Genomic DNA, 72,089 nt, shown 5'->3' with positions numbered 1-72,089 from the left:
GCCCCCTCGGGCTCATTATACCAAGCAGGCTTCTGGTGAAGGAGCCAAAGCCAAACAAAGAAAGATATCAGCCATACACCGAAAACAGAAGGAACGCCCCGAGGCGTAACCTACATCGCATTGATCGAAGGATAGACCGAGGATAGAATCTTCGGGGACTCATCAACAGAGGCAGATTAGGCAGGAACACAAGGCCAATGGAGGCACCTCACTTATTTGAATACAACTTCAACGTCAATGTATCAAACATCGTGTTCGCCATTAGTAAATTCAGAGAGGCCAAGTGGCCCAAGCCTGTACAATTGGATCCTTGACAACGGAATCATAACTTAGTGTGTGAATTCCATAACACACACGGCCACATGACCGAGGATTGCCACCAACTTCAAGAGGAAGTAGCCAGACTACTCAATAAAGGTCACCTCCGAAAATTCTTAAGTGACCGGGCAAAAAATCAGTTCCGGGAAAGAGAGGCGGTCAAAAAGAACGAAACGAATGAGCTACAACATGTCATCCACATGATCTTAGGAGGCATAGATGCCCCATAGGAACCCGTGATGAGAAGGACGAAAATATCCATCGCCAAAGAAAAGCGAACCCGAGGATACATACCTGAGGATGCCCTCATGTTTAGCAAAGAGGACACTGAGACCTTTTCTCAACCCCACAATAACGCACTTGTAATCTCTTTCCTTGTAAATACATTTCAAATAAAACGTGTACTCGTTGATCCAGGTAGCTCGGCCAACATTATTAGATTGAGGGTGATAGAGTAGCTCGGACGGCTCGACCAAATCGTGCCCGCCACTCGAGTCATCAACAGGTTCAACATGGCAAGTGAAATAACGAAAGGAGAAATCAGCCTCCCAGTTAATGTGGACGGCACAAATCAAAACGCCAAATTCCATGTCATCGAAGGGGATATGAGGTACAATGCCTTGTTCGGGCAGCCGTGGATACACTTTATGAGAGCAGTACCATCCACCCTCCATCAAATGATGAAATTCCCGACAAAGGATGGGATTAAAACCATCTACGAGGAATAGCATGCGGCGAGGGAAATGTTTGCTGTGCACGACGTGACACCGGCACCAATACCTCCACTCGCAAAAGAGCTGAAGGCTAGTCAAACTACATCTTTGGTTATGCCCGATTAAATAAAGCAAAAGACCGTACCACGTCCTCATCTCGAGTATCTGGGACATATCGAACCTCGAAACATCGCCGGCACATCCTACGCAAAGGTATAACCATCTCCCTTTTCATTTTGTATTTATACTAACTCTTATGTAGGCGCCCGACCAAAGCAGTCAGAGCGCTAACCTGGCTCAAGGATCTTAAGGTTTTTAAGCATCTGTTGCACTCTTTTCCTTCGGTAGAGTTTTTATCCCGAAAAGGGTTTTACCGGCAAGGTTTTTAACGAGGCAACATCCATATGATACCTAAGGAAGACTCAACAAGTATTCGGGGCTTCTTTTGCAATCAACCACGAACACTAGGGGCATCCCCCCTAGAAGGCCATCCGCTCGGAAAAGCCAAGAAATGCCAAATAGGGTCCCAATAAGAAAATGATTTACCGGGCCAAACGATCGAACGAACCGTGTCCGTTTAGCCAGGCCTCTGATGGTGAAAACATGTACACTTGCACCAAGTAATTAAAGAATATCTTTTATCAAAGCATCTCACACTCCAAAAGAAGCTCAACACCTTCTCAAAAAATGACTCCTCCGCCGAAAACGTCACGAACACGAGCACTCGGAGACTGACGTCAACAATTCAACACCTGAACGACCTCCGGGTCGGGACTCTAAACTCATAAGCCCTCAATGAGGCAACATGAAAATTGCAAAACATCTCCAAGGCCGAAGGTGTCCCGAAGACTCGGGGACTGGCGTCAAAATCTCAAAAAATGAGCGACCTCAGGGTCGGAATCTCCGAAATCGTAAGCCCTCAATAAGGCAATACAAAGTTTACAAACAACGACTTCCGAACCAAGATACCCTCACAGACTCGGGGACTATCGCCAAACGTCATTCATTAAAAAACCCGAGGCCATAAGACCCCGAGCGGGCATACTCGGTCTCGTAAGACCTACATAAGGCATCAATTATTTGTGTAGGACCTCTAGCAAGGCATGAACCGCACTTGTACCAAGTGACAATATCTGTAAGACCTCAAGCAAGGCATGGACAATACTTGTACCAAGTATCCAAAACTGTAAGACCTCAAGGGCATGTAAAACTTGTAACACCTTACTAAAGGCATAAACCCGATCTCAAAGTTTCGGCTATATATCGAACTTGTAAGACCCCTAAAAAGGCATACCCTCGATTTAGATGTCAAAACTATCTCACTCGGGACTCAAAGGCTCCGGCTGAACACAAATGACTCCGGTCACAAGGCTGTACTAGCCAAACTAACGCGACTCGGGGACACCCAACCGTTGCTACAAAATCACAGGCCTTCAATTACTTCGAATCTACTTCGAAAAGAACCGGTTAAATAGGCTACTCTTGATACAGGCAAAAGATCTTCGACCACGTCAGCTCCTAAACATCGACTTTGAGATATTCAGCCTCCGAGCCAAACCTCTCGAGGTCCTCGATCATCGCCATATAACAACTCACAATCGAGGCTATTTATTAAGCCATCGAAGAGCCGGGCAAACATTATTTCAAAAAATCCTTATCAAGGGAAAATAAATCCAATAAAAGGTCGCTCCGACCCAAGGTGTAAGAACCATTGTTGCCAGCCCACACTAAAAGGTCGCATCGACCAAAATCGTAAGAGCCAGTGTCGCCAGCCTAAAATCTGAAAACTTGAGGGTTAAATGAGCTTGAATTTTAACCCAATTCGGAGACTGAACCCAAAATAGTTAGCTAAAATATGCCTAAGAGCAAAGCGTAGGAGCCGTTGTCGCGAGCCAAATAAGCCTCAGGGACACATACATAAAAGGTTGTTTCAACTCAAGGCGTAAGAGCCATTGTCGCCAGCCCACACTAAAAGGCCGCATCGGCCCGAGGTGTAAGAGTCATTGTTGCCAGCCCATACCAAAAGGTCGCATCGGCCCAAGGCGTAAGGGTCATTGTCGCCATCCCACATAAAAGGTCACATCGGCCTAAGGCATAAGAGCCATTGTCGCCAGCCCAAATAAAAGGTCACATCAACCAAGCGCGTAAGAGCCTACAGGCCAGCCTAATGAGCCCCAGGGCCATATCACTACTCTAAGGATTCCTACCAACTCAAAGACTAGTTCACCTGGCCAAATTCAAGACAGAAAGAGATACAAAAGTAATAAATCTACAAGGTTTTATTTTATACACATATGCAAAAAAACGCAATCTCCATCTACAAAACTGCTTTGAAAATGCTACATGTAGATGGCAAAATCTATGCCCCCACCCGAGGCCTACGACCTGTTGGCCTCATAGCTTTCTTCAGCATCTGACAAAAGTAACCCAGCATCACGCTCGTCCTCCCTCTCTTGTGCCAACTCTTCCCAGAGGGCGAAACCCCTAGCACGGATCTCCTCGAGGGTCTTTCATCGAGATTTACAGCGAGCATATTCTTCAGTCCTCTCTTCACGGTCGAGGATCCTTTTTAGCTTATCTTAAGCATCAGTAACATCCTTTGAATAGATCGCCATCTCCTGGTCAGTCTTAGTTTGGCTCATTACAGTTTCAGCCTGGGCATCAACGATCTCAGCCTTGAACATCGAAAGCTCGGACTCAAGCTTTGTAATCATTTCTGTCTGAACCGAAGCTTTATCACTAGCTAAGCAAAGTTGAGCCTCAAAAGCGGGAACTTTAGCCAGAGCATCCTTCCCCTCTAAAGCCTGAGCCTCCGCCCAAGCTTTTAGCTCATCGTGCTCACGCCCGGCCCGTCCAACTTCATCCCGACGACGCTCCAGGGCCTCCATCTTTTTTTGCAATTGAAATAAACAAAGCATTAGCCTCAGATACTAGAAGGTGGAATGCACGCTCACTCGGAACAAAATATTACATGCTCCTTCAAGTAGCTTTCATAATTTAAGCTCCGACCCACCTTATACCGCAAGTATACCAACTCGACCTCCTTTCCATTGCAAAGTATCCTAAGGGATCTCTCCTCATCTAGAGCTTTTCGCAGCCTGGCTTCATGACGAAGCAGCCTAGACTTAAGCTTGTAGAAGGCCTACAAAAGGAAACCCAATAAGGAAGGGAAGGCACGAAGCTCGAAGGGCCTATGCCAAACTCACCACAAGGTGCAGCCATCAGGCTTCCTCGAAGGCCGAGCGCACACCTACCAATCTAGTTCCCTCAGCTCTGAAAGGGTCAACTCCGATCGAGGCACAGTCACTAGCTGTATGCGACCCCCGATTTCTAGTATCCCATGAAGTACTGCTGATGGGAAAAGAAGGTGACAGCAATGGGGAAACCATCTCTCAAGAACCAGGAACCACGGACGCGGCAGGCTCGAAAGATGCTCCCGCTCTAAAGCCCGACCCCATTTTGCCTTGCTTTGAGTGCCATCGCCTTGTTAAAGTATATCTCGCTTATTGTCGTTGTTCTTTACCCCGGAAATTGGCAACCCTTTCCCCACTCTAGAGGAGCATGACCTCACCTCGAAAAGCTCTCCGATACCTATGATGGCAAGATTATTACGCATAAAGGGAAAGTGCCTCTCCAAATAAAGGAAGGGAAAGGAAAAAATAGCACAACATGCACCATGATGCTTTGCCTCCCATCTGCCCCGGGACAAAGCCCGCCACATGCGCTCATCACAAGTCGAATAGGTCGCCAACTTTTGAACCCAATCCGGCAAACAAGGAATGTCGCCCGGCGCCAATGAAACCGCTGCAGAAAAAGAAAAGAAGGCACAGTTATGAAACCAGCTTTCTCCATAGACAAAACTGAGAAGGAATGGGGTGCGCAACTTACGTGTATAGTTCCATTCCTCAGGGAATGGCATAAGCTCCACGGGGATAATATCAGCGGTCCGCACTTGGACGAAGCGACTCACCCACTCCCAATCTCTATCTTCCTCATCATCAACAACGAAGGGCGTGGTCGATCGACATTACAAGGTTAGCATACTTCGGTGGTGAAAGGGCCGGTACAGCCTAATAAGATGACTGAGCGTAAATTCAAGCCCTGTCTTCTCCGCGAAAAATCTCATCATCAACACTGTTCGCAAAAATGACGGGTGGATCTGCGCCAAGGTAACCCGATACTTTAAATAGAAGTCAAGCACGACCCTATCAAGGGGGGCCAATGTGAAAGGATACGTGTACATATTTAAAAATCCATCGACACGATCCGTGATGCCCCCGTCCGGGGAAAATGTTTGTAACACCACTTTCTCCCCCTATCCATAGTCTTGTCTCACTAACTCAAGATTCTCTTCTCATATCGAAGAAGTAGTCTTCAAGGTGTACTCTCGTTGGTCCTGAATGCTGGAATCTTTGCAAGTGCATTAGTACTGAAGTAATGAAAGACTTAACGCAGAAAAAGAAGGGTAACTACTTAAAATGGTGGGATCTCCGAAAGAGCATAAACAACCCTATTTATATATGGAAAAAACGGCAACGATCTGCCTGCCTAAAAAGCCAATGACATCATTACAAGTCCCGAGGTGGTACCCGACCTCGAGGACCTCCATCAAATGAGAAGTTAGGCTCTGAGAAGCCAACAACATCATCGCCAGTACCTAGGTGGTACCCGACTTCGAGGAACTCCATCAAAAGAGAAGTTAGGCTCTAAGAAGCCAACGACATCATTGTCAGTCTCGAGGTGGTACCCGACCTCGAGGACCTCCATCAAAGGAGAGGTTAGGCTCTAAGAAGACAACAACATCATTGCCAGTCTCGAGGTGGTACCCGACCTCGAGGACCTCCATCAAAGGTGAAGTTAGGCTTTAAGAGTAACAACATCATTGCCAGTCCCGAGGTGGTACCTAACCTCGAGAACCTCCATCAAAGGAGAAGTTAGGCTCTAAGAAGCCAACAACATCATCGCCAGTCCCGAGGTGGTATCCGACCGCGAGGACCTCTCTTAGAAAGGAGTTAGGGTTTAAGAAGTTAATAACATCATCATCAGTCCCGAGGTGGTACCCGACCTCGAGGACCTCCATCGGAAAAAGGTTAGGCTCTAGGAAGCCAATGACATCATTACAAGTCCTGAGGTGATACCCGACCTTGAGGATCTCCATCAAAGAATGGTTAGGCTCTAAGAAGCCAACAACATCATCGCCAGTCCCGAGGTAGTACCCGACCTCTGGGACTTTCGTCAAAAAAGAGTTAGGCTCCAAGGAGATAAGCACCCAAACTCCACTCGTATGGGCTTGGCCCCAGGGTACAGTCTGAGTTCGGACAAACCCTCTTCCAAGATCTATATCCAACGCCTTAAGGTTGTCTACCTTCTTACTTTCATTCGACTCAAATTAAGGGGCCCGATGACTCGAGTTTATCAGTCCAATCCTAGCTCGGCCCAAGGAATAGCGAAGGGCTCCACGAGAAGCCATACTAATCAGTCAAAAATTTGGAAAAAACACTCAGATCCGGGCTCGGCATTGGCACCAACCGGTAGAGTCATACATTCAGAATCTTCATAAATGTAAATAAAGGGGAATACATCAAGCATCGAAGACAAAACTGAAGAGACTTCTTTGTATTCAGAAAACACTTGATTACAAAATCCCACGAGAGGTCCTCACATATGATTACAAAACCCCACAAGGGGTACTTACACAGAAACAAAGAAGTAAGAAGGTACACATATAGTAAAAGACAAGGGCCTAATCTATTCTCAAAGGTTCTTCCTCGGTAGTAGCATCTTTGAGCATCATCTCCTCGGACATGCATCCTCGACAGAAACATCTTCGACCGCCACCTCCTCTAGGGTTTAACCCTATTCATCCAGGATAATATCTTTGAGGGCGAAGATGAAGAAGAGGAAAGTGACGTAGAAGAAGCAGAAAAAAGAGACATAGCCCGCCGAAACCAAAGGTCGAAGATTCGGCGGGCATCAAACCTACTTGCACGACTGCTCCGAGTCCGCCTTCTGGGACATTGTGTCGTTCAAGATTAATGACCAGCTGTGCCATTTTATCCCTTGGAAAACCCAGGGGATGAAGTTCCACACCAGGTCAGGGTAAAAGAGTGAGCAGCGATGTATAGTCTAAACTCTCTCCCGAGCAGCGGTGTAGAGTCTAAACGTCCTCCTAAGTCGGAAGAGGCCGGCCCCCTTATCTCATCACCTCGAACCAACAATGACAGCAATGACAACCATAACAACAACAACAATAGTGACAAGACAGTATAATTTTGCTTGACAAAGAAAAGCCCAAGCAAAAGGCCCTAGACCCCAGACATGGTGGGTAGAAATGGAGGAGAATAATGGGAAGAAAGGGATGGAAAGATGTTGAAAGGCACTTGGATAAAAAGATAGTACCGAAAGGATCCCATTTATAAGGGGTGATAGTATGGCCAACAACGCCATCAATTCTATTGACAGACGGATCGACAAATATAATCAATGTGTTATTGGAAACCGAATCGACGGCGATGATGTCGCTTTGAAAAATGGGAATTGGCAGCACATTAAATAACACTGAAAAGACAAGTCCATGTGATGTTTTGGTAATCACGGAGGCTTGCAACATCAGTATGGCATCATCACGGGAAATCGGAAGAGTCGGATGTCACAATCGTTTCTTATAGCTCCTCTCTAAGAAACGCGGGGACTATCTGTATACGGTGAAACCGGAGGGTCCAATTTCTCATCATCGAGGAACCTTAGAAGACCATCTCGAAGTCTCGAGACTACAAGGCTATGATCGAGTTTCCTCCCTCGAGGTTCGTCGACGCACGATCTTGGGACAACGTTGACCGTGGCCATGGTAGAAATTGGGAGTTCCCAAGGCACATGGCTAGGACTGACAGAGCCTAGTGGACTACTCTAACCCTTAATTTCTTTACAATTAATGTATTTCGTACTATGTTGCTTTTCCTATCCTATATAAGGGGATCCTTGTCATTTTGTAAAGGTTCTATTGCTTCAGCTACTCTATATGAAATATACAAGAACATTCTTTTTGCTCTCTAACGCATTCCCTTGATATTATTGCTTTCATTTATTACCTTCATTGTTTTCATCATTTATTGCTTATCATTGGCCATAAAGAGCCTTCGCTGATTTTATTGTAACTGTTAGCCAAACTTCTACCCCCCTCGATAGCTCCCAGCCGAGTTCCGGAATCGACCTCAAGGCCCCTAAATCGACAATCTTGAAGCCCCGATTATTGACCTATCGGTTTGATTGTCACCCTATCTTTAACCCTCATTTAGTTTCTAAGTCTCACATACATAGCATCAACTGCTTAACAACTAGCATAAAAATAGATCACGTATTTTTAGAGTCCCATAATCAAATTTAATTGTTATTACCATTTTCACAGTAAACAGTTAACAAGTGTCACGGCCTAAAATCCACTAAGGGTCATGATGGCGCCGGACACCATTGTTAGGCAAGCCAATAACAAATAACTAGTAACTTCTCATTTTAAATATTTTTGAAATCACTTCTTTTATACGTTTAAACAATACATAATAAATTCCACAGAATAAATAATGAAATATTTAACAATTTTAAATTTCTGAATAAACTCATAGACATCCCAGAACCCGGTGTCACACGTGCATGAGCATTTACGAAGGAATGAAATAAAATACAGTAATTGTCCGGTATACAAAGTGGACAGAAATGAAAATATAGTACAATACTCTGAAGGAGACTCTGTTGGCTATGAGTCGTCTCGATAAGTGCAGCTCGCCTAAGTCTCCGTATCAACTATGCCGCTATGCCACTAATCCACTAGTCACACATAAACCTGTGCAACAAAAATGCACAGCAAGTATAGTATGAGTACGTAAACAACGTGTACTCAGTAAGTATCCCGTCTATTCTCGAAGAAGTAGAGACGAGAGGTCGACTTCGACACTTGCTAGTGATCCAATAATGTTATATCAATAATATATTAAATCAGGGATTATTATAAACATGATTGTAATTATATAGAATGAAGCAAATAAACAATTCTTTCTTTTATAGGAAATTTCCAAATTCTTTTTAGTCATTTATACATTTATTCTCAACCCGGGAAGGAACAACATCACTTCAATAAATTCCAAGGCAAGCAATACAAGCACGCGCAAATCATGCCGAGGACGTACGACCCGATCCAATAATATTTAAACTGTGCACTACCAGAGGGTCAAATGGCGCGAACCATAGATGCGTCTATTTAATGTACCGAGGCATTCGGCCCGTTCCACAATAGATAAACACATTCAAACAATAAAATCAATAATTCATCAAGGAGCAAATATTCAGGAAAAGGCAAGTTTCTCTTTTAAAAGTCAAGAAATGATATCTAGCCTTTTTTAGAAATTCATTAACACGTTTGATATGTTTTAAGCATTATAAGTTTGTCAACAAGGTTGCATGTATTACAAGAAAGCATGCTTTTAGGCCCTAAACTACCCGGACTTAAGCATAACAGTAGCTACGCACGGACTCTCATCACCTTGTGTGTAGGTAGCCCCCGCAAATAGGAGAACAAAACTAATTAACTCACATATGAGGATAATTTCCTCTTACAAGGTTAGAAAGGAGACTCACCTCGCTCCGAAATTTCCATAACTGGCTTCCAAGCCCTTCCAACGACTCCAATTGATGCACAACGCCCCAAACTATTCAAATAACTGGCAAACCAATAAAAATTCACTCTAATACTTGTAACAATTCAAATTATATAAGTTCCCAACTCCGCTCAAAAAGTTGACCAAAATGCCCTTGGGTCCACGTGCCCGAATTCCAAAATTTCTCGAAGATAAATTCTACCCATAGCTTTACTAACTCAAATATACAATTTGCTCTAATTTTCATGCTCAAATTCAAGGTAAAAGTCCAAAATTCAAAATTCTAGGTCTTCCCCAAAAATCCCAAATTTATACTAATTGTCCATGTCTAAATCCATGTAAGATCATATATTTAATACAAAAATAGGAAGAAATCACTTACCTAGTGTTGCTTGGTGAAAATCCCTCCTTGAGCTCTCCAAAATCGTCCAAGCCAAATGAAAAAAATGGGCCAAAACTCGTGTTTAAAACAATCTGCCCAAGCTTCATCGAGTTGTACCTTGCGCTGTACAGGTTGTACATCCTATTACAATTTCCCCCTGCTGTACACCTTCTGTTAAAACGCCCATAACTCCTTGTGCAAATATTCAAATAACAAGCGGTTTGAACATTTCAAAATTAGACTCGAAGATCTTTCATTTGATAGGTTGTACACCATATAACTCTTTATATATTCCAAAATATGAGCTTCTAAATTCGGCTCCATGCATCAGAAAATTCTATCGAAACTGCTCCACCTGCCATCTTCGATTGATCATAACATTCTGATAAAATGTCCATATCATGAATTGTTTAATTTTCCGGAAACTAGAATGCAAGGGCAACAACTTTTATGTTTTGCAAATATTTAGATTCCTTATAGATTTCGAGATATAAGCTTCCAAATTCAGCTCCGCGATTGCACTAGTTGCTGTCAAAACAACTTTCTGCAGAAAATTTCATCAATTCTTTGGTCCGAGATTCATTTCGTTAACCTTTCGAAATCCATCCGAGGCCCTCGGAACCTTAACCAATTATACCAACATGTCCCAAAACATGATACGAACTCGCTCGAGACCTCAAATCACATCAAACAACGTCGTAATCATGAATCGTACTCCAATCCAAACTTTATGAACTTTGAAATTTCAAACTTCTACATTCGACGCCAAACATATCAAATCACGTCCGATTGATTTCAAATTTTGCACACAAGTCACATTTGACATTACAGACCTACTCCAACTTCTGGAATCGGAATCCGACCCTGATATCAAAAAGTTCAGTTCCTGTCAAATTTCTCAAAACCTTCAAATTTCTATCTTTAGCCAAATGACTCCAAAATGACCCACGGACCTCCGAATTCACCTCCGATCACGCTCTCAGCACTAGAATCACCATACGGAACTACTTCCAGACTCGGAATCCCAAACGATCATCGATAACACTAAAATGCACTTCAACCCGAACTTATGAAATTTCTTCCAAAATGCTAACTTCCACAATAGGTGCTAAAACTCTCCCGGGTCATCCAAAACCCTATCCGGGTATACGCCCAAGTCCGAAATCATCATACGAACCTATTGGAACCTTCAAATCCTGATTCCAAGGTCGTTAACTCTAAAATCAAATGTTAGTCAATTCTTTCAACTTAAAGCTTCCGAAATGAGAATTCCCTTTCGAAATCAACTCTGAATTCCCCGGAATTCAATTCCGACCATGCGTACAAGTCATAATACCTGAAGTGAAGTTGCTCATGGCGCCAAACTGCTGAACGGCATGCTAGATCTCAAAACGACCGATCGTGTCGTTACATTCTCTCTCACTTAAACATACGTTCGTCCTTGAACGTGCTAAGAACTGTGTTGGGGTTGTCCGAAATCACTGTTTAACACCTCAACACCTACCCGTGCTACCACAACTCAGCTAGACACCCTAGCTCGATCAATTTGAAGATATCCTTTTTCACTTAAGCAAATAAGCCTTAGAGCCCAATCGTATCATCCGGAATTCTCTGCTAGGCCTATTCCAACGTACGCTCACTGTATCAATAACTACATGCAACACCAAAACATGACTACATACATTAGCTGAATTCACAACTCGCACCACTTTACTCACAAGACCACAATAACATTCTCTGATCAAATTAATCAAAATTCCACGAATCCGATGCTCCCATTGCACCTCATAACCTACATAAGTCTTGCTGTAACTCTTACAATACCACCACGATGGAAGAGATGTGTAGAAATTCATAACCGACTGTCGAATCAACAAATCATTGGGTCTATACTCCTAACAAGAACCATCACTCCATTCTGAACCAAATAATGGTCTTAGCTCCTTAATATTCTTCAGATAATCAGGTTGCACTGATCCTAAATCCAATGATCTCGTCTCACCCAGTGCGAACTACTTAGGCAATAAGCCACCCCGGACATAATGAAAAGTCTCATATGAAACCACAATGTGCCAATAGGCTATGAACTCAAACGTGACAAAAGGAAAACAAACTCTGGAAGGAACTACTCAACTCACGCACTAATATGGACTTTCCTTAGAAAATGGGAAATAAGGCATAAAAAATAGCATATAGAAAACTTTACTAAACATCACATTGTTGCAGCGCGCAATTCGATCCAAATAACATACCCATGGCGGCGTGCCATCCGATCCACACATAGAATTCACATAAGGAGATATACATCGAGCTAAATTGCTCATCACAACAAAATACCGAATATCGGTCACAAGCATGCTATGTACATAATACCATCCCTGGGGAGACATATAGTGCCATAGGCTACAAAACTCAAGCACAACTAAGGTGCGATATATGATATGAATCTCGAGAGCCATCCTGCTCATATAACATCATCTCTACGCGGAACCTCAACACATAAGAAATTCACCAAGCCATCTCACAACTCATACGATGCAATATATCATTACATGAAATAGCTGGCAACGAAATAGTACCCCGACTACTTGTCCAAAGGAGCGCATTACTGAAATGAACACATCTGGCCTGATATAGAGTCTATATTAATATTTAGATCCATCCACAGACCTCAAGCTAATTCCGATAACACTGAACTAGGCTAATAACCTTTCGAAGGTCCATAATAACTCCCTTTTTCTCATAACACATGAGAACTACCATTATAACCGGGGCAATCCTCCACGGTCCACAATCTAATAAGTCGAGTGCCCTCCAAGCATAAATTCTCAAATTAATGATATCACCATCGTCTTCATACTTGGTTTAAATCTTCAATCAATCAAGTGACTACATGCCACACTTATACAATTTTCCTGTGGGGCACGCTCCCACGACCTTCCGTAATAGACAATAAGTATGCGTATCCATACCACCAGCCGCACTAACGCTGAGAAAGAGTTCAAGAATCCATAACCAGGATGTAAGGCCTTTTTCACAAAACACCGATCTCAGGTGAGACTGATGACGATACCCACTTACTTTAACTATCGAAACTTCTTTACCGCTCATCCGAGCTCGTGACATCCTTGTCAACATCGAACTACAACCTTGATCCTCACTTCAAATTCCATACCACTCACTGCACCCAACATGCCAATATATGCTAGAACACGATTTTCATCATAACTCCGGAACCACTAATAGGTTAACACTTCATCATATAAAACTTTTCACTTAACTCACTTCAGGAGAACCATAGCAACACACAGATGAATTCTCATAACCGTAGAATATGCAAATCTTAAAGTAGTGGTCTAAGCCACCATAGCCCTTCCGAGATCCGCCTACACATAACAGGCCATAACAGTGGAATACTTCTGAATAACATCAATTACGGCGGCCGACAGGCCTCACTCGTACCGTCACAAATCACTTGCATAACTTAATCACACTAAGGGAACTAGTCACTGTCATCATCATGCCAATTCAATCATGGTTAACCTATCTACTTCTTCTAACTTAACCTCAATTGCCTTAGAAATAATAATAGTTCCATTCAACACATAGCGAACTAAATCTGCACTCATCCCGAGTGACCTTGAATCACGAGACCATGATGTCTCAAATCCTATGAACCATTTCATACCTCCCTTGTGCTCGCATTTACATCCTTATCTGGTATGCCCATTTTGATAATCCCACTACGGATTCGAAGACTTTTCTTATTTTCCTCCCAAATGCTACATTGCAAGTCAAAACATCATAAAAAATCCTGGGCCTCTTCTCATAAGCTACTATAAAAGCTTGATTCTTAACCGTACCTATAGGCTCGAAATCATTAGGCACCACACTTTACCCTTTTGAATCCACTAGGACCGTTGTTGAGAGCCACCTGCTCTAACTTGACCCCGAATATAATCAACTTCATGAATCTTCTAGTACATGAATACCTTCTCGGTGAAGCACCCGGCAGAATCACTTCCCTTGAAACCCGCATCTATATAAGGAATAAATCCTGAATCCTTCCCCAAGTCTGAACATGAGCCAATAAGGCCAACCATAGCACACCTTTAAAAATTCCTTTGCTCAAATTACCACATATGTTCCTTTTTCGTAGATGAAATAACCCATCAATATGCTAATAAACATAAACTTCGCAAGTCGTTAACCATGCCACCCAATCATAGGCGTTGGGACTCTCTCACTTAGCTTGGAGCTACTACTACACAACTCTGGAACCCACCAAGATTCTTTACTTTTTATTGACACAGCCTTGCGAAATCAACCGCCAAATTCCTAGAAATCCTTCTGTTAGCATTCCATGAACACCCTAAATCTCTCGCAACATTCCCATGTTTGATTTCTTACTGGGTAGTCAGTAGGACTCTTGGCAGAAGCTTCACCAACCACGCGAAAGCTGATCTGCTCACAGAAGATAACCCACCTGAGTCCGTGCTCACTCTCTAGTCGCACAAGTCCTTTCACCCCTCGTGGACATCAATTAATTGTGCGGCAACTACTTTTTAATTCAAAGTTATGTTGTATCCTTCTTCATTTCAAGCAGCTCCTTTCCGTTATATCAAATCTCCTGCCGCATAATAGCCCATACTTCAGATTAAATCCGTACACCCCAATCACCAATCACTAAAATTCCCAAATCATTCCAAATTCTCCTTAAGGTGCGTAGTCATCCTACCACAAAGCTCATATACAACTCTGTCACTCTCCCACTTCGGCGGAACTCACCCCTTTAATCGACTACTCGACCCTTGCTTCTTATACTTGGCCTTCTAGAAATTTTAACCACCGCCTGACACTCCCCACATGTCCTTCCTCATCCTTTGCTGCTCAGTTGTTTCCTTAATAAAATATATCTTTGTAGAACTTGAACCCACAAATCGCTACTAACTTTAAACCTTTTTGGAGATCATCTTTCCAAAATGAGAATTCCATTTCCAAATCAACTCCGAAATCCCCGAAATTCAATTCCGACCATGCGTACAAGTCATAATATCTGAAGTGAAACTGCTCATGGCCCCAAACTGCTGAACAACACACTAGAGCACAAAACGACCGATCGAATAGTTACAACAAGCGTCGACTAATCAACCATAGCTGTTACATCTTGTACTTTAATATTAGGATGAGTCGTAGTAATCCATAAGAGCTTAAAGGGACTAAGACAATTCATAAGGTTATAGAGGATTTGCGACTATATTATTGTAAGACTCCGCAAGATTAACAACATTGGTACCGTTAGATACATTTTGATATGATATTTATTTTGAGTAGAACAATTATTATACAAAAAAATTTAAAAAATAGGATTTTATATAGTTATTAATATTACTACTTTCGAATATGCTTTAAATAATACACATATATAATATAAGAAAGTTTATGAGATTTTCTTTATTGTAAAGATAGAAATTATTTTCTCATAAGAAAAGAAAGTTATTTTTTTATCATTTTATGAATTAAGCATACAAAAATTTGTATTCTTTATATGAGATTAGGAAAATTAGAAGTTGAAAAAAATATATGTATCTTTACATGAATGTTTTAATGAAATAATAGTATATGTATTAATTTTATATGGTACCACATGACCACAATAGTAAAGTATATTATAGTAAGGTATATAAAGTGTATTAAAAGTAAGTAGTATTTTAAGTAATTTGAGATAATTTTTAATTACGTGAGTAATTGATTAATTATCGAGTATCATGACATCACCTAATTCACTAATAAATTGGATAAGATTAAATTTTCTTCCACCTATCCCATGTGGCAGCCTAGCCTTAAAGGGAGATTGTGACACTTACAATTCACAAATAGGTGGCAACCAAAAATAAGAACTTTGAACAATTCTGTATCAATATTTGAAAAAGGAAAAGCTTCAGCAACAATCTCATTTAGGCAACCCTATTATTCCTTTTCCTCTGAGACAAACCAAATTCCTTTTACAAAATCACAGCTCAATAAAACCAGATAGAATTAGTAAAGATCGCAAATAGTAGTATGATATTCTTACGTTACAACATCACTATTTTCCACAAAATTCTTTTTCTTTGATGATGGTGTAAGTTTGTTTAAATTTTTCTACTCAAATGTTGTTGTGATATCTACAGTTAAAGTATTTTATGTATTATTCATCATTTTTAGTTCTTCAGAATAGTTTTTAAACTTCAATTCAAATGAAGATGGTATTTGAGACATTGACTTGGCCTCTTTACATTTCGAAAGATATCTCTAGGCAGCTTGAAGTATTGTTACTACCAAAACATGCTATCTAAGCTTCACATCATTACTTATGAGTTCACTTGTGGCTGTTTGTTGGTGGGATTTGATTGCAGTAGATTCTACCCGCCTGCACTTTAGTAACCCACTTTTCCTTCTAATTTGTGCATGTTCATATAGTAAAATGTTCCACTACCAATGCAAGATTAGTTAATCTACTTCCAAGTCTTTCCCATATCCTTTTATATACAACTTCTCTGTTACATCACATTTTTTTCAAAAAGGAATCCCAAAAAAAAAAAAAAAAAAAAAAAGAAGAAGAAGAAAAAGAGAAGTAAGAGGGAAAGAAGATTTAGATTCAGTTACTCATGAAACAGATTGAAGGAACTAAAGTAAGGAGCCGTAGTTTAGACATAATGCATATTTGAAAACTCACATTTTAATTTAATTTCTGATGTGTGAACAATAAGAAATGATGGTTATCTATGATCTTAGTTGTCCAACTTTATTTTCTTTAATAGATATACTCCCTCCGTTCGAGTTTATGTAAACCTATTTTGTTTTTGGTTCGTTCAAAAAAGAATGACCCTTTTCTAAATTTGGAAACAATTTAGCTTAAACTTACAATTCTACCCTTAATGAGATGCTTTTATAACCACACAAATAATTTGGACCCCTTTTAAACTTGTTTAGGACCACAAATTTCAAAAGTCTTCATTTTTTCTTAAACTCAGTGCCCGATTCACATAAATTGGAATGGAGGGAGTAGTAACTATTCTAAAATCTTAATAGATGTTGCATCAGAAAATCTTCATGATGCTGTAGGGAAGGAAACAGAAAGAGAGACATATACTTGATATTTTATAACTTTTGCATAACATTGATACAGACGAAGCATGAAAAAAATGCGAGTATTTTAATTTATCTAATATGCATGTCTAATGTTGAAATTCTTGAGTTTTTGCAGGACTCAAATTTGTGTAAAGATGCTAAAATGATTTTACATTCCACTATTACTTGTAATAGTAATTCCATGGAGTTTCTCGGTAGTTTCTTCTTCTAAAACGCAAGATGAAGCTGCAACTAAAGATTCTTCTTTTCAGGTATGTTAAGGATATCTCTTCTTGCTTTGAGCATGATCTATACAACACGAACGAGAAAATGTACAACTTCCATAAATGACTCTATTCATAAAAGTGTTAGAGGTGCACATGTTCTTGAATTTCCATGTGTCATATTATTATACCTTCTGTTCATTGGTCTCAGAATAATACGCAGTCGATAAAGTTTATCCGAAAGGAATATTGAGATTATTACATATTTTCATGCATTTCATTCATTTATACATGTGCATTTACCCATGACTCAAAAAGGCCATATATGCGTATATATGTATGTATATGTATATGAGATACGGGAAAAAGTTACGACGTTATATACACATCACCACCTGATCAGCTGGTATATATTGATGATTTACCCATAGTGGCCGAGATGATATGATGGGATGCCCTCAGAGGCGTGATGATGTTATGGTGTTATATATATACATATATATGGGAAAGGTTATGGCGTTATATACGCACCACCATCTGATCAGCTGGTATATGTTGGTGATTTGCCCACGGTGGTCGAGATGATATGATGGGATGCCCACAGAGGCTTGATGATGTTATGTACGTACACACCTATGCATTACATGACATTTACATGCATATACATGATACTATAAATATTTTATGATTTACAGAGTTATCCGGACTTACAGGTTGAGTTCTCTACTCCATGTTTCTCACATACTCTTTATTTATTTACATACCTTACATACTCAATACATTATTCGTACTGACGTCATTTTGTTGGGGACGCTGCATTCATGCCTGCAGGTATAGACAATCAATTTGACCTCAGAGTAGACGAGATTGGCATTCAGCAAAGGATTGGTAAGACTACACCTCATTCGGACCACGGCCGAGTCTATGAGTTGTCGTGTCAGAGTTTTGCTACAGACTTATGGGTAGGTCGGTACCCCGTCCCATTTGATGTCAAATAATCTTAGAGGTTTTGTAGACAAAGGTTTATTTTATATAGTATGTCAGAGGCCTTGCTGGACCATATGTATTCATATTTTAAAGAACGATAGTTTATTGATACAGTATTGCCCACCTATAGATATGCACTACAAGTTGTGGCCAGGTTGGCTCTATAACGACTTGACCAGTCGTTTTGAGCTTTAGCACGTTCTTCGGCGGTTTGAGGCCATGAGAAGCTTCACTTCAAGCATTATGACTTGTACGAATGGTCGGAATTGAATTTTGGGAAGTTCGGAGTTAATTTGGAAAGAAAATTCTCATTTCGGAAGCTTTAAGTTGAAAGAATGGACTAAGATTGGATTTTTTAGTAAATGACCTCGGAATTGGGATTCGAAGGTTCCAACAGGTTCGTATGATGATTTTGGACTTGGGCGTATGTCCGGACTGGATTTTGGAAGACCCGGGAACATTTCAGCACTTATTGTGAAAGTTGACATTTTTGAAAGAATTTCATAAGTTTGGGTTGAAGTACATTTCAGTGTTATCGATGTCCATTTGGGATTCCGGGTCTAGGAATAGCTCCATATGGTGATTCTGGTATTGGGAACGCGATCGGAAGTGAATTCGGAGGTCCGTGGGTCATTTTGGAGTCATTTGGTTAAAGATAGAAATTTGAAGGTTTTTGAGGAGTTTGACCGGAAGTGGACTTTTTGATATCAGGGTCGTATTCCAATTCTAGAAGTTGGAGTAGGTTCGTAATGTCGAATATGACTTGTGTGCAAATTTTGAGGTCAATCAGACGTGATTTGATAGATTTCGGCATCGAATATAGAAGTTTGAAATTCTAAATTTCATTAAGCTTGGATTGGAGTGTGATTCATGGTTTTAGCGTTGTTTAATGTGATTTGAGGGCTCGAATAAGTCCGTGATACGTTTTGAGACTTGTTGGTATATTCGGACGGGGTCCCGAGGGGCTCGGGTGAGTTTCGGGGTAGTTTCGGACCATTTCTAGACCATTTTTAGCTACTAGTTTTTGGCTATAGCAGTATGCTACGCGATCGCGGGGAACTAGTCGCGATCGCGATGAGTAAAATGGGATAAAATGGCCAGTGATTCGCGATCACGGAAGGGCTTTCGCGATCGCGTAGAGGAAAGTTTCAGCTGCACTGACCCGACTTTGGAAGGTTGTATCTCGCAATCTATAAAGAATTCGGAGATGATCCAACAAAAGTTGTAGCCCTTTATTTCTAGTTTTCATAAAATTAAACCATTTAGCATTTGAAGTTTTGTACAAAAACGGTATGAGTGGTACACTATAGCCTATCCGGGAAGAGTTTAGAAATCGCGAAGAAGAAATTTGTGTTGCATAGGGCTGACTTTGGAAGATTATATATTGTAATATATAAGGAACTAGTAGATAAGCAAAACATGAAATTGTAGTCCTTGGAGTCTAGTTTTCAAAAAATTAAACCATTTGCAATTTGGAAATTTGTACAAAACGTTTTGGCTATTATACTAGAGACTGTCTGGAAGAGCTAGGCATTTGTTCTTCGCGATCGCGAATCATTTTCCGTGATCGCGAAAGGCAAATTTTGGGTTGAGAAATGTTGTGCTTCATGATTGGAAAGCATTTTCCGCGATTGCGAAGAGTAAATACCTGAGCAGAGGCTATATTTCGAGGTTCCAACCATTTTTATCATATTTGGAGTTATGTAGCTCGGATTGAAGCGATTTTCACCATATGGATAGGGGTAAGTGTTCTGTATCCGAAAGTAATTATACTTCATGATTCTATGGTTATGTTCATCATTTATTTCGGATTTAAATGGAAGAAATCAAGATTTTTGTAAAACTTTTCAAGAACGAAAATTCAAGATTTGGAGGTCAAGTTGTTATCGGAATTTGATAAAATTGGTATGGTTGAACTCGTATCGGAATGAGTTGTCAGATTTTGTGAGTTTTTCCGGAATCCGGGCACGTGGGCCCTAGCGTAATTTTGTCAACTTTTCGAACGAAGTTAGGAATTTATTTAAATTGAATTGTTGTGAGTATTAGAGCATATATTAATGGATTTGCATAATTATTGGATAGTTTTGGAGTATAGTGCATCGATTCGAGTCTTCGGAAGGGTGTGGAATGCCGATTATGTATCTTCGGAGCAAGGTGAGTCTCCTTTCTAACTTTGTAAGAGGGAGTTGTCCCCATAGGTGAATTAATTGAATATGTGCTCCTAATTGTGGGGGCTATATACGCATGAGGTGACGAGAGTCCGTGTGTAGCTACAATTATGCTTATGTCCGGGCAGTTTAGGACCCAAAAGCATGCTTTACTTGTATTAATGGTAACCTTATTGACAGTTTAAATTGCTTTAATTGTATCAAAGTGGTAAATGATTTTCTAAAAGAGTTAAACTTCATTTTCTCGGCTTGTAAAAGAGAAATTGACACTTCCTTGAATAATTGTCTCCCCGATGAAGTTTTGATTGACTGTTTGAATGGGTGTTTCTCTATGTACCTACGTCTCATGTATGATTCGTGAGCGGGGTGATTGTTTATTTATATTTGACCGCGTTGCATGTATGATTTGCGAGCGGGGTAATAGATGCATCTATGGTTCACGCCGTTCGACCCTCGACAGTGCACATTTTATATTTATATTGGATCGGGCTGTATGACCTCGGCATGATATGCACATGCTTATATTGCTTGCCTGTGATTTATAAATGTTGATACTTGCCTTTCCTGGCCAGAGACAAAAAAATAAAGATAATGAAAAGTAAATCTTTGGAAATCCTTTATTATTTGAAAAGTTGTTTACCTGCTTTCCGACTTTATGAGTTTATTCTTGCTTTATGAAATCCATGATTTTCTCACATTTTTACTATGTTATCATTAGACCACTTGTAAGTGTCGAAGTCGACCTCTCGTCTCTACTTCTTTGAGATTAGACGAGATACTCATTGGGTACACGTTGTTTTCGTACTTATACTACACTTGGTGTGCATTTTTATTGCACAAGTTCACATGTGGCTAGTGGCTTAGTGGCATAGCTGCATGGTCAATACGGAGACTTAGGTGAGATGCACTTATCGAGACGACCCGCAGCCAGCAGAGTCTCCTTCAGAGTATTGTACTGTATTTTCATTTCTGTTCACTTTGTATACCAGACAGTTACTGTATTTTATTTCATTCCCTAGTAAATGCTCTACACTCGTGACACTGGGTTTTGGGATGTCTAACGGGTATCTTGTATTTACTTCTTAACATTATATGTAATTTAAAATGACTATCTTTTTACTAGTAAAATTGAACGAAAAATCATAGTTTTTAAAATTATTAAATTAAGAATTTAATCAAGTATTTTGGTTGGCTTGCCTGACAACGGTGTCCGGCGCCATCACAACCCTTAGTGGAATTTGGGTCGTGACATCATGGTATCAGAGCAATAGGTTCCCTTAGGTCTCATGAGTCATGAGCAAGTCTAGTAGAGTGTCACGGATCGGTACGGAGACATCTATACTCATCTTCGGGAGGCTGCAGGGCTGTTAGGAGTACTTCCCTTCTTGATTCCTCATCGTGCGATTTGATTCCTTGAGGCTTATGCCCATATTTCCTTCCTACTCAATTCTACACGACGCGAACCGTTGGTTATAAATCGAGAATTGAAGGATTGTAATGGCACTACATATGTGGTGCGGGATGTTTCTCCCGATATTGTTGATTGGGCTATTGTCGTTGCCTTGCAGAAGGATATCTTGTAATTTCAGCTCAGTAACAGTATTCCTGAGAGCTTTGAGACTATGCACAGATCGCTATGATTGCTCATGATTGGTTATTGCACAGTATTAACTTGATGGTAGGATACTTGCCCGTGTGTTGGAGCGGTGAATAATTTGAAACGAAGTCTACTCAGTGCACGATTTAGAGATCTGATATTTCATTTCTGGCGGAGGAAAGGCAATTGGCCTAGGGACGTCCATATTTGGAGTGATGAAGTAACAAGACTTGGTGATTTCAAGCATGATGGGATTTTCATCTGCGATGTGGTGTCGTCGTTCGCGATTGAATGTTTTAAGTTTGTCGGTGTTATGGTCTTCTGCAATTTGCCTTTGGGGTAAGATATTGTGAAATAATATTGGAGCAATGACTTTTAGATATCGCGGGGTACGATGGTTCTGGATTGAATCAGTGTTTCTAATGTTGACGGCTCGAGATAAATGATCTTCGAAAAAGTTTATAGTTAGTAGAGATTGGTGGGTTCAAGTCTTACGAATATAGATTTTATTTAAGGCAATAATTGAGCAGCAAAGGATGAGGAAGGACGTGTGGGAAGTGTCATGCGATGGTTAAACTTCTAGAAGACCAGGTGCAAGAAGTGGAGGTCGAGTAGTTACTTAAGGAAGTGAGTCTGCCCAAAGTGAGAGAGTGGCGGAGTTGCGTGTGGGCTTTGTGGTAGGATGACTACGCACCTTAAGGAGAGTATGGAATAATTTGGGAATTTCAGTGATTGGTGATTGAGGTCTACGGATTTAATTTGAAGTATGGGCAATTATGCGACAAGAGATTTGATATAATGGGAAAGAGTTGCTTGAAATGAAGAAGGATACAACATAACCTTGAATTGGAAGGATGTTGCCGCACATTTAATTGATGTTCACGAGGGGTGAATGGACTTGTGCAGCTAGAGAGTGAGCCCGGACTCGGGATGGGTTCTTGATGTCATAGTGATTGTACCCCGTGTAGCAACGTTGGAAGATGTCGAGAAGTGATTTCCATAGGTGGGTCATTCCCTGTGAGCAGGTTAGCGTTCGCGTGGTTGGCGAGGCTTCTGCAAAGAATTCTATTGGTTGTACAACAAAGAGATCGGTCGTGCGAATGTGGCTCATGATTCAGAGTATAAAAGGGGTTTTACAGGAAGATTCCGAGAATTATGGCGGTTGATTGCGCAAGGTTATGTCAATAAGAGATAAAGAATCCTGGTGAATTCCAGAGTTGTGTAATAGTGGTTTCGAGCTAAGTGGGAGAGTCCCAACGCCTATGATTAGGTTGCATGGTTAACTACTTGCGAGTTTTCTGTTTATTAGCATATTGATGGGTTATTTCAGCTACGGGAAAATAATATAAGTGGTAATTTGAGCAAAAGAATTGTTAAAGGTGTGCTATGGTTGGCCTTATTGGCTCATGTTCAGACTTGGGGAAGGATTCAGGATTTATGCCTTGTATAGGTGCGTGTTTCAAGAGAAGTGATTCTGCCGGGTGCTTCGTTGAGAGGGTATTCATGGTCTAGAATATTCATGGAGTTGATTATATTCTGGGCCAAGTCAGAGTGGGTGGCTCTCAATAACGGCACTAGTGGATTCAAATGGGTAAAGTGTGGTGCCTAATGATTTCGAGCCTATAGGTACAGTTAAGAAGCAAGCTTTGTAGCAGCTTATGAGAAGAGTAACAAAATGTCCTATGATGTTTTGACTTGTAGTGTAGCATTTGGGGGGTATGAAATGGTTCGTGGGATTTGAGACAACATGGTCTCGTGATTCAAGGTCACTCGGGATGAGTGCGGATGAAATGTGTTATGTGTTGAATGGAGTTATTATTATTTCTAAGGCAATCAATGATAAATTGGAAGAAGATATATTGGTTAGCCATAGTTGAGTTGGCATATTGGTGGTAGTGATCAGTTCCTTCAGCGTGATCAAGTTATGCAAGTGATTGTGGTAGAACGTGTGAGGCTTTTCGGCCGCCGTAATTGATGTTATTCAGAAGCATTCTACTGTTATGGCCTTTTATGTGGAGGCAGATCCCGAAAGGGATATGGTGGCTTAGACCACTACTTAGAAATTTGCATATTCTACGGTTATGAGAATTCACATGTGTGTTACTATGGTTCTCCTGAAGTGAGTTAGGTGAAAAGTTTTTATATGATGAAGCATTAACCTATTAGTGATTCCGGAGTTATGATGAAAATTGTGTTCTATCGCGTATTGGAATGATGGGTACAGTAAGTGGTATGGAAATTGAAGGATCAAGGTTGCAGTTCGGTGATGACGAGGATGTCACGAGCTCGGATGAGCAGGAAAGAAGTTTTGATGTTTAAAGTAAGTTGGTATTGTCTTCAATGTCACCTGAGATTGGTGTTTTGTGAAAAGGTCTTTCATCCTGGCTAAAAATTCTTGATCATTTTTCAGTGTTAGCGCAGCCGGTGGTTTGGATGTACAGACCTGTTATCTGTTACAGAAGGTTGTGGGAGTGTGCCCCACGAGAAGGTTGTATAAGTGTGGCATGTAGTTACTTGATTGATTGAAGAGTAGTCAGAGTACTATTTCGTCGTTAGCTATTAAATGTAATGATATATTGCGACGTATGAGTTGTGAGATGGCTTGGTGAATTTCTTATGTGTTGAGGTTCCTCATAGAGATGATGTTTTATGAGCAGGATGGCTCTCGAGATTCAGATCGTATATCGCACCTCAGTTGTGCTTGCGTTTTGTAGCTTATGGCGCTATATGTCTCCCCAGAGATGGTATTATGCACTTAGCGTGCTTGTGACCGATATTCGGTATTTTTTTGTAATGAGCAATTTAGCTCGATATATATCTCCTTATGTGTATTCTATGTGTGGATCGGGTGGCACACCGCCATGGGTATGTTTTTTGGATCGGGTTGCGTGCCGCGACAGTGGGATGTCGAGTACAGTTCCCTATATCTGTTTTGATGCATTTTGTTTCCTATTTTTCTGAGGAAAACTCATATTAGCTATGTGCCCATGTCGCATGTATGATTCATGATCGGGGTATTTGTGTAATTATGTTGACCGCGTCGCATGTATGATTCGCGAGCGGGGTAATGAGATTTCCTTTTCAGAGTTCGGTTTCCTTTTGTATCGCATTCGAATTGCTAGCCTATTGTCACATGGTGGCATCATATAAGACTTTTGGTCATATCAGGATGGCTTACTGCCTGAGTAGATGGTTCTGGGTTACGGCAACACATTATCATCCCCAGCAGAGTCGCCAGAGCTGTCGCACCTCCCTTTTCCCGCGCCCGCGGGGCGCGTGGGGAGTTTTCTCCAATTGAAGGACAGTCGAAACGGGATTTGTTTATTTGTTTCAGAGTCGCCACCTGGGAATTTTGAGGCGTCCCAAGTCACCAATTATAATCCCTGAATCGAGGAGAATATGACTCTGTTTATTTTTCTGCGAACCAGAAATCCTGAGTAAGGAATTCTGTTAATCCGGAAGAAGGTGTTAGGCATTTCCGAATTCCGTGGTTCTAGCACGGTCGCTCAACTGTTTTTATTATTGGCTTAATCAACTTGATTTTATTAAATATTGATGTTATCTGATTTTACTACCGCTTATACTTATTATGATTGAGAAACCTTCTTTGAATCGAATTACGCGTACGTATATTCGTGTTATAAATTAAAAAGATGCGGAATTGTGTCACGCGCACGTGTACACAATTACTTTTGACAATATATTTATTAAGCACATTTTTTCGAGATTGCGTTGAATCAAGAATAATTATTTTTCTTGAATAATGAACCGTACATATCGGATTTTTATGAAATTGATTTAACGCCTTTAGAAAAATCCTTTTATTAAATAATCATTCGAAATTGCGCGTACGCATAATCCGAAATTTTGCTTTTAAAAGTATAATCAGGGTACGCGAACGTATCCCTAATTGCGCAACATATTTGTAATGATATTATGGAATTTCAAAAAAAAAATGTTTGTTATATCGCGAGAAATCTCGTTTTAAGATATTCTTTAAATTTTTAAAAAAATAATCCACAATTTATTAAATATCGACCATTGATTATAATTTCCGAATATAAATCATATTCATTCCAATTATTCAAATTCAAAGGACAGAATAAAAATATGATTAATACTAACTTTAAAACAAATGTGACATATATATATATATGCCAAAGAATAAATTGCATAAATTTGACATATATATATATGCCAAAGAATAAATTGCATATGAAACCGAAAATAAATGATTCATAAAGGAAGGAACTATTTTCCGGGAATTTTCATGATTACTTAGTGCAAATTCTATTTTTATTACCATTGATTTAAGATGTTGCCATTTGTATATATACAACTCAACTTATTCTCACATACTCGTTTTAATCTTAATAGACCTAATTATTTGGTCACTTTGTTTTATGAAAGTAGATAAGCATCGAATTTATAGAAAAGGCATTATTATGCAAGTTAAATCAACAAAGTTACCTTACATACAACCTAACTGTTTGGCGTAAACATTCATAACGTTTTAACATCATGATGAGCTATACCAACTTACTTTACTCGTATGATTATACCTGTCATCATACCATATAATAACTTATACCAACCTAAACAAAATCATATTTGTTACAAGATATTCTACTAATGTAACTTCTTAATCATTACATTTAGCTAATGGTATTATGGGATGTAATCAATGGCCCATTTTTATGCCTCACTCCCTGTTTTGACAATTCACGTATATCTATACCAATGAGATTTCGGAATAGCTAACATTATTACAAAAAACTTTATATGAATTTCAAAATAAGACAATTTAACTCATAGCTATCAAATTAAATTCACTATTAGTTAACTAACATAAAAATGAAATTAGAACTAATGAACTTGGACAATTGGAAAATAACATTTCAATTCAAGCTTCATTGGCGGGTCATGCTGAAATCTCTTTCCAACTTAAAATTTAAAAGACATATACCTGAAAATGGAGGTAGAAGAAGTAAGTTTCAGCAGTTACAGCAGTAACAAATTCAGTAGAATATACTGATAACACAGTAAATCTGATCAAGAATAGGATTCGAAGAGCCCAGATGCACAGTAAAATACTTTGAAAGACACTTCAGATTTTAACTGAACAGTGGAATCACACAAAGTTGAACAGATTCAACACAAGAACAATATTTCAGATTTCAGCTTTTCTTCAGTTACAAATTCAGTTTGTTTCTGATTTTCTGTTTCTGCTGCTGTATCTGTGTGTGAGTGTATATGTGAGTGCTCTATTTTCGGTTTCCTTTCTTTAAAATCTCAGCCCTCAAAATCTCTTAAAGATTCTCTCTTAAAAATTCTCTCTGCCTTTCTTTTTCTTTCATAGAATCTTCCTTCTGAAAAATTCTGCCCTTAGAAATTCTCTCTGAAAATTCTGTTTTTTCTTCAAAATTCTGTTTTTCTCTCTTAAAATTCTGTTTTTCTCTCTTAAAATTCTGTCCTCTCTTAAAATTCTGTCCAGCACCTGTATTTATACAGGGCTGGTCCTAGGCAATTTAAGTGCTTCTTGGACCCCCTTCTTCTTTTTTAAAAACAGAAAATCCCATTATGTAAAACCTTTTCCCTGATTTTCAGCAGCCCATTATCCCTTGTTCCCCATTAGTATCATTAACTAATAGCCACTAACATTACATTATAATATACTAGCACTAACACCCTGTTTTTTACTGTTTCATTCCCAGAAGTGCCCCTGAAATCTTGATGTTATTACTGAAAAATCAGAACCTATAGCAAAACAGATTCTAAAATCTGTACAAACTTAGTTATCTCCCTGATTTACAGCTAAAACCAATCCTATTAACCTCCTAACACAATTGCATTTGACCAACTTTTGCAAACTTGAATTCAAACTAGACATTACAGCAATATTATACTGAATTCAGAACTATCATCATAACAACATTACTGAAGTTATCATAACAATTCAGACTGGATTTAACATTGAACCAAAATCAGACACATACAGGATCATTGCCAATACTGACAATGCCCTTGACACTTTAATGTTCAGACAACATATATACAACACTTATTGACAGATTCATATAAACCAGGATGATTTAACTGATGATTATCTACAATATCTGTCAACAAACAGTACATATGATAGAAAACAGGTTGTTTCAATCAGTATTATTATGAATGAAAATTTATAATATAACTAATCGACGAACTAAATCGAGTCGATTACACACATTGTAACTAAGCACAATCAATCAGAAACAATTCACATTTAAAATTAGGTAGACGAGTAGGAGACAGTATGATAATAACAGATTGAAAAATTATACAGACTAAAACAAACACAAAAATACATATATAATACACAATATAAATAGAAAAAATACCTTTGAATCTTCAATTTTATTCCGACTCGAACTCTACTTGGATTTCGGATTTTTGTTTGAAATCAAACTGACCTTACTGAAAATACTCCGGCTAAGGTCGATTAAACCTCAATCTTCATTTAATATGTACATAATCCGGAAGTTTGGTATTTTTAGGGTTCTTAAAAACTCGATTTGGGATTTAACCATTTTTGGTCAGATTCGAGAAGAACCAAACATGACACAATGGTGAGGGTAGCCTAGGGGTTATTTGGTGTTAATTTGAAACGGATCTGAGTTCGTCCTTGTTTGGTCCGAATCTTCAAAGGAAGATTCGAGAAGCTCGGGACTGATTCGAGCCAAACAACCAACAGATCCATACTCAGGATGACTAGGGGAAGCTATGGTGTTAACTAGGTGTTATTTGGTTTAGGTGTGAACTTGGCTCGAATCTTCAAACGAAGATTCGAGAATCTTCAGGAGGATTCGAGCCCAACGGCTAACATATTTGGATAGAGGAGGCTCAGGGGATTCTATGGCGTTATTTTGGTGACCGGCGGCGTTGATGCCGCTGGGTTTCAGGCGGTGGAATCCTAGGGCAGCTAGGGTTAGGAGTGGGGCTTAGGGGACGATGATGAACAGTGTAGGAGAGGGGGGGGTGTTTAGTTAGGGGCCGGGTAAGGCTTGGGGACTTATATAGGGGTGGGGTGGACTGATGTTATCCGTCCGATCAAGTAAGATTAAGGGCCAGGATTAATCCACTAATCCGAACGACGTCGTTTGGTCTAAGTTTAGGGTCGGCCTGTATTGGGTCAAAGGGTCGGGTTACGGGTTTCGGGTAAGGGTAGAAGATCTCGTCCGTTGATTGGATTTGATCGAACGGTCCATGCTGAGCCATGACTAAACGCTGTCGTATTGACTCCTTTCGGACTGGACCGGACCTGGGCTAAAGGGGATTGGGCTGTGAAGGGAATTAATTCACTTGGGCCTGGATTTTAATCCAGGTCCAATTTTTTTCACCATTACAAAAAAAATTTTATTTTTTATTTATAAAAAATCTTAATAAAAATTATAAAACACTTTTTAACCTTACACAAAAATATTAATTACTTCATAAAAATTATTTAACACATAGTCAAAACATCAATCACACAATAAAACATTTAAAATAAGACCAATGCATATTTTTGTGATTTTATTTTAAATTATCTCTTAAATGCATAATTAAATCCTATATTCATGCAAATATGTATTTTATTTTATTTTTGTTTAATTATGACAAAGCAAACATTTTACGGACATAAACAAATTTTTAACATCACGCAAATTCAGAAATTACACAGTAAAAGAAATTTATTTTGATTTATTTCGGAGTAGTTTTTTCGTAAGGCAAAAATCACGTGCTCACAGCTGCCCCTCTTTGTGCCGAAACTCGAAGAGTTTTCGTACAAAGATAAAGTGAGCGGACACGAGCGATTTCTGCCCGTTCGAATACTCCGTGGGAAGCATTTTTGGAAATATTTGACCAAACCTCTGCTTCAAAGGTTTCCTACATATCCTTGGCTATAAAGGAATCAGGTCAATGTAGTTCGGGAATTTTGGGTAGCTGGGACTACCGCGGGATTGTGATGTTACTGCTGCTTCGTGCTGCTTTTACTGCTTGCTGACCTCCTTATTACACCTTACTTTAAAGGAAATACAAAAATTTAAACTAGACTATGGTACATGAATTATAAAAATCTTATCTAGATCATGCCCTTGCGTTTCTTGTTGTCTTGATATCTTGGTGACTCTTGGGCATTTGGCTTATTCCGTATTCCTTTTGGAACTCTTGTTGTTTCTTGCTGGGGATTCTGTTGGACTCCTCTGCTTTATTGATTCTAAGTGTGCTCCTTTCTCACATGAGTGGTCTTTTGGTTTCAACACTTCAATTGCATTCCCTCGTTCTTCAGGTGGGTGCCTTGACTGCTTCTTTTCTTCCTTAATCCTCATTCTCCAGGTGGACGCCTGACTTCTTCTTTTTCTCATCCTCATTTTCCAGGTGGACGCCTGATTTCTTTAATTCTCATCCTCATTCTCCAGGTGGACGCCTGATTTCTTTAATTTTCATCCTCATTCTCCAGGTGGACGCCTGACTTCTTTAATTCTCATCCTCATTCTCCAGGTGGACGCCTGATTTCTTTAATTCTCATCCTCATTCTCCAGGTGGACGCCTGACTTCTTCAATTCTCATCCTCATTCTCCAGGTGGACGCCTGACTTCTTCAATTCTCATCCTCATTCTCCAGGTGGACGCCTGACTTCTTTAATTCTTCATCCTCATTCTCCAGGTGGACGCCTGACTTCTTCTTCTTTCATCCTCATTCTCCAGGTGGACGCCTGACTTCTTCTTTTCTCATCCTCATTCTCCAGGTGGACGCCTGACTTCTTCAATTTTCATCCTCATTCTCCAGGTGGGCGCCTGACTTCTTTAATTCTCATCCTCATTCTCCAGGTGGACGCCTGATTTCTTTAATTCTCATCCTCATTCTCCAGGTGGACGCCTGACTTCTTCAATTCTCATCCTCATTCTCCAGGTGGACGCCTGACTTCTTCAATTCTCATCCTCATTCTCCAGGTGGACGCCTGACTTCTTTAATTCTTCATCCTCATTCTCCAGGTGGACGCCTGACTTCTTCTTCTTTCATCCTCATTCTCCAGGTGGACGCCTGACTTCTTCTTTTCTCATCCTCATTCTCCAGGTGGACGCCTGACTTCTTCAATTTTCATCCTCATTCTCCAGGTGGACGCCTGACTTCTTCTTTTCTTTGTCCTCATTCTCCAGGTGGACGCCTGATTTCTTCTCTTCTCATCCTCATTTTCCAGGTGGACGCCTGACTTCTTTAATTCTCTGTCCTCATTCTCCAGGTGGACGCCTGACTTCTTCAATTTCTTTTGCCAGGTATTTCCTAGCACAAATATTGTTTTTGCCCCTGTTTTAAATCAAAGAAAACTTCGTTAGTTTAAAGCATGGTGGTTGGCTGTGGTATTCTTGCAGATGGTGATGTTTCTCTTCGTCTCTCTTTATTGCCTTGGAATGATTGAAAAGACTGTTTTGTCTTTGTAATTGATCCTTGACTATAGGATTCCCTTCTGTGTGTTTTCCTTCAAAACCTTTCAACTGTAATCATGTGCCTCTTTTGACTTTGCTGATCCCACCTTTCGTGGCTGTATTTTGTAACCTTGAATCTTGGTAGTATACCTTGACATTCCTTCTTATTTGTTTGGAATAAAACTTATCTCAAAGCTTGGAGAAAGTAAGATTATTAGTAACAAAATACGCTGATTTCGGCTATAGAATAAAAAGAAAAATCAAATTTTTGGATGACTGTTGGAAAAGGAATAAAGGACTTATCTGATTGGAAGTACTGGCACCAATGATCAGGGTATGCATTTCGGATTAATCAACCCAGTCTTTTAATCAATCTCCTTTCAATTGTCTCAAGGAATTTTCATCGATAAATTTGTCTCGTTTTTCACTTCTTCACTTCCTTTTCGCCTTATGGTGCCTGCGAAGGTTTTCACCAATAAGACTCTCTCATTTTGTTTTTTTCTCAACTTCCGTCGCCTTATGGTGCCCGTGTGGGTTTTCACCTATAAGACTCTCTCATTTTACTTTTCTCTCAACTTCCGTCGCCTTATGGTGCCCTTGTGGGTTTTCACCTATAAGACTCTCTCATTTTTACTTTCTTTTCTTGTTTGTACCAGAGTGTTATGAACCATCTTTATTTGCTTGCCTCAGCATTTTTCTAAGATTGATCGAAAGGTTTTTTTGGTATGGGGTTAGAAATGAAAAAAGTATTAAAAGTTAAATAGCTTTGGTATGGGTTTAAAATTACAACTCTTGGAATCTTTTATTATTTCCAATACAATTCCTGCCCCTGTTTCTTGATTGGGGTCTCTTAATGTTTCTTTTCGTGCACATTGTGTATGTTGTGCATCCTATGACCGAGCCGTGAGGCGCCTACGTATCCTTCTTTGAGGAATCAGGTCAAACGTAGTTCACTACATAATAATGATGATTTTTTTTATGTAATACTTGATTTTTATTGATTCCAAGAGAGGGTAGGAAAGAAACAAGTTGGCTCAAAGGGGAAGCAAATGGTTTAGTGTTTGGATAGCAGAATAAATTGCCTTTGTCATTCCAATCTTCGAAATAATGCTAAATATAAACACTCAAAAAGTTATGCATAATATCTCTTTACTGCGTCAGAATTGATCGCCATATTTATGCATTTGCCTTCAATGTCTGTTAAGCATAGTGCACCATTTGATAATACTCTGGTCACAATGAATGGTCCTTGTCAATTCGGGGCAAATTTGCCTCTTGCTTCAACCTGATGTGGAAGAATACGCTTCAGCACATGCTGACCTACTTCAAACTTTCGGGGACGCACCTTTTTGTTGTATGCTCTTTCTATTCTTCTTTGATATAATTGACCATGGCATACTGCGGTCAATCGTTTTTCGTCAATCAAGTTTAACGGTTCTAGACGGGTTTTGACCCATTCATCATCATCAATCTTTGCTTCGGCGATGATCCGAAGGGAAGGAATCTCAATTTCTGCAGGAATTACTGCTTCGATGCCATATACCAACAAATAAGGAGTTGCTCCTACTGAAGTGCGAACAGTAGTACGGTATCCCAATAATGCAAATGGTAATTTTTCATGCCATTGTTTTGAACCTTCTACCATTTTCCGAAGTATCTTCTTTATGTTTTTGTTGGCTGCTTCTACTGCTCCATTCGCCTTGGGCCGATATGGGGTAGAGTTACGATGTGTAATCTTAAACTGTTGACATACTTCTTTCATTAAGTTGCTGTTGAGATTAGTACCGTTATCTGTGATGATCACCTTCGAGATTCCGAATCGACATATGATATTTGAGTGGACAAAATCGACCACAGCTTTCTTGGTCACTGATTTGAATGTCTTGGCCTCAACCCATTTGGTAAAATAATCAATAGCTACCAGAATGAACCTGTTGCCCATTGGATGCTGCCGGCTCAATTGGTCCAATCACATCCATGCCCCAGGCAACGAATGGCCATGGTGCCGACATTGTGTGCAACTCGGATGGTGGAGAATGAATCAAATCTCCGTGTATTTGGCATTGACGACACTTGCGCACAAAACTGATACAATCTCGCTCCATGGTAAGCCAATAGTAACCAGCTCGGAGGATTTTCTTTGCCAACACATATCCACTCATATGGGGTCCGCAAACTCCTGAATGTACTTCAGACATGACAGTTGTAGCTTGTCTGGCATCTATGCATCTTAATAATCCAAGATATGGTGTTCTTTTATACAAAACTCCTCCGCTTAAGAAGAATCCATTTGCCAATCGCCTAATGGTCCTCTTTTGGTCTCCCGTGGCTTGTGCGGGATATATCCCCATTCTGATATACTCCTTGATGTCGTGGAACCATGGTTCGCCATCAAATTCTTCTTCAACCATATTGCAATAAGCGTGCTGATCATGGACTTGAATATGTATTGGATCTACATAAGCTTTATCCGGATGGTGCAACATTGATGCCAGAGGTAGCCAATGCATCGGCCACCTCATTATGGATTCTTGGAATATGTTGGAATTCTACTGATTGAAACCGCTGACAAAGATCATGTAGACATTGCCGGTACGGGATGAGCTTTAAGTCTCGGGTCTCCCATTCTCCTTGAATTTGATGTACCAAAAGATCCGAATCTCCCATGACTAAGATTTCTCGGATACCCATGTCTGCAGCTAGCCTTAACCCCAAAATGCAAGCTTCGTATTCAGCCATATTATTGGTGCAATAAAATCGTAATTGAGCCGTAACAGGATAGTGATGCCCTATTTCAGAAATGATTATAGCTCCTATTCCGACTCCTTTCATGTTGGCGGCCCCATCAAAGAAAAGTTTCCAGCGAGGTTTTTCAATTTGTTCCACCTCGTCGATATGCATTGTTTCTTCATCGGGAAAATAAGTCTTCAACGGCTCATATTCCTCATCGACCGGGTTTTCGGCTAAATGATCGGCCAATGCTTGAGCCTTCATTGCAGTTCGAGTCACATAGATGATGTCGAATTCCGTGAGCAATATCTGCCACTTTGCAAGTCTTCCCGTTGGCATAGGCTTTTGAAAAATGTATTTCAATGGATCCAACCGAGAAATGAGGTAAGTAGTGTAGGATGATAAGTAGTGTTTCAATTTTTGAGCTACCCATGTTAGGGCGCAACATGTCTTTTCCAGATGAGTATACTTAACCTCATAAGCTGTGAACTTCTTGCTAAGGTAGTAGATGGCCTGTTCTTTTCTGCCAGTGAGGTCATGCTGCCCCAATACACAACCAAATGAATTTTCCAAAACCGTTAAGTAAAGAATCAAAGGTCTTCCCGGCTCTAGCGGGACCAATACAGGTGGGTTTGACAAGTACCCTTTTATTTTGTCGAACGCTTCTTGACACTCATCGGTCCATTTGACTGCAGCATCCTTTTTTAACAATTTGAAAATTGGCTCACAGGTTGTTGTGAGCTGAGCAATAAACCTGCTGATGTAATTTAACCTTCCCAACAAACTCATTACTTCAGTTTTGTTTCTTGGGGGTGGCAGTTCTTGGATGGCTTTGATCTTTGATGGGTCTAGCTCGATGCCTCGTCGACTGACTATGAATCCCAACAACTTTCCGGATGGAACTCCAAATGCACACTTGGCAGGGTTAAGCTTGAGGTTGTACCTGCGAAGTCTTAAGAAGAACTTCCTCAAATCCCCAACGTGGTTGGCCTGATGTTTTGATTTTATGATCACATCGTCCACGTATACCTCAATCTCCTTGTGTATCATATCATGAAACACTGTGGTTATTGCTCTCATATAGGTTGCTCCGGCGTTCTTTAGACCGAATGGCATTACCCGGTAGCAATAAGTTCCCCATGGTGTGATGAATGCCGTCTTTTCTGCATCTTCTTCATCCATTAGAATTTGATGATATCCGGCATAACAATCCACGAAAGACCCTATATCATGCTTGGCACAATTGTCGATCAAAATATGGATATTGGGTAATGGGAAATTATCCTTTGGACTTGCTTTGTTGAGATTGTGATAGTCGACGCATACTCTAATTTTGCCGTCTTTCTTTGGCACAGGAACGACATTAGCCAACCAGACGGGATATCGAGTGACTCGAATGACCTTTGCTTCCAATTGTTTGGTGATTTCTTCCTTAATTCTCATACTCAGATCAGGCTTGAATTTTCTCAGCCTCTGCTTGACAGGAGGCACCATTGGATCGGTGGGCAATTTGTGGACCACTAAATCAGTGCTCAAGCCCGGCATGTCGTCATATGACCATGCAAAAACATCTTTGAATTCTATGAGTGCTTTAATTAACTCTTCTCGGATCTTTGGTTCGAGATGGACACTTATTTTAGTTTCTCGGATATTACTCGTGTCCCCTATATTGATGTCCTCGGTATCACTCAAGTTAGGTTTGATTTTTTCCTCAAAGTGAATTAACTCTTTACTAATCTCTTCAAAAACCTCATCTTCATCATATTCTGATTCATAATCACAATATGTTTCTTGAATTAATATTTTGGAACCAGATTGATTTTTAAGACTGGGCTGAAGATTCCTCATGCATGCCATATCACTAGAGCCAGCGTAAAAAGAACTGTACAGAAAAGAAGAAAAAGAAAAGAAAGCTTATTAGGAATGATAATAAAAAGGAAACTGCTTTTTATTGGATGATGAAAGATAACAAGGTTTTGCACACTTCAAACCAACTGTAAGATAAACTTTGGGATTACAACCTTGAAATAACCCAAACAAACTGAAAGAAAAATCAAAATAAACTACCAAGACTCCTTTCGAATTGGGAGAGGAGTGGCTATCCAATTATTGAGCTTTGTTTTCGGTCCAACGAATTAAACTTCTGCGTTGCTACACCCTTCTCCGCCTTCCAGCATATTTACATCACTAAACAATTTCTCGAACCTTTCAATTAATTCCTCCTCAGGATTGATCTGGGATTTAGGAATTGTTGTTATCGGGCGATTTTTAACACAGGTCTTGACAAAAGACTTCGATAGCTGTGGTACTGGTTTTGGAAGAACCCATGCTTGGTGTTTCAACTTCCTAGCTCTTATCACGTCATTGGCGGTAGGTATGAACCCTAAACCGAATGTTCCCCAGTTCTCGGGGAGAGATACTGGTTGTACAATTCCTTGCAAAGATAAGCCCAGACCTTTGCCGGGTATAAAGCCATTCTTCAGCATTTCATAAGCTACCATGACTGATGCAGAGGATACCTTTGGATTCGCAAGGTATTTTCCTTCTGGAATTTTCTCTACCGACACTGTGTCTGACACTTGGTATACCCATGGTCCTTGGTCAATTTCTGCTCCCTCGACTGGTACAATGGTGCTGTCGTGAGCTTTTAAATTTTCTTCTCCATGCACGACTATTTCTTGATGGTCCAATTCAAACTTGACAGCCTGATGTAATGTTGATGGGACTGCTTTAGCAGCATGGATCCATGGTCGACCCAATAACAAGTTGTAAGAAACAGATATGTCCAACACTTGGAATTCCATTGTGAATTCAACTGGCCCTATAGTTAGCTCCAACACTATGTCGCCAAATGAATCTCTGCTTCCTCCGTCAAATCCTCGTACGCATATGCTATTTTTCTGGATCCTCTCCTCTTTAATTTTTAATTTGTTTAAAGTGGAGAGAGGGCATATGTTTGCACTGGACCCATTGTCGACCAATACCCGGGTTACTACGGAGTTTTCACATTTCACGATGAGGTAAAGAGCTCTGTTGTGCTCGGTACCCTCCACAGGTAATTCATCATCAGCAAATGTAATCCTGTTTGTCTCAAAGATTCTGTTGGCTATTTTGCCCAAATGATTTACAGAGATCTTTTCAGGAACATGAGCTTCATTCAGGATTTTCATCAACGCCAGACGGTGTTCCTCTGAATGGATCAGTAATGACAACAATGAAATTTGAGCGGGGGTCTTCTTTAATTGATCCACAACAGAATAATCATGGAGCTTCATTTTTCTTAAAAATTCCTCCGCCTCTTCTTCCGTCACAGCTTTCTTTGTTGATATTGGATTGTTTTTAGTTTTTCTCAACTCTTCGGGAGTAAAACATCTTCCCGAACGAGTCAAACCTTGCACCTCACACACTTCTTCCTTGATTTCTTTGCCCTTGTACATTACGGTCACCCGTTCATAGTTCCATGGGATGGTTTTGTTGTTGATGATTGACAGCTGGATTACAGGTGTAATAATAACCCGATCCGTGCGTGCTCCTTCTACGAATACAACGGGTTTGTTAGCAACCCCTGGTACTATCACCTTCGGCCTCTCTTGTTTTGTGGCAACTTTGTTTGATGATCCCTCATCGACTATCATAGACGGTTCATCACCATTCTTGTTACGCTTAGACACCGGCTTCTCCCCCATTAACTGCTTATCTGGCTTGGTTTCATGAGACTTGATCATCATGACAGTTTGTGACGGCTTCTTAGTCTCCCCATCAGCTTGTATGATTTCTATCATATTAGCCTCTTGATGGGCTGGCATCGGATTTCTATTGATATTTGGAGCTTCGGGGGTTTGAACCTCGATTTTATTAGTATCAATCAGCTCTTGTATTGCATTTTTCAAATGCCAACATTTCTCCGTATCATGGCCTGATGCACCGGAGCAATATTCACAGCTAATGGTGTAATCCAGATTCTTTGGTGGAGGATTGGGTAGCTTGGATTGTATTGGTCTCAACATGTCTAACTGTCTCAGCCTGTGGAACAGACTAGTGTAAGACTCTCCCAATGGAGTGTAAGTTTTCTTTTTCTGTTCCCTTTCTCCCCTGAATGCTGGCCTAGGCCTGAAACCTGGTCCGGGATAAGCTCGGGGGTAGGTATTTGGTGTGACAGGAGCACGCCAATTGGTGTGAACAGGTGGCTGATTGTATGCTTGAGCGTGGTTAATGGCGAAATGAGGCTCTGAAGGGTGATAGTAATGTTGGGATGAATCATGGTGGTAAGCTGATTGGCGAGGTCGTTGCTGATTATAGTAAAGCGGTGAACCCCTGGGTCCCGGCCAAATTCCTGAATCAACTACGGTTGCTTCCTCCCTTTTCTTTCTTCCGATTCCTCCTACCCCGCCTTGAATAGCTTGAGTAGTTGCCTTAATTGCTGAATAGCTCATAATTTTATTTGTCTTGAGGCCTTATTCCACCATACCTCCCATCTTCACTACCTCGTTGAATGATTTTCCAACCGCTGAAACCAAGTGGGCGTAGTAAGTTGGTTCCAAGGCTTGGAGGAAGTAGTCTACCATTTCGCTCTCCTTCATAGGAGGATCCACTCTTGCTGCCTGTTCTCTCCACCGAAAACCATACTCTCTAAAACTTTCATTGTGTTTCTTCTCAAATTTGGTCAAAGATAATCGATCTGGGATGATTTCCAGATTGTATTGGAAATGGTATGCGAATGCCTGTGCCAGGTCATCCCAGGTGTACCATCTTCCATGGTCCTGGCGTGTATACCACTCCAAAGCTGATCCGCTTAGACTTTGACTGAAATAAGCCATCAATAATTCATCCTTTCCCCCAGCTCCTCGCATCTTGCTACAGAAACCCCTTAAGTGGGCTACTGGGTCGTCGTGCCCGCTGTATAGGTCAAATTTGGGCATCTTGAAGCCAAATGGCAATTGTACATTAGGGAATAAGCATAAATCTTTGTATGCTACACTGACTTGCCCACCTAATCCTCGCATGTCTCGGAACGATTGTTCTAGACTTTTGACCTTCCTGAACATCTCTTCTTGTTCAGCACTTTTGGCTGGCTTGTCAATTTCGGTTGGGAGATCAAACCGAGGAGCAGGTGAATTGATTTCGGAGGCTTTGAAGGTGGGCTCCGGGGGTAATATTGGTTGTCTTGGGCCTGAAATGTAGGCTCACTAGGAGATTTGTGAAATGTAGCAGGGGGAGGTGCTACGAAAACAGGAGTCATAGGTGGAGGAAGGTACGGAACTGGTTTTGGAGGTGGAGACTGTGGTGTCTGAGAGGTGGTGCCTCGGTAGTGCTGATAAATGGGGAAACTTGGGGATAATTCAGTGGTGATATTATCCTGAGTTTGGATCATTGATGGAGCAGGGTTATTTGGGTAAGCTGGGGGTAACTGTCCTGTAGACCAAGCTTGGTACATTTCAGCCATTTGCTGCTTGAGCTTAAGCATTTCTTCTTTCATTTTCCCGACATCCATCTCTTCTATCTCCATACCTGTGTCAACATCTGGGATAGACATACTTTCGGGTATTGGTCCTTTTGATCTTGTATGATAGTGATAGTATGCCAGTATACTCTTTAGAAAAACTAACTGGTTGAATTCTGAATTCTGAACAAACTTGTTAGTTTTGAGAATTTAACACATATATAATCACACGTTGAGATGCAATGCTCCTAGACAAATAATCCCTTTCTATTATGCATTCGCTCGGTTGCTTGTGTCGTCCCAGCTTTTCTTGAAATTGAAAAATTGTCATTCACTTTTATTTACTATATATATCTTTATCGTGGTGGTCGAATCTTAGCGATTGCTTACGTATTATGTCAAACATGAATCAGACCTTGCGTAGTTCGGACCAAAGCCAATCATGTTTATTTATTACACAAAGATGGAATTACATTTGAAAACTTTAAGAAAATAGCTTGAAACGCACACACTTGAATCAAAATAAAAGATACAATAACATCTCACAAAATGCCCCACTTTCCACTTTTGTTCTCTAATATTGGATTATCTGCTCAATGTGGGGCTTGACCTGGATGGCCTCCCAGCGTACGATACATCCTTTCCAACTCCATTGCTAGATGACGAGCAAAAGTGGGCGCATGCTCTGTAAACCTTTCATAATCCATTCCTTGGCAGTTTACATAACTTTGAGATGTGAAGACTGCCAAGTCGTGGATTTGTGCCCTGAAACCTTGGAGACGTTGGTCTTGGTCTTGCAATTGCTGCTGACGAGTGGTGGCTATGTCTCTGACACGGTTTTCATGATCTAAAGCTGATTCTAATAGAGCTCGGAGTCTGGCCTGCTCTAATCTTGCTTGCGATCTTTCCCTGTCGAGGTCTGCTTGTTGGTATTCTCTGTTGCATCTTCTTGCCTCTTCTAGTTGTGCACAAAGCTGGTCTTCTGATCGCATCCAATAGTCTTTTTCCTTCTTGAATTGAGCCTTGTCTTTTTCGGATTGCCTATCTTGGCGTTCCTTGTTAGATCTGGCTTCTTCGTTTAATTGTTGGATCCTTTCTTTTGCTTTGCTCAATGCCCTTTCGTTTTCCGCAAGAATGGAATCGTAATCTTGCATTTTTTCGAAGAGATTGGCGATGATTTTTTGATCCTTCCAGCTTCTCTTTGGCGTTTCAGAGACTCTTTTCATTTTTAGGAATCGAGCATGAAGCTTTTCATTCTCACAAGCTAGACTCTTTTTCTCGCCTTTGGCTTCTTGTTCTTGCAAATCTTTCTCCAAACTGAGGCTTCTTAGATTTTCTTTTAGGGAATGGATAGTGGCTTTGTACCCTTTTTCTTTTTCTCCCCAGATTAACCGTTCTTGGATTTTATCATTGAAGTTTTGAACATGGGGTCTTTTTGTTGGCCTTTTAGCTCAGGTTCTGGTACATCATCCACGCGAGACCGCTTTTCGAACCACCTCGCATATCCAGGATTTATCTCACCCTTGGTAGTGTCTAGGACTTGAGTATCACTTTTCAAGTATCGGCACCCATTCCACATTTGCTGAAGTAAAGCTTCGGGAATAGTGGCTTCTGGGTGTAATTCGATTACTTGCATACTCAAATCTTCCTCATCAGGAACTACTTGATATCTCCCTAGTTGCCTTAGGACTCTTAGTGGTGCATACGGCTGAATGCTTCTCAATCCCAATAGTAGTAGATAACTATTTGAGGTTGACATATGTATTACTTCTCTCATCCGGAGCCATCCCAGAGTCCATTCAATTTGATTTGCAGTTAAAGCTTTTAGATGAGATACCCATGCTTCTATCCCTTCTGGAGCTTGATAATCTTTTGTTTTTTCCTCATAGCTCTCGATGCAATTAGCTTTGTTCGACCCATACTGTATGATCTTGGGCTGTTGTTTGAGATGTTCAATCACCCACATTTGCAACAAAATTTTGCATCCTTCGAAAACTTTCGCTCCTGATTTGCATAAAGCCAAAGCCCGATAAATATCTGATAGAATGATGGGGACAAGGGTGTGATTTTCTTTAGTGGTGAGGATTTGCACAACTTTTGCGGGGCGAATATCAATTGTTCGCTCTTTATTTGGGAAGACCATGACTCATAGAAAAGCCACCATGAAAGCAAATCGACGGTGCATCTGCCAAGTGTCTTTGTTTTGCTTATTAGTAAGGCCTTTCTCATGAATTTCGAACCCATCTGACTTTCCAAATCTGGAATACAAAAAGTTGAAGGAACAACATCCATTGATGACATTGCTTTTCCTGATGCTGATGTTCAGATGACCGAAGAATCGATGTATTGAAGGAGCCTTTGTGAATATCAAGCTTTGATTTCTTAAACTTCCGTCAAAACCAACATAGCCAGCTACCTCCTCTAATGTAGGAGTAAGCTCGAAGTCAGAGAAACGAAAAACATTGTGAACAGGGTCCCAGAAAGTTACTAATGCCGTAATTAGATCATCCCGAGGCTTAACTTTCATAATGTCCGTGAGATTTCCCAAATGCTTGACGACCCATTTTTGACCGTCTTCGCCTAAATCATACCACCACATTTGAAGCTGACATAGAAATTCCTCCGTACTTGTGGATGAGGGGCTTTGCATAGTGCTCATTTTGTATCTGAAATTTAATTTTAATAAAGTCAAAATTTATTTTGGAAAAATTTATACTAAAAATTATTTTCGAATTTTTTTTTTATTAAATATTTTTATTTCAAAATTTAAAACTATATTTTTTTTCGAAAATTTTAAAACAACCCATTTTATTCCTTGCTTCTTACCATGATTTTATTTAAGCTGGTCAACAAGCATGTTTGCGGCAAATGAATGCAGAAGTAACAAGTAGGATGCATCATGATGGTCTTTTAATTTTGGGTTCACCTGTCCTAGACAGACCAACCCCTGTGTTGAGTCTCCAAGGCCAAATGCATATGATGCAAATATTCGTTCCTACTAGGGATCCGGTACATGGCTGAGTTATTCTAAGTGTAAAACCTTAGGTTGATTGTTCTAAACCTGGCTTACCCAAACGGACAGTTTGAGCCGAAGCGGGGGCAACGTACCGGGAGCACGAAAGTCTGCCCGGCCTAGTTACTTGTCCCAACTCCGTCTTATTTGGTATGACTTTAACAGAAAGGTGGGTCACGCGCACGTGTACACCATAAATTCAGAAGACTCAGAAAGAAGGGGGTTTCGTAGCAGTTGTATATATTCACAATTCAAATAATATTAAAGCAGTAAAAAAAACATTTAGCATATTAGCATATAAACAGTTGAAAATTATATAGTAAGTAAAGCCAATAAAAACAGATATTTTAAGCTCGAATTCTTTAAACCCTGAACCAATGGTTCTGGGTTACAATAACAGTTTGTCCCCAGCAGAGTCGCCAGAGCTGTCGCACCTCCTTTTTGCCGCGCCCGCGAGGGTGCGTGGGGAGTTTTCTCCAATTGAAGGACAGTCGAAACGGGATTTGTTTATTTGTTTCAGAGTCGCCACCTGGGAATTTTGAGGCGTCCCAAGTCACCAATTATAATCCCTGAATCGAGGAGAATATGACTCTGTTTATTTTTCTGCGAACCAGAAATCCTGAGTAAGGAATTCTGTTAATCCGGAAGAAGGTGTTAGACATTTCCGAATTCCATGGTTCTAGCACGGTCGCTCAACTGTTTTTATTATTGGCTTAATCAACTTGATTTTATTAAATATTGATGTTATCTGATTTTACTACCGCTTATACTTATTATGATTGAGAAACCTTCTTTGAATCGAATTACGCGTACGTATATTCGTGTTATAAATTAAAAAGATGCGGAATTGTGTCACGCGCACGTGTACACAATTACTTTTGACAATATATTTATTAAGCACATTTTTTCGAGATTGCGTTGAATCAAGAATAATTATTTTTCTTGAATAATGAACCGTACATATCGGATTTTTATGAAATTGATTTAACGCCTTTAGAAAAATCCTTTTATTAAATAATCATTCGAAATTGCGCGTACGCATAATTCGAAATTTTGCTTTTAAAAGTATAATCAGGGTACGCGAACGTATCCCTAATTGCGCAACATATTTGTAATGATATTATGGAATTTCAAAAAAAAAATGTTTGTTATATCGCGAGAAATCTCGTTTTAAGATATTCTTTAAATTTTTTAAAAAATAATCCACAACTTATTAAATATCGACCATTGATTATAATTTCCGAATATAAATCATATTCATTCCAATTATTCAAATTCAAAGGACAGAATAAAAATATGATTAATACTAACTTTAAAACAATTTGACATATATATATATGCCAAAGAATAAATTGCATATGAAACCGAAAATAAATGATTCATAAAGGAAGGAACTATTTTCCGGGAATTTTCATGATTACTTAGTGCAAATTCTATTTTTATTACCATTGATTTAAGATGTTGCCATTTGTGTATATACAACTCAACTTATTCTCACATACTCGTTTTAATCTTAATAGACCTAATTATTTGGTCACTTTGTTTTATGAAAGTAGATAAGCATCGAATTTATAGAAAAGGCATTATTATGCAAGTTAAATCAACAAAGTTACCTTACATACAACCTAACTGTTTGGCGTAAACATTCATAACGTTTTAACATCATGATGAGCTATACCAACTTACTTTACTCGTATGATTATACCTGTCATCATACCATATAATAACTTATACCAACCTAAACAAAATCATATTTGTTACAAGATATTCTACTAATGTAACTTCTTAATCATTACATTTAGCTAATGGTATTATGGGATGTAATCAATGGCCCATTTTTATGCCTCACTCCCTGTTTTGACAATTCACGTATATCTATACCAATGAGATTTCGGAATAGCTAACATTATTACAAAAAACTTTATATGAATTTCAAAATAAGACAATTTAACTCATAGCTATCAAATTAAATTCACTATTAGTTAACTAACATAAAAATGAAATTAGAACTAATGAACTTGGACAATTGGAAAATAACATTTCAATTCAAGCTTCATTGGCGGGTCATGCTGAAATCTCTTTCCAACTTAAAATTTAAAAGACATATACCTGAAAATGGAGGTAGAAGAAATAAGTTTCAGCAGTTACAGCAGTAACAAATTCAGTAGAATATACTGATAACACAGTAAATCTGATCAAGAATAGGATTCGAAGAGCCCAGATGCACAATAAAATACTTTGAAAGACACTTCAGATTTTAACTGAACAGTGGAATCACACAAAGTTGAACAGATTCAACACAAGAACAATATTTCAGATTTCAGCTTTTCTTCAGTTACAAATTTAGTTTGTTTCTGATTTTCTGTTTCTGCTGCTGTATCTGTGTGTGAGTGTATATGTGAGTGCTCTATTTTCGGTTTCCTTTCTTTAAAATCTCAGCCCTCAAAATCTCTTAAAGATTCTCTCTTAAAAATTCTCTCTGCCTTTCTTTTTCTTTCTTAGAATCTTCCTTCTGAAAAATTCTGCCCTTAGAAATTCTCTCTGAAAATTCTGTTTTTTCTTCAAAATTCTGTTTTTCTCTCTTAAAATTTTGTTTTTCTCTCTTAAAATTCTGTCCTCTCTTAAAATTCTGTCCAGCTCCTGTATTTATACAGGGCTGGTCCTAGGCAATTTAAGTGCTTCTTGGACCCCCTTCTTCTTTTTTAAAAACAGAAAATCCCATTATGTAAAACCTTTTCCCTGATTTTCAGCAGCCCATTATCCCTTGTTTCCCATTAGTATCATTAACTAATATCCACTAACATTACATTATAATATACTAGCACTAACACCCTGTTTTTTACTGTTTCATTCCCAGAAGTGCCCCTGAAATCTTGATGTTATTACTGAAAAATCAGAACCTATAGCAAAACAGATTCTAAAATCTGTACAAACTTAGTTATCTCCCTGATTTACAGCTAAAACCAATCCTATTAACCTCCTAACACAATTGCATTTGACCAACTTTTGCAAACTTGAATTCAAACTAGACATTACAGCAATATTATACTGAATTCAGAACTATCATCATAACAACATTACTGAAGTTATCATAACAATTCAGACTGGATTTAACATTGAACCAAAATCAGACACATACAGGATCATTGCCAATACTGACAATGCCCTTGACACTTTAATGTTCAGACAACATATATACAACACTTATTGACAGATTCATATAAACCAGGATGATTTAACTGATGATTATCTACAATATCTGTCAACAAACAGTACATATGATAGAAAACAGGTTGTTTCAATCAGTATTATTATGAATGAAAATTTATAATATAACTAATCGACGAACTAAATCGAGTCGATTACACACATTGTAACTAAGCACAATCAATCAGAAACAATTCACATTTAAAATTAGGTAGACGAGTAGGAGACAGTATGATAATAACAGATTGAAAAATTATACAGACTAAAACAAACACAAAAATACATATATAATACACAATATAAATAGAAAAAATACCTTTGAATCTTCAATTTTATTCCGACTCGAACTCAACTTGGATTTCGGATTTTTGTTTGAAATCAAACTGACCTTAGTCGAAGTATTTTCCACTGAAAATACTTCGGCTAAGGTCGATTAAACCTCAATCTTCATTTAATATGCACAGAATCCGGAAGTTTGGTATTTTTAGGGTTCTTAAAAACTCGATTTGGGATTTAACCATTTCTGGTCAGATTCGAGAAGAACCAAACATGACACAATGGTGAGGGTAGCCTAGGGGTTATTTGGTGTTAATTTGAAACGGATCTGAGTTCGTCCTTGTTTGGTCCGAATCTTCAAAGGAAGATTCGAGAAGCTCGGGACTGATTCGAGCCAAACAACCAATAGATCCATACTCAGGATGACTAGGGGAAGCTATGGTGTTAACTAGGTGTTATTTGGTTTAGGTCTGAACTTGGCTCGAATCTTCAAACGAAGATTCGAGAATCTTCAGGAGGATTCGAGCCCAACGGCTAATATATTTGGATAGAGGAGGCTCAGGGGATTCTATAGCGTTATTTTGGTGACCGGCGGCGTTGATGCCGCCGGGTTTCAGGCGGTGGAATCCTAGGGCGGCTAGGGTTAGGAGTGGGGCTTAGGGGACGATGATGAACAGTGTAGGAGAGGGGGGGGGGTGTTTAGTTAGGGGCCGGGTAAGGCTTGGGGACTTATATAGGGGTGGGGTGGACTGATGTTATCCGTCCGATCAAGTAAGATTAAGGGCCAGGATTAATCCACTAATCCGAACGACGTCGTTTGGTCTAAGTTCAGGGTCGGCCTGTATTGGGTCAAAGGGTCGGGTTACGGGTTTCGGGTAAGGGTAGAAGATCTCGTCCGTTGATTGGATTTGATCGAACGGTCCATGCTGAGCCATGACTAAACGTTGTCGTATTGACTCCTTTCGGACTGGACCGGACCTGGGCTAAAGAGGATTGGGCTGTGAAGGGAATTAATTCACTTGGGCCTGGATTTTAATCCAGGTCCAATTTTTTTCACCATTACAAAACTTTTTTTATTTTTTATTTATAAAAAATCTTAATAAAAATTATAAAACACTTTTTAACCTTACACAAAAATATTAATTACTTCATAACAATTATTTAACACATAGTCAAAACATCAATCACACAATGAAACATTTAAAATAAAACCAATGCATATTTTTGTGATTTTATTTTAAATTATCTCTTAAATGCATAATTAAATCCTATATTCATGCAAATATGTATTTTATTTTATTTTTGTTTAATTATGACAAAGCAAACATTTTACGGACATAAACAAATTTTTAACATCACGCAAATTCAGAAATTACACAGTAAAAGAAATTTATTTTGATTTATTTTGGAGTAGTTTTTTCGTAAAGCAAAAATCACGTGCTCACAATATGAAGAATATTAAAGAGCAAATACCATTATTTGGTTCAGAAGGAGGTAATGATTCTTGTCATGAGTATAGCCCCGATGATTTGTTGATTCAGTAGTTGGTTATGAATTTCTACACATCTCTTTTGTCGTGGCGGCATTGTAAGAGTTAGAACAAGACCTATGTATATCATGAGGTGCAATAGGAGCTTCAGATTTGTGGAATTTCGACTATTATGCTCAGAGAATGTTATTGTGGTCCTGTGAGTAAAGTGGTGCAAGGTATAAATTTAGCTAAGATATGTAGTCATGTTGGTGGAATTTCGACTATTATACGGTGAGCGTATGTTGGAACGGTCCTGACAGAGAATTCCGGATATTGGAATTGGGCTCTAAGGCTTATTTGCTTAAGTGAAAAAGGATATCTTCAGATTTGTCGAGCTAGGGTGATCAGCTGAGTTGTGGTAGCGCAGGTAAGTGCTCGAGGTGTTAAACAGTGATTTCGAACAACTCCTGCGCAGTTCTTAGCGCGTTTGAGGACAAACATATGTTTAAGTGGGAGAGAATGTAACGACCCGACCGGTCATTTTGAGCTTTAGCGTGTTCTTCGGCAATTTGAGTCCATGAGTAGCTTCATTTCAGGTATTATGACTTGTACGCATGGTCGGAATTGAATTTTGGGAAGTTCGGAGTTGATTTGGAAAAAACATTTTCAATTCGGAAGCTTTAAGGTGAAAGAATGGACTAAGATTGGATTTTTGAGTAAACGACCTCGGAATCGGGATTCGAAGGTTCCAAAAGGTTCGTATGATGATTTCGGACTTGGGCGTATGTCCGGACCAGGTTTTGGAAGACCCGGAAACGTTTCAGCACCTATTGTGAAAGTTGGCATTTTTGAAAGAATTTCATAAGTTTGGGTTGAAGTACATTTCAGTGTTATCGATGTCCATTTGGGATTCCGGGTCTGGGAATAACTCCATATGGTGATTCTGGTATTAGGAACGCGATCGGAAGTGAATTCGGAGGTCCGTGGGTCATTTTGAAGTCATTTGGCTAAAGATAGAAATTTGAAGGTTTCTGAGGAGTTTGACCGGAAGTGGACTTTTTGATATCGGTGTCAAATTTTAATTCAGGAAGTTGGAGTAGGTCTGTAATGTCGAATATGACTTGTGTGCAAATTTTGAGGTCAATAAGACGTGATTTGATAGATTTTCAGCATCGAATATAGAAGTTTGAAATTCTAAAGTTCATTAAGCTTGGATTGGAGTGTGATTCATGGTTTTAGCATTGTTTAATGTGATTTGAGGCCTCGACTAAGTCCGTGATACGTTTTGAGACTTGTTGGTATGTTCGGACGGGGTCCCGAGGGGCTCAGGTGAGTTTCAGACCATTTCTAGACCATTTTTAGCTATTGGTTTTTGGCTACAGTAGTGTGCTACGCGATCGCGGGGAACTAGTCGCGATCGCGATGAGTAAAATGGGAGAAAATGGCCAGTGATTCGCGATCGCGGAAGGGCTTTCGCGATCGTGTAGAGGAAAGCTTCTGTTGTACTGCCCCGACTTTGGAAGGTTATATCTCGCAATCTATATGGAATTTGGAAATGATCAAAAAACAAAAGTTGTATCCCTTTGTGTCTAGTTTTCAGAAAATTAAACCATTTAGCATTTGAAGTTGTGTACAAAAAAGGTATGAGTGGTATACTATAGCCTATCCGGGAAGAGTTTAGAAATCACGAAGAAGAAATTTGTGTTGCATAGGGCTGACTTTGGAAGATTATATTTTGTAGTCTATAAGGATCTAGTAGATAAGCAAAGCATGAAATTGTAGTCCTTGGAATCTAGTTTTCAAAAAATTAAACCATTTGCAATTTGGAATTTTGTACAAAAGGTTTTGGCTATTATACTAGAGACTGTTTGGCCATTGAATTGTTGTGAGTATTAGAGCATATATTAATGGATTTGCATAATTATTGGCTAGTTTTGGAGCATTGTGCATCGATTCGACTCTTTGGAAGGGTGTGGAATACCGGTTATGGATCTTCGGAGCTAGGTGAGTCTCCTTTCTAACCTTGTATGAAGGAATTGTCCCCATAGGTGAATTAATTGAATATGTGCTCCTAATTATAGGGGCTACGTACGCACGAGGTGACGAGAGTCCGTGCGTAGCTACTATTATGTTTATGTTCGGGTAGTTTAGAACCCAAAAAGCATGCTTTACTTGTATTAATGGTAACCCTATTGACAATTTAAATTGCTTTAATTGCATTAAAGTGGTAAATAATTTTCTAAAAGGGTTAAACTTCGTTTCCTTGGCTTGTAAAAGAGAAATTGACACTTCCTTGAATAATTGTCTCCCCGATGAAGTTTTTATTGATTGTTTGAATGTGTGTTTCTATGTGTACCTGCGTCGCATGTATGATTCGCGACCGGGGTGACTGTTTATTTATATTTAACCGCATCACATGTAGGATTCGTGAGTGGGGTAATAGATGCATCTATGGTTTGCGTCGTTCGACCCTCGGCAGTGCATATTTTATATTTATGTTGGATTGGTCCGTACGACCTTGGCATGATACGCGCATACTTATATTACTTGCCTGAGAATTATAAATGTTGATACTTGCCTTTCCTGGCCAGAGACAAAAAGTTAAAGATAATGAAAAGTAAATCTTTGGAAATCCTTTATTATTTGAGAAGTTGTTTACCTGCTTTCTGGCTTTATGAGTTTATTTTTGCTTTATGAAATCCATGATTTTCTCACATTTTTACTATATTATCATTAGACCACTAGTAAGTATCGAAGTCGACCTCTCGTCTCTACTTCTTCGAGATTAGACGGGATACTCATTGGGTACATGTTGTTTTTGTTCTCATACTACACTTGCTGTGCATTTTTGTTGCACAGGTTCACGTGTGGCTAGTGGCTTAGTGGCATAGCGGCATGGTTTATACGGAGACTTAGGTGAGCTGTGTTATTCGAGACTACCCGCAGCCAGCAGAGTCTCCTTCAGAGTATTGTACTGTATTTTCATTTCTGTCCACTTTGTATTCTGGACAGTTTCTGTGTTTTATTTCATCCCCTAGTAAATGCTCATGCACTTGTGACACCAGGTTCTGGGATGATTACGGAGTATATTGTATTTACTTCTTAACATTATATTTAATTTGAAATGACTACCTTTTACTAGTAAAATTGAACGAAAAATCATAGTTTTCAAAATTATTAAAACGAGAATTTAATTAAGTATTTCGGTTGGCTTGCCTGACAGCGGTGTCTGGCGCCATCACAACCCTTAGTGGAATATGGGTCGTGACAGGCCCATGATAGTTACAAAAGGAATGAGTTCAGCTAACTCGACCTATTCATGTTGTAGTTTTGGCCGAACGATATCATGAGTTACAGAGTGGTTCACTCAGGCCATCATGGCACCGGGTGCCAGCCACGCCTCCCCAGGTTCGGGGCATGACAAAATGATATCAGAGCAGTTCGTATCCTAGGGAGTCTACAAAGTCGTGCCTAGTAGAGTTTCACTTATGGGTGTGTTGCGCGCCACATTTATAATTGAGAGGCTATAGGGCATTTAAGAAATGTTACCCTTCTTTTGTTTCCAGATCGTGCCACAGAGCGGAGCCATAAGAAGTCAGTATGAAGCTTACGCCAGATTTTGTATGCACCAGAGGTTCTATCACAATAGATCTTTAAGAAGTAGATGCGATTTCTACCTATGTGGAAGGGAGATTATGAAAGCGATAAAATATACGATGCGATATTGAAAAGTAAGTAAGGTAAAGGTGAAGAAGATACAAGGTACTCATGTACAAAAGGTTGTGAATAGTCGAGACTTCAGAAATAATTTGGGTTTTAAGTTTAATTTACAGAAGATACCCTGGTGAAAATTTTGTAAATCCCCAAGAGTTAACATTCAAGGACGAATATTCTAAAGGGGGGAAGGATGTTACATCCTTTACTTTAATATTAGGATGAGTCGTAGTAATCCATATGAGCTTAAAGGGACTAAGAAAATTCATAAGGTTATAGAGGATTTGCGACGACGTTATTGTAAGACTCCGTAAGATTAACAACATTGGTACCGTTAGATACATTTTGATATGATATTTATTTTGATTGGAACGTTTATTATAGAAAAATGTTTAAAAAGTATGATTTTATATATTTATTAATATTACTACTTTCGAATATGCTTTAAATTATACACATATAATATAAGAAAGTTTATGAGATTTTCTTTATTGTAACGTTAGAAATTATTTTCTCATTAGAAAAGAAGGTTATTTTTTTACCATTGTATGAATTAAGCATACGAAAATTTATACTCTTTATATGAGATTAGGAAAATTAGAAGTTGAATAAAATATATGTATCTTTACATGGATGTTTTAATGAAATAATAGTGTATGTATTAATTTTATATGGTACAACATGACCACGATAGTAAAGTATATTATAGTAAGGTATATAAAGTGTATTAAAACTGAGTAGTATTCTAAGTAATTTGAGATAATTTTTTATTACGTGGGTAATTGGTTAATTACTGAGTATCGGGATATCACCTAATTAACTAATAAATTGGATAAGATTAAATTTTCTTCCACCCATCCCACGTGGCAGCCTAGCCTTAAGGGAGATTGTGACACTTACAATTCACAAATAGGTGGCAACCAAAAATAAGAACTTTGAGCATTTTTGTATCAATTCTTACGTTAAAACATCACTATCTTCCCGAAAATTCTTTTTCTTTGATGATGGTGTAAGTTTGTTGTCACGCCCCGAACTTGGGGAGGCGTGGCTGGCATCCGGTGCTGCACTGGCCCGAGCGAATCACTTTGCAACTCTTTTTTTTCTTTATAACTATCATGAGACAATATGGCTACAACTCGTAATGTATAACTATAAATGGGCAATACTGTATCAATAAACTATTGTTCATAAAATATGAATGCATATGGGTTGGCAAGGCCTCTGATATACTGTATAAACTGAACATCTATCTACAAAACCTCTAATATTATTTGACATTAGAAGGGATAGGGTACCGGCCTATCCATAAGTCTGTAGCAAAACTCTGACACGATGACTCATAAACTAGGTTGCACTCCGAATGAGGTGAATTCTTACCGATCCTTCGCTGAATGTCAATATCGTCTACTATGAGGGATCATCAAACTGATTGTCTATACTTGCGGGCATGAAACACAGCGTCCCCAACAAAAGGACGTCAGTAGGAATAATGTACTGAGTATGTAAGGCAGAACTAAAACATAACAGTAAGTCAACATTAATTAAAGACATGATAGACACATGGAGTAAAGGACTCAACCTGTAAGTCTGGATAGCTCTGTAATTCACAAAATATTTATAGTATCATGCATATGCATATGAATGTCATGTCGTGCATAGGTATATATATTCATAACATCATTAAGCCTCTAAGGGCATCCATCATATCATCTCAGCCACTGTGGGCAAATCATCAACGTATACCAACTGATCAGGTGGTGGTGCGTATATAACGCAATAACCTTTTCCCATATCCCATATACATATAATATACGTGTATATAACGTGTATATAATGCCATCTGGTGCCACTGTGAGCAAAATCATCAACATATACCAGCTGATGAGATGGTGGTGAGTATATAACGTCGTAACCTTTTTCCATATCCCATATATATATATACGCGTATATAATGCCATCTGGTGCCACTGTGGGCAATGTAAATGAATGCAATGCATAAAATGCATAAGAAATACCTTAATAAGATTTTCTCGGAATACCATAAAAAATCAATATTCCTTTCGGATAAACTTTATCAAATATGTATTTTTCTGAGACTCATAAATAGAAGATATAATAATAATTCACATGGGAATTCAAGAATATAGGCATCTCTAATACTTCTATGAATAGAGTCATTTATGGAATTTGTGCATTTTTGCATTTCACCGTGTCTTATAAACCATGCCAAAAAGAAAGAAAATGTAGCCTTAACATATTTGGAATAAGAAAAAACTCCGTACGATATTCTTGAGAAGGATTGCACCTCTTAGAGTTTTCTTTTACATGGAAAAGTCTTTATCAATGATCTGAAGCTCCATGAAGTGTTAACTAGCGAGTGGTTATGGAGTCTGCATGCGACTTTAAAACTCTGTAGTAGGGCTTATGTATTTTAGGCTATTGGTTTAGATTTCATCTGTCACGGCCCATTTTTCCATAATAGGTCATGATGGCGCCCAACACCGTTGTCAGACAAGCCAACGTGGAAGTATTAGTGTATTCCTATTTTACTTACCCAAAACAGTTACAACATTTTTCTTAATTTGCAATTAAAAGTAGGTGATAATATGCAACATTCAATAATAATTATACAATCCAAAAGAAACGTCTACTAATGTGTGTGCCCAGACCTGGTGTCACAAGATGTGGGCAACTAGTAGAATATACAAATAATACATCTATCCTACTGTCTGAAACAGAATAGACAGTCAAAAGTAAGGAAGACTCCATCCAGCTGCTGATCGGCGTAGGAAGAGAAGCAGCTCACCGTGGAAGTCTGGGACTATGATCAGGGACGCGTACCGGTCTGAGAGTCAGATGAACCTGCCTCAGAACCTTTACAATTAAGTACAGAAGTGTTTCATGAATACATAAATAATATGTAGCCAATAAGTATCTCATCTAATCTTGAAGAAGTAGAGACGAAAGGTCGACTTGATACCTACTAGGGCCAAATAATATAATATGATGTTATGCCAGGCATGATGGTCACAATATATAACAGTTGAAATAAGTATTTCTAAGACATGTCATTTTAATACCCCAGCTAATCCTTTACAATTTAAGCCATGAATCTGGCAGGTCATAAAAAATAAATTCACATAAATATCATGCGCACGTTATGCCGAGGTCGACGGCCCGATCCAACATAAAAGAAATTGTGCACTGCCAGAGGGTCGAATAGCGCGAACCATAAATGCATCTATTTCTACCGAGGCAATCAGCCCGATCCACAAATATCAAATGTCAATAGAAAAATACAAGAAAGCGCATTTATATTCAAATAAACTCATACCAGTGTTCAACACAACATATGTTCACTTATGTTCATTTTCAATTCTCTAGCATATCCTGAATGATCACATTAGCAAGAAGACATATAACATTTGTAAATATAGCATAACACAGTTCCTAAACTACCCGGACAATTAACATGATAGTAGCTATGCATGGACTCTCGCTACCTAGTGCGTACGTAGCCCCCGCATTTAGTAGCAAATTATACAATTATTACTCCTATGGGGACAATTCCCTCTTATAAGGTTAGAAAGGAAACTCACTTCGCTCCAAAGTGCACTTCCAATACCAAGAACAAGCTCGAACTCTCAATTTGGAGCCGAACGATCCAAACTAGTTAAATGGGGTAAGAACTAGTCAATACAAGCTCATAAGATCACATCCTAACGATTAAAGCAATTTCCCAACCATCAACACAAGTTTCCTAAAATCCGACCCCAGGCCCAAGTGCTCGGATTCCGAAATTTTTCGAAGAAAATAGTTCTTTGTAACCTAAGGATCAATAATATATGATTTCTACTTCGATTCATACCCAATTTCGTGGAAAATCTAAGTTTTATCAAAACCCTAGGTTTTACTCTAACCCCATAATTTTACCTTAATCCTAGTGTTTAATCTACATAAGACACAAATATTAAACTAGGAATAAGTGGGATAAACTTATCTCAAGATGCTAGGTGAAAGTATTCTCTTTAAAGCTCCACAATCGCCCAATGGAGGAGTGAAAAGTAGAAAAATGACTTAGAACCCGTATTAAATAAAGCTCACTGCTTCAGCGATTTCCGCATATGCGGCCAGGGGACCGCATCTGCAGAAATGGGCCAAGCGGGCTGGGACCACTTCTGCGGTCTTGAAGCCGCTTTTGCGGAGTCTCTTCTGCGGCTTGGGAGCCGCTTCTACGATTTCTGGCCCGGCCTGCCTTGGCCGCATCTACGAGAAGGCGATCGCTTCTGCGGTCTTGCTCCTGTGGCCATCTAACCACAGGTGCGGTTATGACAGATACCAAATGCTTCAACCCTTTGCAACTTTTCCAACTTCACTTGAGCCTCGTCCGATTGACTCTCGGGGCTCCCGGGCCCAGCCTGAATATACTGACAAGTCTGAAATCATGAAACGGACCCGCTCGAACCTTCGGAACACCCGAAACAACGCTAAATCTAAGAATCACCCCCTAAAAACAATTGAATCAAACTTATGAACATCAAGTTCTTAGTTCTCCTCTAATGAGCTGAAACGCACTTAAACTACTCAGATTAATACCAAATTTTGCGGGCAAGTCTTAAATGTTATATTGGACCTGTACCGGGCTCCGAAACCAACATACGATCCCGATACCCATGTGATCAATCATTATTTAGTTACTTTAAATCCTTAGAATTTTAGTTTAATAATTTCTAATAAAAAATTCATTATCCGACCTAGGGACCATGGAATTCGATTCCGGGCATACGCCCAGGTCCTATATTTTCCTATGGACCCTCCGAGACAGTCAAAACACGAATCCGGGTCCGTTTGCTAAAAATGTTGAGTAAAGTCAAACTTAGCCTTTTAAGAAAATCTTAAGGAATTAAATGAGCATATTTCAGCCCAAATTCTTCCAATTCCCGAACCAACCATCCCCGCAGGTCGTAAATTAGTTAAAACAAGCGCGGGAAGTCTTATTTAAGGGAACGAGGTTCTAAAAAGAAAAACGACCAGTTGGGTCGTTACATTCTCCACCTCTTAAACAAACGTTCGTACTCGAACGGTCATAGAAAAGTACCTGAGGTGATGAATAAGTGTGGGTATCTGCTCTGCATGTCCTCCTCGGACTCCCAGGTCGCCTCCTCGACTGGTTGGCCCCTCTACTAGACCTTTACCACTGAAATACTCTTAGATCTTAACTAGCAATCCTGTCTATCAATAATGGCAACTAGCTCCTCCTCGTAACTCAGGCTCTCATCAAACTGAATAGTACTGAAGTCCAACACATGGGACAGGTCGACATGATACCTCCGAATCATAGACACATGAAAGCCTGGGTGAACTCCTGACAAACTAGGGGGTAAAGCAATCTCGTAAGCAACCTCCCCAACTCGTCTCAACAGCTCAAATGGGCCAATAAACCTTGGGCTCAGCTTGCCCTTCTTCCCGAACCTCATAACACCCTTCATTGGCGAGACTTTCAAGAGGACCTTCTCGCCAACCATGAATGATACATCGCACGCCTTCTGATCCGCATAACTCTTCTGTCTAGACTGAGCTGTGCCAAGCCTCTGCTAAATCAAATTTACCTTGTCCAAGGCATCCTGCACCAAATCTGTACCGTATAACTTAGACTCACCAGGCTAAAACCACCCGATATGAGAACGACACCGCCAACTGTTTAAAGCCTCAAGTGGAGCCATCTCAATGCTAGACTGATAGTGGTTGTTGTAAGCAAACTCTGCCAAAGGAAAGATCTGATCCCACTGCCCTCCAAAGTCAATCATGATCACACTGCTCTCCAAAGTCAATCACACATGCTCTAAGCATGTCTTCCAAGATCTGGACTGTCCGCTCCGACTGTCCATTGATCTGTGGATGAAATGTTGTGCTAAGCTCCACGTGGGTCCCCAACTCACCCTGAACAGCTCTCCTGAAATGAGAAGTGAACTGAGGGCCTCTATCTGATATGATGGAAACAGGCACACCGTGCAACCAGACTATCTTCTGGATGTAAATATGAGTCAGTCTCTCTGAAGTGTAAGTAGTCACAACCAGTATAAAGTGTGCCAACTTGGTCAACCTATCCATGATGACCCACATTGCATCAAACTTCCGCAAGGTCCGGGGCAAGCCAACTACGAAATCCATAGTAATGCGCTCCCACTTCTACTCTGGTATAGGCATCTGCTGAAGTAGGCCACCCGGCCTCTAGTGCTCGTATTTGACCTGTTGGCAATTCAAACACCTAGCCACATACTCCACTATGTCTTTCTTCATGCTCTTCCGCTGCCAATAATGCTGCCTCAAGTCACGATACATCTTCGTAGCACCCGGATGAATGGAATACCACGAACTATGTGCCTCCTCTAGGATCCTCTCTCTCAAACCATCAACATTAGGAACACATATGTGACCCTGGAGTTGCAAAACACCATCCTCGCCAATAAAAATCTCCTCAGCACTACCCTGAAGCACTATCTCTCTGAGAACTGCCAAATGTGGATCATCAAACTGTCGAGCCTTGATCTATCCCAATAATGAAGTCTGAGCAACAACGCAAGCAAGAACTCGGCTGGGCTCTGAAATATCCAACCTCACGAGTCTGTTAGCTAAGGACTGGATGTCCAAATCTAGTGGCCTCTCCTCTGCTAGAATGAATGCCAAGCTACCCATACTCTCTGCTTTCCTGCTTAAGGCATTGGTGACCACATTTGCCTTGCCCGGGTGATAAAGAATGGTGATGTCATAATCCTTCAGCAACTCAAGCCATCTACGCTGCCTCAAATTGAGATCCATTTGCTTGAACAAGTGCTGTAAGCTGCGATGATCAGTATAAACCTCACATGATACCCCGTACAGATAATGCCTCAATATCTTAAGAGCATGAACAATCGCGGCCAACTCCAAATCATGCATAGGATAATTCTTCTCATGGATCTTCAGCTAACGCAAAGCATATGCAATAACTCACCCCTCCTACATCAATACACAACCCCAATCTAACGTGCGAAGTGCCGCAATATACTGTATATATCCCTGAACCGGAAGGCAACACAAGAACTGGTGTTGTAGTCAAGGCTGTCTTGAGCTTTTGAAAGCTCGCCTCACAATTATCGGACCAACGAAAGGGAGAACCCTTCTGGGTCAATCTAGTCAGAGGTAATGCAATAGATGAAAATCCATGTACAAATCGTCTGTAATAACCTGCTAATCCTAGGAAACTCCTGATCTCGGTCATCGAAGTAGGACGTGGCTAACTCTGAACTGCCTCAATCTTCTTGGGGTCCACCTTAATACCCTCTACTGACACAATATGCCCTAAAAATACCACTGACTCTAGCCAAAACTCACACTTGGAGAACTTAGCATATAGCTTATGCTCTCGCAAGGTCTGAAGCACTACCCTCAAATGTTGCTTGTGCTCCCCTAGGCTACGGGAGTATATAAAGATGTCGTCAATGAAGGCGATGACAAATGAATCAATATAAGGCCTGAATACCCTGTTCATCAAGTCCATGAATGTTGCTGTGGCATTAGTCAAGCCAAAGGACATTACCAGGAACTCATAATAGCCATATCTATTCCGGAATGCAGTCTTCAGAACATCCGAGTCCCGAATCTTTAGCTGATGATACCCTGACCTCAAGTCGATCTTGGAGAACACCCTAGCACCCTGCAACTGGTCAAACAAATCATCGATACGAGGCAACGAATACTTGTTCTTGATGGTGACTTTGTTCAACTGGCGGTAATCAATGCACATCCGCATAGTCCCAACCTTCTTCTTCACAAATAACACTGGTGCACTCCAAGGCGATATACTAGGTATAACAAACCCCTTTGCTAACAACTCCTCAAGCTGCTCCTTCAACTCCTTGGGAGTCATACGATACGGTGGGATAGATACAAGCTGGGTGCTTAGAGCCAAATCAATACAAAAATCAATATCACGATCTAGTGGCATGGCAAGAAGATCAGAAGGAAACACATTGGTGAACTCTCGAACTACTGGAACTGAATCAATCGTCTGAGACCTTGCGGTGGTATACCGAACATAAGCCAAGTAAGCCAAACACCCCTTCTTGACCATATGCTGAGCCTTCAGGAAAGATATAACCCGGCTAGACGTATCAACTGTGTAACCCTTCCACTCCAACCCTGGCAACCCTGGCATCACTAAAGTAACAGCCTTGGCATGGCAATCTAGGACAGAGTGATACGGAGATAACCAATCCATGCCCAAGATGATCTCAAAATCGATCATATCGAGCAACAGGAGATTTACTCTAGTCTCGAAACAATAGAATGTAACCACACATGACCGGTAGATCTGATCCACAATCACAGAATCACCCACAAGAGTGGACACTTGAAAAGGAGTGCCCAAGGGCTCAGGAGCAATAACCAGAAAATGAGCAAACAGAGATGACACATACGAATAGGTAGACCCTGGATCAAATAATACTGAAGTATCTCTACCGTAGACAAAAATAATACCTGTGATGACAGCATCTGAGGCCAATGCATCTGGCCTAGCCGGGAGGGCATAAAATCTGGCTGGAGCGCCGGCTGGCTGGCCTCCACCCGACTGAGCAGTAGCTGGCTAACCTCTCCCAGCCTGGCCTCCACCTCAAAGACGGCCTCTACCTGTCTTCCCTCCACCTCTAGGTGGCAAGGCAGCTGGTGCTGAAATCATAGGTTGCTGACCCTACTATACTGCCTTGCCTCCGAAGCTTGGGGTAGTATCTCCTAATATGACCAAAGTCTCCACACTTGAAACAACCCTGTGGTGTAGCGACCTGCTGCCCTCATGGCTGACTCTGATGGCCTATAGACCCACTAGAAAAAGCCTGAATAGCCGGTGGACGGTATGAACTTTCTGGTATAGCACTGAAATAAGAAATAGAAGAACCCTGTGGACCTAAATACCCACCGAAGGAACCCTGAATAGCTGGTGGGCGGTAAGAACTCTCCGGCATCGCACTGAAATACTGTCTCACTGGAGCACCTCGGGGAGGTGGTGGTGTTGATGAATACGGTGGTATGCTGGGCTGACCCCTCCTGAAGTGACCTCTACCCCTAGCTGGGTACCTCTAAACTCTCCCGAAAACCGGGCCCTCTTGCCCTGTTGAATCTGCTCTCTACCCCTCTGGCATTACCCCCAATCCTACGAGCAATCTCTACGACTAGCTGATACTCAGTACCCATCTCCACCTCTCGGGCCATGCTAGCTCAAATACCGGGGTGCAACCCTGCAACAAATCTCCGCACTCTCTTTGCATCAGTGGGAAGTATCATGAGTTCATGACGAGACAACTCAGAAAACCTCGCCTCATAATCGGTCACGGACATCTAACCCTACTCCAGATGCTCAAACTGATACCGCAGCTCTTCCTTCTTAGAGGGTGGAATGTACCTATCCAAGAATAACTGTGTGAACTAACCCCAAGTGAGGGGAGGGGGACCTGCCAGCCTGCCAAGAACATAAGACTGCCACCATCTACGGGCCCTACCCTCTAGGTGAAAAGTAGTGAAGTCAACCCCATGCGACTCCAATATCCTCATGTTGTGCAGTCTATCCCTGCACCTGTCTATGAAGTCTTGGGCATTCTGTTGATGCTTACCCCCGAAGAGAGGAGGGTGAAGTCTGGGCCATATATCCAACAACTTCTGCGGGTCGCCATCCGCAGTTGGTCTGGGCTGGGGCGCTACTGCAGCCACTGGCTGGGCCCCATATGCGGGTTGTGCACTTGGAGTCTAATACACTACAGCTGCATGTCCAGGGGACTGAGAAGTAAGGGTCTGTGCTCCCCTCCTACTTGTGATGTAGCTGGATCTGCTGGAAATAAACCATCCTGAGTCATGGAATCCATGAATCACAACATACGACCCATGATCTCTTGAAAACCTGGTGTTGTCACAAAGTCTGTCGGGGTAGTCTCAGTTGCAGGCACCTCGCCCTGCTCCTCAATGATAGGATCTCCACAGGATCATCTGATGGTGCTACTAGAACAACTCTAGGACTCCCTCATCCCCTACCTCGGGCCAGTGCCCTCCCCCGGCCCATGCCTCGGCCTCTAGCAATGGGGGGAGCAGCTTCTCCCAGGTCTGGAACATCAGTCGTGCGTGTCCTCACCATCTGTGAGAGAATAGAAGAGGAAAATTTTGTATACCAACCACTACACGATAGGAAATGAATAAAGAGTAGTTTTCCTAACACCCTATAGCCTCTCGAAAATAAATACAAACGTCTTTGTACCGATCTGCAAGACTCTATTAGGTTTGCCCATGACTTGTGAGACCTACGTGAACCTAGTGCTCTAATACCATGTTATCATGACCCATTTTTCCATAATAAGTCATGATGACACCCAACACCGTTGTCAGGCAAGCCAACGCGGAAGTATTAGTGAATTACTATTTTACTTACCCAAAACAGTTACAACATTTTTCTTAATTTGCAATTAAAAGCAGGTGATAATATGCAATATTCAATAATAATTAACAATCCAAAAGAAACGTCTACTAATGCGTGTGCCAAGACCTGGTATCACAAGTTGAGGGCAACTAGTAGAATATACAAAATAATACATCTATCCTACTATCTGAAACAGAATAGACAGTCAAAAGTAAGGAAGACTCCATCCAGCTGCTGATCGGTGCAGGAAGGGAAGCAGCGCACCGTGGAAGTCTCGGACTATGATCAGGGACGCGCACCGGTCTGATAGTCAGATGAACCTGCCTCAGAACCTATACAATTAAGTATAGAAGTGTAGCATGAGTACATAAACAATATGTACCCAGTAAGTATCCCGTCTAATCTCGAAGAAGTTGAGACGAGAGGTCGACTTGATACCTACTAGGGCCAAATAATATAATATGATATTATGCCAGGCATGATGGTCACAATATATAACAGTTGAAATAAGTATTTCTAAGTCATATCATTTTAATACCCCAGTTGATCCTTTACAATTTAAGTCATGTCTCAGACAGGTCATCAATAATAAATTCACATAAATATTATGCGCATGTTATGCCGAGGTCGACGGCCCGATCCAACATAAAAGAAACTGTGCACTGCCAGAGGGTCGAATGACGCGAATCATAGATACATCTATTTCTACCGAGGCGATCGGCCCGATCCAAAAATATCAAATATAAACAGAAAAATACAAAAAGCGCATTTATATTCAAATAAACTCATACCAGTGTTCAACACAGCATATGTTCACTTATGTTCATTTCTAATTCTCTAGCATATCCTAAATGATCACATTAGCAAGAATACATATAACATTTGCAAATATATCATCACACGGGTCCTAAAATACCCAGACAATTAACATGATAGTAGCTACGCATGGACTCTCGTCACCTAGTGCATATGTAGCCCCCGCATTTAATAGCAAATTATACAATTATTACTCCTATGGGGACAATTCCCTCCTATAAGGTTAGAAAGGAGACTCATCTCGCTCCAAAGTGCACTTCCAATACCAAGATCGAGCCCAAACTCTCAATTTGGAGCCGAATGATCCAAAACTACTTAAATAGGGTAAGAACTAGTCAATACAAGCTCATAAGATCACATACAAACTATTAAAGCAATTTCCCAGCCCTAAACACAAGTTCCCTAAAATCCGACCTTGGGCCCACGTGCCCGGATTCCAAAAATCTTCGAAGAAAGTTATTCTTTGTAACCTAAGTATCAATAATATATGATTTCTAGTTCGCTTCATACCCAATTTCGTGGAAAAAACTATGTTTTATTAAAACCCTAGGTTTTGCTCTAACCCCATGATTTTACCTTAATCCTAGTGTTTAATCTACTTAAGACACAAGTATTAAACTAGGAATACGTGGGATAAACTTACCTCAAGATGCTACATGAAAGTCTTCTCTCAAAAGCTCCACAATCGCCCAATGGAGGAGTGAAAAGTAGCAAAAAAGATTTAGAACCCGTATTAAGTGAAGCTCACTGCTTTAGCGATTCCTGCATCTGCGGTTAGGGGACCGCATCTGCGGTCCCAATCTGCGAGGAAGAGGCCGCATCTACGGAAATGGGCCAAACGGGCTGGGACCGCTTCTGCGGACTTGAAGCCGCTTCTGCGGCTTGGGAGCCGCTTCTATGGTTTTAGGCCTGGCCTGCCTTGGCCGCATCTGCGAGAGGGCGACCGCTTCTGCAGTCTCGCACCTGCGGTCGTCTAACCGCAGGTGCGGTTATAACAGATACCAGATGCTTCATCCCTTTGCAACTTTTCCAACTTCACTCAAGCCTCGTCCGATTGATGCTCGGGTCTCCCAGGCCCCGCTCGAACATGCCGACAAGTCTGAAATCCTGAAACGGACCCGCTTGAACCTTTGGAACACCCGAAACAACGCTAAATCTAAGAATCACCCCCTAAAACCGATTGAATCAAACTTATGAACTTCAAGTTCTTAATTCTCCTCTAACGAGCCGAAACGCACTTAAACTACTCGAATTAACACCAAATTATGCGGGCAAGTCTTAAATATTATATTGGACCTGTACTGGACACCGGAACCAACATACGAGCCTGATACCCATGTGATTAATCGTTATTTAGTTTCTTCAAATCCTTAGAATTTCAACTTAACAATTTCTAATAAAAAATTCATTATTCGGCCTAGGGACCTCGAAATTCGATTCCAGGCATACGCCAGGTCCCATATTTTCCTACGGACCCTCCGGGACCGTCAAAACATAAATCCGCATCCGTTTGTTATAAATGTTGACCAAAGTCAAACTTAGCCTTTTAAGAAAATCTTAAGGAATCAAATGAGCATATTTCAACCCTAATTCTTCCAATTCCCGAACCAACCATCCCCGCAGGTCGTAAATTAGTTAAAGCGAGCGCGGGAAGTTTTAATTAGGGAAACAGGGTTCTAAAAAGCAAAATGACCAGTTGGGTCGTTACATCATCCCATCAAACTATTGGACACAACACTTACATGTATAGCTACATGCATAGCTAACCATTCAATTAATATTTGTTTTTTTTTCAAGAGCCATAAGCTGAATAATCACCCAACAAAAATAGTTTTATTTGTGATGCTTTCTCACCCAACATTATTGTTTTTCAGAAGACAACAATCTTTCTCATTATTGATGCTTTCAAGAATATAAAACTAGTCAATTATAATTTGAAGATCCTAGAAGTTGTATCCTTCAAGTTAAGAGGACAAGAGCAACTATGAAAGGAGAACGTCAGCACACTTGGAGTAGATACTTCTCTCTGTATGCAATAATAATCTCTTTTCTCAACTAAAGCATTTTTAACTCCAAAAGGAAGGAAGATGGCTTATATTCAAACATCAAGTTGTAGATGTATTGTTTACCAATCATGAGCAGAATAACAATAGTCATAGTTTAAGCAATTCCTGTAAAACCTTGATGCATGGTACCTATCACTTCCTTCCCTCTTTTGGAAAGGAGAAAAGTTTTGGAAAGGAAAAGTGTCATTGTTCCTAATCATTTCCTTCCGAGGCACGGATGGAGACAGCCACGGGAAGAAGAATTTAAATAGGCACGAGACGACGTATAGATACGAGTCTCGTACTAATTTAAATTATTTACAGCCAACGGATTAGAAGGCATTGAAGACAAAGATCTGATGACAGAAAGGAGTCCAAATTCATTATTAAATACTTGATACGTTACAAAATTGGTATTTAATAGGAATGATTGTATAACGGCTTATTTAATGTCATTTATTACTCATGATTATATCATTAAAACTGAGGCTTCATTCCTTTACCTAGAATTATCTATAAAAGGAAGAAGTATCATTATTTATAAGGACACGGAATACTACTGAGAATTCACTGAAATACACAACTATTTGCTTTTTTACCATCATTCTCAAAAGTATTTTATTTTTGTCTCCTGATTATCAGTAGCCCGAATTTCTTTTTAGCTTTGACCAAAGACTCAGATTTTTGGTTAAACAAATTGGTTCTGTTACCGGGAATCTGATAATCTTTCCTTTCAAGCTATATCTTATCTATTGTCGTCAACATGTCAAACAACAACGCCGACAACAATAGTAATAACACATTGGGAAACCATGAGAATCAAATACATCAAAATCAAGATGACGTGGTTCCCTCTCCTCTAAATTCACCACGTCAATCTCGTGAAGCCACTCCTGTTACTGAATCATGTGCTGATCAACAAGAGCAATCTGAACATTTTGAAGGAGTTACACCTGAAGCTTTGCAAAAGCTAATTGATGCACAGGTCGGCAAAGCTCTTCAGGCACTTGTTAGTCGATTGCCTGTTGCGCCACCCACACCAACTCCTAATAATAATACATTGGAGAATCCCGGTTCTGGTCTTGATAATTCTGAAAACGGAGCAGCCCCCAGTGAACCACAAGAAGGGGGACCAGGTAATTTAAATAATTCATATTTGCAAAATTTAGTACTAACCTTGCAGAAACAGCTTAAGGAACAAAATGAGCGTATTGAACAAATCCCTGGAGTTTCGCCTGTAATAAAAGGAGTAGACATGGACAAATACTCACAACAACCATGGAAGCCTAGTGCTGCTCCCCTTCCAATTCCAAAAAAGTTCAAAATGCCTGACATCCCGAAATATGATGGTACTACAGACCCACGTGACCACGTGACTGCATTTACAACCGGCGTAAAAGGCAATGACTTGAACAAACAAGAAATTGAATCAGTATTGGTCAAGAAATTTGGAGAAACACTCACCAAGGGTGCATTAACCTGGTATTCTCTTTTATCTGAAAATTCTATTAATTCTTTTGCTGAGCTTGCAGATTCTTTTATTAAAGCACATTCGGGAGCACAAAAGGTTGAGAAAAGAATGGAAGATATTTTCAAATCAAACAAGGGGATTCGGAACTGCTTAGAAACTTTGTTGATAGATTCCAGCGTGAAAGAATGACTCTACCTCGTGTGCCTGACAATTGGGTTGCTATAGCCTTTGCAAGTAATTTAAATGACAAAAGTTCTGAAGCCACGAGACGACTCAAAGAAAGCCTTCGAGAATTTCCTGCAACAACATGTAATGATGTTTACAACAGGTATAGCACGAAGCTTCGAATCGAAGAAGATACCGTACCTAAGCTTCATCATGAAGAAAGGGGCGGTACCCAAAGGTCAGAAACCGAAAAAAGATCAGGTAAAAACAGGTACGATCCATATATGGGACCTGCAGGAAAAGACCCACGGTCGAAACAAGATAGCCAGCAATATGATCAAAAATCGAGGAACCGGGATTCTGGTTCTTCTTCAAAGTTCAGGAATGATCGGAACAGACAAGAATCACGGGATGATGACAGGAGTTTAATGGCACGATTCGGTGGATATAATTTTAATGTCTCTACCTCCGAGCTCGTACCTGTTTTAAGAAGCATGGGAGATAAGGTACGGTGGCCAAAAGAGATGCCGTCAAATCCAAGTAGATGCAATCCGGATCATTGGTGCGAATTTCACAACGATCACGGGCACAAAACTTCAGAATGTAGATTCCTGCAGAGTGAAGTGGATTATTTATTGAAGCAAGGGTACCTCACTGAGTTATTTAGTGAGAAAGGAAAATAAGCTTATATGAAAAACAGACAAGAGCCACCACAACCTCCTTCACCCAAGAGGACAGTGAATGTCATAAGCGGGGGAGAAGATATTCACGGCGTAACCTACACAGCCTCCAACAAGGTTTCTAAGGTAACGATTACACACGGGAAACAAGTGCAGTAGGTCCTTGAAAATGAAATTATTTTGTTCGATGACGCAGATACCGAAGGAGTGACAACTCCACATAATGATGCACTGGTAATATCTTTACTTGTACATGATACTAATGTAAAACGAGTTTTGATTGATCCAGGAAGTTCTGTAAATATTATATTACTAAGGGTACTACGAGAAATACAAGCTGAAGACAAAATGATACCCAAGGCGCACACCTTATCATGCTTCGACAATTCAAGTGTAGTAACAAAAGGTGAGGTATTTCTAACAACTTTTGTTATGGGTGTTGTGAAGGAAACTAAATTTCAGGTAGTTGATATGGAAATGGCCTACAATATGATCATGGGGAGACCATAGATACACGATATGGATGTTGTCCCATCAACTCTACATCAGGTTATTAAATTCCCATCACCATTGGGAATTTGCCAAATTCGTGGGGATCAGCAGATGGATAAAAGTGTCAACGTTGCAACAAGTACGAGCACCGCAAATAAAGAAAAGTAGCAATTACAGGAAACAATTGAAGGTAAAAAAGATCAAACTTCAACTGAACAGGAAAAGACGGATTTGGACTCAAGACCTGACACAATTCAAGAACCTGAAGAAAATGAAAGCATCAAAACGACAACTGAAGAGCTTGAGGCAGTGATGTTATTTGATCAATGGCCTGAACGGAAGGTTTATGTCGGAGCCAATTTAAGCACGAACATGCGAGGTACGATAATCAAATTTTTAAAAGCTAACTTAGACTGCTTTGCTTGGTCCCACACTGATATGACAGGGATACCACCAAATGTGATGACTCACAAACTCAATGAGGACCCTTCTTTCACACCAATAAAGCAAAAGAAACGGAAACAAGGTGCTTTCAAGAACCAGGTGATTCAGGATGAAGTCAAAAAATTATTAAAAATCGGATCAATCCGTGAGGTAAAATATCCTACTTGGTTAGCTAATACGGTGGTTGTACCCAAGAAAAATGGTAAGTGGCGTATTTGTGTAGATAATACCGATTTAAATAAAGCCTGTCCAAAAGATTCCTTTCCCTTACCGCATATAGACCAACTAATTGATCCAACCGCAGGTCATGAACTTTTAAGTTTTTTAGATGCATACTCGGGATATAATTAAATTAAAATGGATCCTGGTGATGAATAAAAAACTTCTTTCATCACAGACAGGGGGACTTACTGTTATAAAGTAATGCCCTTTGGCCTCAAAAATGCTGGGGCAACCTATCAAAGGTTGGTCAACAAAATGTTCCAAGAACATTTAGGGAAAACAATGGAGGTATATATAGACGATATGCTCGTCAAAACCCAACAATCTCATGATCATATTTCTCATCTATCTGTTACTTTTGAAATTTTGCGAAAATTTAATATGAAACTCAACCCAGAAAAATGTACATTTGGAGTTGCATCAGGTATGTTTTTGGGTTTTCTTGTTTCTAATCGTGGTATTGAAGTGAATCCTTCTCAGATCAAAGCAATAGAAGAAATCCGGATATCCTTACTAATAAAAAGGAAGTACAAAGATTAACGGGAAGAATTGCAGCTTTGGGGAGATTTATTTCCAAATCCTCAGAAAGGTGTTTTAAGTTTTTCTCTGCACTTAAAAAGCAAGATCATTTTGAATGGAATGAATATTGTCAACAAGCCCTTAGAAATTTGAAAGCTTATTTGTCAAAACCACCGTTGTTGGCAAAACCAAAGGTGGGGGAAAAATTTCTCATTTATCTGGCCGTATCTGAAGTCGCAGTAAGTGATGTTTTAGTCCGCGAGGACCAAGGTAAACAGTCTCCTATTTATTATGTAAGTAAGTCCTTATTGGAAGCTGAGACACGATACCCACAGCTAGAAAAATTAGCATTAGCTTTGATCATGGCATCTAGAAAGTTAAGACCTTATTTTCAATGTCACCCCATTGTTGTAGTTACTGCTTTTCTGCTTCGAAATATTTTGCATAAACACGAACTTTCAGGAAGATTAGCAAAATGGGCTATAGAACTAAGTGAGTATGAAGTTATTTATCAACCCAGGACCGCTATAAAGTCTCAAGTACTAGCTGATTTCGTGGCTGATTTTAGCCAGGGGATGCATTTAGAAGCAGAAAAAGAATTACTAGTTTTTAATGGTGCGAACCCGGGGACTTGGGTTTTATTCACTGACGGTTCATCTAATGTAAAAGGGGCAGGCCTAGGAATAGTCCTCGTACCACCTGCGGGTGAGACCATTAGACAGGCTATAAAATGTCATTCTATAACTAACAATGAAGCAGAGTATGAGGCTGTAATTGCAGGTTTAGAATTGGCACGAGAACTCGGCATAACACAGATTATAATCAAGAGTGATTCACAACTCCTGGTTAATCAGATGCTTGGGACTTATACAACCAGAGAGTCACGAATGCAAGAATACCTCGCAAAGGTACGGGAGTTAATAAAGCAATTCCAAACTTGGAAAGTAGTGCAGATCCCAAGAGATGAGAATGTAGAGGCAGATGCTTTAGCAAATCTTGCATCCGCAGCAGACGTGGCAAACAATACAGATGCTTCAGTCATACATCTATTTCATTCCGTTCTTGAATCTGATAAAAACGAGGTAAATTTTAATCATCTAACATGGGATTGGAGAAATGAAATTGTTGCCTTTTTACAGCACGGAACCGTGCCTAATGACAAAGGAAAGGCTCACGCGCTTCGCAAAAAAGCTGCACGATATTGTTTATATCAAGGAAATCTTTATCGAAAAGATGTTCGGTGGACCACTAGCAAGGTGTCTCGGACCCTCTCAAACCGAATATGTCATGAGAGAAGTACATGAAGGACATTGTGGGAATCACGCAGGAGGACGGTCACTGGTAAGAACGTTAATTCGCACAGGATATTATTGGCCTAAGATGGAAGAAGAGGCAACCAGTTTCGTGTCCAAATGTGATAAATGTCAAAGGTACGACAATAATATGCACAGACCAGCTGAGTTACTACATCCTGTTTTAGTCCCATGGCCCTTTATGAAATGGGGAATGGATATCGTAGGTCCACTTCCACAAGCAAAAGGTCAGGTAAAATTTCTACTTGTACTTACAGATTATTTCACTAAATGGGTAGAAGCAGGGGCATTTAAACAGGTACGAGAAAAAGAAGTTAAGGACTTCATATGGTGAAATATAATATACCGCTTTGGAGTACCAAAGGAGATCGTGTGTGACAATGGACCACAATTCATTGGAGCTCAAATCACAGAATTTCTTCAAAGTTGGCAGATCAAAAGAATAACGTCTACGCCATATCATCCAGTAGGGAATGGACAAGCAGAATCAACTAACAAAGATATTATCAATAACTTGAAAAAGAGGTTACAAGATTCAAAAGGTAATTGGCCTGAGGTGTTACCTGGAGTATTATGGGCTTATCGTACAACGACCAAAATAGGCACTGGAGAAACACCATTTTCAATGGTTTATGGTACGGAAGCCTTAATTCCAGTTGAAATAGGTGAGCCAAGCACACGATACGATCAGGCAACGGAGGAATCTAATAATGAAGAGATGCGGGTTAGCCTAGATTTACTTGAAGGGAGAAGAGAAGCTGCTTTGATAAGGATGGCAGCACAAAAGCAAGTAATAGAACGATATTACAATAGGAAATCACGCCTCAGATTTTTCAAAATTGGGGACTTCATGCTTAAAAAGGTGTACCAATCTACAAAAACCGCTAACTCGGGAAATCTAAGTCCAACATGGGAAGGACTGTACAAAGTCCGTGGCATTGCGGGAAAAGGAGCATACCAGTTGGAAACAATGGATGGTAAAGTTTTACCCTCACATTGGAATGCTGTCCACGTAAAAAGATATTACTTTTAAGAAAGTACCTACGGTCAGGTATCATCATGTTAAAATTTCTCTCTTGGTTTATTAATATTTTACTAACTATTTTAGATGCTAGGCAAAATATCCTAACTCGTGCCAAATGATGAGTCACAACCTGCAAGGCAAAATGGAGTATTCTTAAATTCCTAGCCCAGGGTTACAATTAATCTGATGGAAATACACACGAGTTAGGCAGTCTTCATCTATAATCGCACCTTCGAGTCCCGTATATCTTTCTGTTTCAGGAAAAGGGCCAAAGTAAAAGAAATAAACAAGTGCTCGAGGCTTCATACTTCACCGCTCAAACACTTGGGGGACTACATATTATACACAGATATGTGTAGAGAAACAGATACGAGTATCGAACAAAAATCGGCCACAAAGAGGCAAGTGTTGAGTAAAAGTTACAAAGTCACCTCTCAAACCCTTCTTAATATAAAAAAATAGGGTCATGACTATGTAATGAAACAGGTTATGAAGAAAAACCTTGTTTATTTTATGTTATTTACAAATCTGTTACAAGAAAAACAGTTACGAGAAAGTTGTAGATGTATTGTAATACATGTAACAGTCAAACACTTGTTAAAAGTTTATGAATAAAAACTTGCCAAAGTTGTTTCATACAAAACGTGTGTTTTCCTATTTCTTTCATCGTATTATAACACCATTATGAAGTTGAGACGTCTTCTTCATTAAGTGTCGATAAAATAAAAGGGCCCTCTTTTATAAGCCTCATGTTAATAAGTCATGAGAAGAATCATAAAGCATTTTCAAAGGATAAAAATGCTAAACTACTCTATAAGTCCTAAATAAGTAAGGAAAAGGCAAGAATAGAACACATTGAAGTACTAACGAAACTTCTTAATATAATTAAAAGGACTAAGTAGAAACTTAGTCAATAAAAATTTATACAAGTGCCCCATTATGATAACTGGAGACTTTCACCAAAAAATCCCTTAAAACTAAGGGATAAAACCATCATCCAATTGAAG

This window comes from Nicotiana tabacum, chromosome 3 (assembly GCF_000715075.1).
Source record: "Nicotiana tabacum cultivar K326 chromosome 3, ASM71507v2, whole genome shotgun sequence".
In the NCBI taxonomy this organism is placed as follows: Eukaryota; Viridiplantae; Streptophyta; class Magnoliopsida; order Solanales; family Solanaceae; genus Nicotiana; species Nicotiana tabacum.
This window is presented reverse-complemented; position numbering follows the sequence as displayed.